Raw genomic sequence first — 60,948 nt, forward strand, 5'->3', positions numbered from 1 at the left:
AAATATTTGCGTACTGTTATTTTTGTGCTAGTCTCTGGTTGCGTGAAATGCGCAAAAATTTCAACACCGCAAAAATTTCCATTTTTACAGTAGCAAATTAATGGTCAGTAAACTAACATTACACATTTATTTCCATTTACAAGACATTTTATCACCTAATTTATGTAAAATATTTGAGCAGACTCTACTCGAAAAGGAAAAAATGCTGATGCTTTCTCCTTGATTAATGTTACCACAAAAAAAAAGAGAAAAAAAAATAAGGTATGAGTATGACATCACAAGAACAGCGCACACATCCCTTCACAATGAACGATCATTAATATGCAGACTTGATGCAAACCATTTCTGCACTTTATGTGGTTTGACTCATCTCTTTCAGAAAGCAGTTGGAATAGCATTACCCTTCAAGGCATAATTTACTATTATTTTGCAGATGAAACAAAAACCCCACCATTAATTTTTTAGAATAGTTATAATTTTTAAGAATAGTTATAAAATGTGAATTAGGGATAGAAACAATCAATGTAAGAATTTGAATCAGTGAAATCGAGGTTAAGTATTGTTGAATATACAAAATGTGAACAATAGTTATAATAAAAATGTTTCCAGACTAAATCGTGTACAGTTACGGTTTATTGAGAAAAATACAGATATCTCCTAATATTTTAGGCTTTGTCGCAAAAATTGTATATGATTGTATGTTTTTTGGTACAACAGACCTATAATATGCATTACCGGTAAATGTCATATCTTGAAAATTTTTAAAATCACTATTCCCAAAGGTAAACAGGACCTTTAACATATATGTCAGTACGAAGTCAAAGGAATGTCTACTTTTCATAAAAATTTTGTGGAATTCTCTTCATATTTTCTTTGTACCTTTTTTTTTTTGGCTTTTAAAAAAAAAAGGGGGGAAATCAGGGAAATATGTGAAAAAACAAATCACACCACCCATGAATTTTCAAAGGTTCTGTCCATAGAATCTTCCTATCTAAACGGGAACAGGGGCTACCATTGACCTTGACATCCCCTATACTACTCCATAATACTACTTTTTGCTTCTTTCACATTTATACCCAATAAAATTACTGCAGGGCTGCCAACTCTCACGCATTGAGCGTGAGACTCGCGCATTTTGGTCCTTTCTCACTCTAAAACTTTATTTCATTTGCATGCATTTCTAATGATCTCACTCATTTTGACTCCTAAATTATACCATTGGCCTATGGGAGTCTCACTCTCAACTAGTTTCCAGTGTTGGCAGCCCTGATTACTACTACTTCTTCTTCTTCTTCTTCTTCTTCTTCTTCTTCTTCTTCTTCTTCTTCTTCTTTTTCTTCTTCTTCTTCTTCTTCTTCTTCTTCTTCTTCTCCTCCTTCCAAATGAAGTACTGACCTCTCGGCAGAGTTTTTTTTTTTACTTTGTGCAGTGCCGAAAACTATCTAGTGTGCCATGCTGCATTGTTTGATCCTCAATAAAAATTCATGAGTTTACAAATACACATTTTGTATTTAAAGTAAAGAGTGCTCCATGTACAAGTAAAAATAGTTCCTCTTCCAGCTAGGTTTGATGCAGTGTCACCCCAAAAAGCTACCTCCTAAACTGTTCTTGGGTAGAAGTGGCTGTCACACTGGTGGGAAGCTGGTTTTAATAGCATAGCAGTTTTGAAACTCAGATAATCCTGCAGAGTTGCTGGTGATATTGAGCATGTTGCCGTCAAGAGATGGTCATGTTACTGGGTAGATGTGCAGGCGGTTCAGGTGGGATGGCAATCAATCCATGCAAGATATGGTACAGCATGGTGACTTGTAGCTGGACTCTTCTTTCTGAGAGAGACTGCCATTTTAACAAGTTGAGCATTTCAGTAACAAAGCACTGTGTATGGTGGATAGTCTCCAATGGTGAATCGAGCAGCACCCCTTTGAACCACTTCTGTCCTTCTGATCATACTACCAGCACTGTTGGTACTTCAGTCACAAACCTCTGTCACACCTTGTGTTGCTGCTACCAATACTGTTTACTAGCAGCATTCCAAAACACATGGTCATGTCTTTAGCTAATGCCATTCATCTTTCCCCTGCCTGGTCTTCTGCCAGAATCACTGTGGATCTCCCGGAGGCAGCCGAGATGGAGGACATGGAGATCGCTCCTCCCGATGCTCCGCCCTACACCAACAACATCCACACCCGCAAGGCATTTGAAATGCTCAATGTCTTCCGAAAGTGAGTTTGTGGGGAAAGCTGTATTTTGATGCTCCTCCGTGAACAAGTTTCTTCTTTTTTTTTTCCTCAAAAAAAAAAAGAAAAAAAAGTCAGTATTGGTTCTAAGTTAGGGATTCAAACTCCCTAAGTGTAATTATGCTTAATGGTATGAATGTTAAAACAAATTGCAGCGCCAGCTGGACTCAACTGACATAAATTACAGTTTGATTTTCACAACAGTTTGAGGCAAGGTGTTGATTTCAAGTTCAGGCAGATATGATGCTTGCATGAAGTGTGTGTTTGTGAATCAAAAGTCCAAACCATCTTCTTACATCCTCTTTGATAGTAAACACCAAAATCGTCAAAATATGTTACTATGCATCAATAATAAGCATGCGGGGTTTGTTACATTTCAGAACAAGGATTTCACAAGTTCAGCCATGAATATTCTCTTCTTTTTATTCCACAAATCTAAGTCATTCTGTGTTTTACTAATAACAGTTATGAACAAACTTTGTAAGTCTAAACCTTTTCTTTCTTTGTGATCATTTACACATGTAGTGTTGTACATAACCATCCAGTTTTGACAGTGTTGAGTCATCAGTATAAGCTGTAATCAGTTTATTTTCTAAAGGCGGTAATCCACTGTGTTTTTCAACAAGGGAGTACTTTAAAGTACACATACCTTTAATTCTGCTTGTTTTGTATTTTGCTATGTTTTGTTGTTGAACTTCTGAAAATTACAATCTGGTTAGTGTATGTGGAAAAAAAAGAAGAAAGAAAAAAAAAATGTATTGATGCAAGGACAGTGTAACTGATTGGGTTAGGTCTCATGGCCAAAGGAGTTTCCTTCATCATACAAATGATAAAGGCTGAGCTTTTATACTGTAATACATTATCACAGGCAAAATGTCCTCTGTGATGTCATTCTGGAGGCAGAGGGTGTGGAGATTCCTGCCCACCGCATTGTTCTGGCGTCCTGCAGCCAGTACTTTGCGGCCATGTTCACCAGCGAGCTGTCGGAGAGCCGAGCGGAAAAGATAATCTTGCAGGAGGTGGACGGGAGGGCGCTCTCCCTCCTCATTGACTTTGTCTACACATCAGAGGTGCAAGTCACGGAAGAAAATGTGCAGGTATGATGAGGAGTAATTCCTGTAAAGAAATAAAACAAAATGCAAAACAGATAGGACAATCTACTCCACGTTGAAGTTGACTGTAGTAAATAGAGTTAAGTTTAAAAAGCAAAGAGAATGGTAGAAGTGTGTCATTGCCACAAGTTTTCCAGTGACGAGCGCATAAAGCATTTTCCTTGAAGTGAAATGAAAAAAATCATGAATTGTATCTCATGTAAAATGAGTTGAATCCCTCCTGATGGTTTTAGAAACAAATCAGAAAATGATTTTCATGACATGACAGTGGTAAATAGGTCAAAATCAACAGTCACTGTACTTTTGCCAAAAATGTGAATTTAGCCATTCCATTACTTTAGCTAGGAATAACTACATGTATTTCTACTTCATGGTTGTGGACAGGATACAAATAGACTATCATTAGCACTAGAGGTCAAAGGTCAAGGTCAAAGATCTCTCTCTGTTTTAGTTTGAATTGTCATTTCAAGCCATAACTTCAGATAGGGGATTGTGTTGTTATATCATTGGGTAAGAAGAAAATAGATAAGTAAATAATTAGTTGCATGAAATGATAGGAGTTGAAAGGTCAAGGTGAAAGGTCACTAGCATAACTTCTATGGGGAAATCGACAACATTTATCAGTGTAATGGATAGAAATGAATTGGGAAATATTGCTGTTGTGTAGGCAGGATTAAACATCAATCCGTGAAGTCGGTGGTCAAGATACTGAACCTCGTCTAAGTGTAAATGAAGAAGTATGTTTTTCACATTTGTTTTTATATGGAGAATAAAAAATACTTGATGAGTGACAAAATTACCACATGTTCGATACTTACCTCACAAAATTTACCTGATCAATCAAATCCAGACTCTTTTGCCAGCCGCCAGCCTGCTCCAGCTGAATGATGTCCGTGTTGCATGCTGCGACTTTCTCCAGAAACAGCTGCATCCCACCAACTGTTTGGGGATTCAGGCCTTTGCTGACGTCCACTCCTGCAGTGATCTCTACCACTATGCCCAGAACTACACCATGCAACACTTCAGGTATGAGAGAGATTAGGCACATCTGCTGTCATAGTTTGGGCACTGTGTTAGACATCAGTAAAGCATTGTTGAGATAGCAAGCAGGGATTGTTCACCTAATATACACAATTACAGCATTCCATGCATTCCAAATGTACATGCTAGAATATGCTACGGCTGGCTGTTGTTGAGAAACTTGTGCATAGGAAGACTGTAATTGATTATATGTATCCCTGGTAAAAGTCAGAAACTTTATATGTGGTATATATTTCCTAAATTTTGTGAGTCCACCGATCTTTGTGAAACTAACAACTCGCGAAACATAGCCTCCCACAGTGCAAGTGGGTTGTGTATTGTTCCTGGGATGGAAATTGCTGATTTTCTCACAAAATGAAATAGTTATTCTTTCACATTCCATCAACAGTTCCATCAGTAGTTCCACTTGTAAAATCTTTGTACAAGACCCAGCAAGCAAAATATTATACTTGCAAAAATGTGGCAGCATATGAAATGTGTAAAAAATTTGCATGTGTCATGAATAGCTGTATATCTGAGACACACTGTATTGTACTATGTCTCTTTTTGTCTCTGTCTTCCTCATTTCTCCTGATGCTCACACTCTACCATTCGATATGAGGAAGTACTTTTTTTTGCCAACAGAGTGGTTGATATGTGGAATTCTCTTTCAGAAGATGTAGTCTCAGCATGTTCTGTGAATGCCTTTAAGAATAAGCTAGACGAACACTGGAAGGGCGTTGCATTTGACTATGAGTAATGACATTAGGTCTTGGGTCTCACGCAGCTTACTGCTCTCCCTGCGATGTGTATCTTCTGTAATTTTAAATTTTAGGATATCACTTTAAGGTGTAACTTGATTTGAATGAGATTAGTGCAGGCGATAGGAAGGACTGACAACAGCAGAGGATAACCCAACCCTGATTGATGAATAGGTCCTCCTTACCTACACCATCATTTCAGAAAAGTTAAAGTAAAGTAAGTAAAGTATACATCTGTCTCGTTGAATCTACTAATTCTGCCTATCATTTTCTCCCCCTCCAGTGCCGTGGTGCGCAGCGACGAGTTCTTTGCCCTCTCTGCGGCTCAGGTGTGCGAGCTGATCAGCAGTGATCACCTAACCGTTCATTCAGAAGAGGAGGTAAAGCTCGTCTTGATAGTAGTGATGAGGCAGAGACTCCAACTCTTGTGCTTTTAGTGGGAGATCTCCCACTTTGAGGCCATTTTCTCAAAATCTTCTCGCTCTCCTGCTCAAGTTTGAATTTCTCCCACTCTAGCTGTGTGTCTCCTGCTTGAGATGTCTTTTCTCCTGCTTATAATGTCTTTTCTCCCGCTTGAAATTTAGCTTCCTCCCAACTCAAAATGTAACTCTCTCCAGCTTTAGATTTAGCTCTCTCACACTGAAAATTTAGCTTTCTCTTGCTCAGCTGAAGTTTTGTCATGCATGTTCAAAAATAAGGCTAAGATTGCACCAGAGACTATCTATAACCCTAGAGCTTGGGCCACAAGTAATGACATACTTTAAGTTTGTATTGTGCGTACGTGCACATAATATTGCTCACATGTTCACACAATCTGAGTCTCCAGTTTAATTCGCTAGGGGGTCCGGGTGGGATAATCTCCTGTTTAAGAGGTACTTTGGGTTGGACTCTCTGTCTGACAAGGGGAAGATACTATGTAGATGCCACTGTGGCACAGCTCTGCTATGGATTATGACCTAACATTGTCACAAGCACATGATCGTGTTTAAGATTACATAATCATGTAATGTTCTCATCCCCCTGAATTGGCTTGTGTCATCAGCTCTCTGACTACTTGCATTTTGCGTGTTTGTCTGTCAAAAGCACCCTTCATCTTGTGACTCTGTTACTATTTGAAGTTTTATGCAACTGGGAAAGTATGCAGGCACTATTGATATAGTAGCTGGTCATTTTGCTGAGTGAGGCTGAAGTCCACACACATGTATGAGTCTTGCAACCCTCAGCTGGGATTGTTACAAATGAGTTAGTGTCAGTCCAACACATTCCTCAAGAGGAGAACTCCTGAAAATGTTTTTAAGCCACAGTTGAGTTCAGGTTATCGGCAAATTTTTTTTTTTTCTTTTCATGTTTATTTTGTCATATTGTATATTTCCAGTTTTGGAACTGCTTACTTTTTGTCAACATAGCTTTCCCTAGTAGAAAAGTGCTCTTGGTTCTTAGCAATTCAGAGAAATGGTAATTGTCTAACCTCAACTCCTTTTCATTGTTTTGTTCAAGTGTAGGAGACTTCACCATTGCCGTTTACAAGCTCAAGACATGTAAAAAGTCACTCACATTGGGCAGATGGTGTGAGGAAAAAAAATTGAAGCATGCTGGCTGTTAACATGCCAGCAGATATATGACCACAACACTTTCATTTTCGGTTGTAGGTTCATAAATGTTGAGTAGGAAACATGACCTCAAAACATTTAGACCTATTGAAACTCCTACTTCTCACCCCTTGTGGACATTATTGCCTTTCATTCAGTCAAATGCTCTCAGATTATTTGAGGTGTCATGTACCATTTTTATGTGTTTATGAACTTTGCAATGAGACCCCACAAAGAGATAAAATTAATTCTTCATAAACTACATACATTTGTTCCTTGACCCATCAATATCTTCATGTGTACCTCTTTCTTACTGGTACTTTCATATCATATACTTGTCCCAAATACACTTGTATGTTTGTTTTGGGATAAGGATATGTAACTAAGGAATCGGACTATTAAAACCAAACTGAGCAGATGGCAGGTATGGTTTCAAAAGTGTTTCAGTGTGAAATATTTTGAATTGCCTGGATTAGGTTGCTCATGAGAAGTTTACACCTTCATCTTTGTTTATCTCTTAAATCTTGCATGTAAACTTTACCCCACCCCTCCTCCCAGGTCTTTGAAGCTGTGGTTGCCTGGGTGAGGCAGGATGAAGCAAACCGCAGTGACTACATGCCTCAGCTGGTGGAGTACGTCAGGCTACCATTGCTCCCCAAGGAGTACCTCATTCAGCGAGTGGACAAGGAGCCCTTAATCAAAAGTAATGCAGGACCCACTGGGACCTATCCCATGAAAATGTTCGCAGTTGTATTAAATCACAATAATTTCAGTTCCCATGGCAGCAGTGTAAATGCACATAGCTGATTGGTTGCTTCCTTGCTGCTGACATGCATAGCACATCACTTTGTGAAATGGTATTTTGCATGAGTGCAGATATACCTCAGAATTGATGGGAGGTGAAAGAGCTTTAATTTTTCTGGGCTATTTTGTGAATGAGTCGGAAAATTGATGCATACAATCAGTCAAATATGCAACTGAATACACACAAGGCAATAAGCTTGGAGGGATGAATTTAGGGTACCTGGTTATTGCACCCAGTTGTATAGTTCATGAACTCCTGAGTACAGAAATTGTAGTACAAACTTGCATCAAAGTTTATGTGACATGTGAGAGACACAGTCAATGCATAAAGCTAGATTTTATTTTATTTTATTTTATTTATTTATTTATTTATTTTTATTTTTATTTTTATTTTATTTATTTTTTTTTTTTTTTGGGGGGGGGGGGGTGAACCAACTTACATTTCAAGGCTTCTCACATGTGTTACATGAATATCAAATAACAAATTGTGCAGGCAAGGGATTATCAAGGACTGTGACAGATATTTTGGTGCTGCTATGCTTGATATTATCACTTTCTTATAAACATTTAATCATAACAAACTATCCGCTTTCATATAAACATTTGATCATTACAAATATTGTTATGGATACTTCTGAAACTGACAAGTACTCTTTGTCATATCAGCTTGTTGCACATTCCCACGCTGCCACAGATTTACATGAGCTGTGAGCATTTGAAGAGTTTTCTCAACATCTCTGTTTTCATTCTCTGTTGCATTACCGATGTCCGTAGGTAATAGTTCGTGCAAAGATTTCCTGATCGAGGCAATGAAGTACCACCTACTACACAAGGAGGAGAGGAGTCGAATGAAGAACCCGAGAACCAGGAAGCGAACACCAATTGGTCTTCCAAAGGTGAGACAAAGTGATGTGGATGAGTGATCATGACTCTTCCTTAAGGGAGACCTCCAGATGATTTTCAGGCTTCTACATAATGAACATGTATAAATTGGTTACACTGGGTGCAGAGTTTCAGAATTTGTAGTGATTGGGATGAGGAAGAGGAGTGTTTTCAAAATTTATAACGAATCACAATGAACAAGGTTGATGGCATGGCAGCCTCACAACAAGAATGCATGAGTTGGGGCTCAAGGATGCAGAACAAAAGAAGAAGGCATGCATAAATTCTACACAGGTGAACTTGTGAAGCATGTGGTATTGTAAAGGAATTACATTGCGCCATTTCTGAAATATGTGAGGCTCCTATGTCATCAACACTGTTCGGTGTAATTTGTTTAAGATTTTTTAGAGTATTGATTTCTCTGCTCAAGGATCACAATAGATTCCACAAATCTATACATGGAGCTGTTGATCTATGTACCACAGAATGTGAAATTATGAAAATCGTCTGGAATGCCCCTTTAAGGTTTGAGATGTGTGACTTTCCGGGAAATACAAGGTCAAAGGTCAGGATGAAGCATGGTGCAGAACATCACAGATTGCTGTAAGTAGAGAAAACTGGACACAGAAAGAGATGACAATACAAAATGATAGACTGAGGCTAATAGAGGCAAGCAGAGGTGTATTTTTTTGACATCTGATGCTATTTCTTTCTCATTTTTAAGCGCAACTGCTGAGGAAGGGTTTTACAACTACCGTGGTACAGACCAAGACAACATTTGGTGATGTGATACTTATGCCTATGATGAGATATACAATCTTCCTTAAAATCTTCCATTTGCATTTAAGAATACAATAAGATGGAAGACTGTCAAAGTTAAAGACTGTTGGCCATCCATATTTGCGCAAAGATTTACAAGTACATAGTGGTCTTGGTGTCTGTGCAATATCTACTTTGCATTGATCAAATGTGAGAAGCATTGTGGCTTTGTATTTAGCTATCACTGTTGACCCCTCTGTCTGCTATGTGTGTGCTGCAGTTAATGTTGGTGGTTGGAGGCCAGGCACCGAAGGCCATCCGCAGCGTGGAGGTGTACGACTTCAAGGAAGAGACCTGGACGCAAGCAGCTGAGATGCCTTCCAGGAGATGTCGGGCAGGTAGGAAGTCCGGCCGAAGTTTGACCGCGTGACCTAATTTGTGCACCTGTGGATTTACATTATGTTTCCCAAGCCCCTTTATTGCTGTCAGCCATGTGGTTGTGTGACAATTTCAATGACGTTTTGAGATTTCATTCTGACAGGATTGCAGTTAGGAGCCCTTATTTGCAGACACAGCCAAAGTAGTGATTCATAATTTGGTCCTTCCTCGTTTAACCCTTTAAACCTCAGGAGTCGCCGTCCTCAATGGCATGGTCTACGCTGTCGGCGGCTTCAACGGGTCGCTGAGAGTCCGGACGGTCGACGTCTACGATCCCGTGAGAAACATGTGGTCCTCTGTAGCCTCGATGGACGCGCGGCGTAGCACTCTTGGGGTAGCGGTGCTGAACGGCATGATTTACGCCGTCGGTGGTTTCGACGGTACCACAGGTAATGAATGCTTCAGTTAGCTGGTGTATTTCTCCACTTGATTTGCATGATGGTACAAGTTGGATATTACAATAGAAAATCTTGCTATGAGAATAGTTTTAGTAAGACTTCAAATTTACCTTTTTACAGCAAATTGATGTAAATCATGCAAACCATTCCTGTTTTTTGACAAATTTCTCAAAGATAGCCAGTTTAGGAGATTTGTCACACTGTTAACTTTGCTAGCAAAGATAATGACAGTTATTGTTAGATATAATGCTTTCATCCAAAGTGCAATGAAAGAGTCATGCATAAAAGAGAAAGTAAAGTATTATGTGTCAATGACATGTTGTCAGTGCAGAAAAACAAACAAACTTGCTTTTTAAGTATGTCACATGCCATCCTGTTGCCAAGTATGCAATTACAACAAAAGTTTGTTAAGACCAGGGGAGCATGGAAACATTGGTGACCACTGTGAATTCCAAGTAGAATCTGGTCCCAGTATGTGTGATACGTAAATGTAATACCCTATTTGTATAGGGCATTTAGAGCACTGCAAGGCCCATTTCATGAAAAGTTGATATGATAGCAACTCTTTTTGGAATAATAGTTGTCATGGTAATGGCAAGAATCCAGCTCCCTGATTGGCTGTTGCTATGGAAAGTTGCCATTCCAGCAAGAGTTGATATCCTAACATCTTTGATGAAATGGTGCCCAGGAGTGTTCCTGAAGCCCTCTAAACTCTTTATGAACAGACGGTTGGGCCCAGGAGTGCTCTAAAATTATGCCCCACTGGAGGCTTGGTTCAGGAATGCTCCAAAACTCAAAACTGTGAGTAGATGGTCACCAACATTTAGAGCGCTTTGAAGGTGGTATGCGGTCTCGCATTGTACATACAGTTTATATGGTGGAAGTTCCCGCGCACTCGAAGGTCACCATAACATTTGTGCCCCTCTCGACCACTTCGCATGTGGTCTCAGGGAGTGTTGATTTTCTGTTACAACAAGCTACACCTCTACACCAGCCAATAATCTTATGCCTCTCCTGTGTGCAGGTCTTAGCAGTGTAGAAGCCTACGACCCCAAGGTCAATGAGTGGAGACCGGTCGCCCCCATGAAGACCCGGAGGAGCAGTGTGGGTGTGGCGGTCCTCAACGGTGAGTGAGACTGGTCCTCCAGTTTGGCTGGAGACAGAAAAAGTGGATGGATGGTATCTATAGAACGGGTCAAGAAAATTCTGCAATCTCATTGGTTGAGAGCTGTGCATTGATTTTTACTGGCCACACGTGTGATATCAATTTACCATTATGATCACTGACATTAGACTCTGTAAATGTACTATCTTGCACTGGTATGGCAAGAGTTCGCAAACTTGCCAAGAAATGGCTAGCCGTGCATCCCGTGAATTTAAGTAATTTGCAGAAAATGTACTACTGTAACAGTATGTGCCATATATTTAGCAAGTCTAGTTTTTCACAAATCGGGACTTCTCAACAATTTCTCATGTGGTTAAATCCATGGGATCAGAGTCAATATTTCTGCATGTTTTGAAATTCGCAATTAGCACCCGACTATGCAAAATTCGTAAAATTAAATACCTCCATAAAAATATATAGCATATACAGTATCTGTTACAGCCAAGAGTGTGTATGGCATGGTTGCGCATCGTGCCCCAGTATGATATGGTTTTTGTTGTTTTTGTGTATCATCCACCGCAGGTTATCTGTACGCGGTAGGTGGGTATGACGGAGCATCAAGGCACTGTCTAAGCTCCGTGGAGCGGTACGACCCAACCGAAAATAAGTGGATGCCCGTAGCAGAGATGAGCACGAGACGAAGTGGAGCAGGTAACAAAAATTTGCTTCTGCTTCTCAAATTATGTACAGTTTTCTAGTCTCTCTCTCTCTCTCTCTCTCTCTCTAACAAGCTCTCCCATTTTATACCAAGTTACTTCTCGCAGTAGCAGAGAATGCTGTGGGAAATATTATGTACCACACTTTCAGACTTAAGTTTGTAAGTGCTTTTTAGCCATTTCCCTGTTGTTTTCTCTTATCCATATGAATATTCCGTATCTGCTGTGTAATTGATGAGCCCACTTAGTGAGGAAAATATGTAATGATCATGGGTAGTAATGAATGGTGAGATCTGATGCCACAGCAATGAAAGTACTGAAGTCCACCCCAGCAAACTACCAATTGCCATCAGAAATTGTATGTGGCGTGTGTTCAGCCCCAAAATGTAAATGTTTGTGACAGTCTCTATTTAGCTTTATCTGAATGTGTTCTACCTTTTGCATCCTGTGTGTTATACATTGGCTCACCTTATCAAGTGAATATTTCATAGGCAGCATGAGTTACATGTCTCTACCCCATACACTGCCATCTTTAGTTTCAATGTTGTGCAAAGATAGGCAAATGTTAAAGCTGCAGTAGAATTTCCATATGATAATATGTCACTAAACCTAAAAGAAGGTTATATTTTTGCCGACGCTGGCTGGTTTGTGTGTTTGTCTGTCAGTTTGTCTGTTTGCAAAATGACTCAAAAAGTTATGAATGAATTTGAATGAAATTTTCAGGATAAGTTGTGAATGACACAAGGAACAGATGATAAAATTTTGAGAGTAATCCGGATCACCATCTGCATCCAGGAATTTTTGTTGAATATCTTTAAGGATTCTTTGGGCCAACAATGAGGGAATTCAAGCTGCACATATGCGTACTGAACATGTGATGGAGGCGTGGCAAGAAGCTCTGGTACATGCAATGACACTGCTCAAGAAAAGATTCTTTGACATTGAAAATTTATCTTTGGCCATTTTTAGCATATGCATATATTGGTGGGAATGATCTGCTTGACGGAGGTCCGCGCTCTCTGAGTGCTTTTGTAGATTGTTTGTTTGAACTCTCTTTGTATGTTATCTTTCTCTCTTTAACTTTATCTTTCTTCATTGTCTGCTGTGATTGACCAGGTGTGGGCGTGGTCGACGGCCTTCTCTACGCCGTGGGAGGCCACGATGGGCCGATGGTCAGGAAGAGCGTCGAGATGTACAACCCGGACATGGACAAGTGGACACAGGTGTCCGAAATGACACTGTGCAGACGCAATGCAGGTTAGACATAGAGACACAAGGGGGCACTGTGTGTGATATACTGTAAAACCTACAATTTTCATGGGCATGAAACTTTTGTGAATTTCGCAAGGAGCCAAGATTGGCGAGAGTAAAATGCACTCGAAAGGTTTTGTCTTTATAGTGCATTAAATTCGCGGTAGTTTAATGCCGCGAAAAAAAGGCTGTTGGCTCGAATGAGTATGGAAGTGCATGCAGTGCTCATTGTGTGCGCTTCTATACTCTTTGCATAATACTGTATAGTGATTGGCTGAGAGCCCATGACTGGTCGTGGAAATTCAACATGTCAAATCTCTGCAACTGGCACTAAGACCCAGTCAAACGACTGAAACTGGCAAGGCTGGTGACGTCACACTTCGGTCTGAAGGTCGTACGACTGGTCATATCGTATAGTGTGCAGCGGGCTTAAGACTTTGAAGACGAGGTTCTGAGTTCAAGTCATACAAAATGCTTGGACAAGATGTTTTTACCCACAATATTCCCCTGGGCCCAGGTGTAAGAATGAGTACGTGGGAGTGCTTGGGTAATAATAAATGCAGGACCCTCTGGAAGAACAGTGTTCACACAGAGTATGCTACCCTTGGTATATGATATGCAAATAATGCACATTTCATGGGGCGCTACAAAGAATTGTCCACCCAATAGTAACTTTTGACAAGTCCAAAACACAAGAATCAAGTTAGTGTGTTTTCTACTGTTCAAATGTTGCTGAAGGGGGTTTAATTTTACTATCACCCAACCAAGTAAGATGCATTATTTGTTTTGTAAAATAGGGATATGATTTAGTTTCAAGTTTCAAGTTTCAAGTTTCTTTATTTCACCAAAGCAAGGAACATATTAAAACGATTACATATATCAATATTCGGATATGATTACAAACATTTCAGTAAGACAGTGAAAAGGAACAAAAATACATAAATAGATTGACAATTACACGTACATAGGTTAACAAATATGCTATGGTAGGTAGCAGCCAGAAAGGAGATGTCCCTTATTTACAGCTGACCTAGAATAATTCAATCAATTTCAATTATTTATATAATGTGTTCCAATGAAAGTAAAAACGTTAGAACAGCACAACACAAGACAAAGCAAAACATAAAATGACAATAATACAGGATGTCTCGAAACATAGGGGATAAAAAACATACTCCTTACCTTAATAAATTTGGCTGTAATTATTGAGAAGAGCTTTTTTGTAACCAGATTTAAACGTATTCAAAGAGTTAGCATTACGAATTGCACAGGGGAGAGAATTCCACAGGGTAGGACCAATGTAAATGATAGATCTTTGATAAAAAGAAGTACGAGATAGAGGTAGGTGAAAATCATTGGCGGATCGCGTGCTATAATTATGAATTTGATTATTAAAAGTGAACAAATCTAAGAGAGTCTTTGGTAACAAACGATTTTTACACAAATACATAAAAATTCCAGCTTGATATTTGTACATATCATTCAACCGCAATATCTTCAGGGATAGGAACAGTGGTTGGGAGTGGGCAAGAAAAGAGGCATGGGAAATGATTCGTATTGCACGTTTTTGAAGCACTGAAAGTCTTTGAATATAACATTCGTGAGCATTGCCCCAGACAGTTATGCCATAGTACAAATGAGGTAGAATTATGGCATTATAAATTGATTTTAAAACAGACTTTGGAAGAAAACTTAGTTTATTCATTACACCAATATTTTTTGATAATTTATTACAAACAAAATTAATATGATTCGACCAATTCAATTTATTATCTACATGCACGCCAAGGAATTTCAGTGAAGGTGTCTGCAAAATTTGAGAACCACACATGCTAATGAATACAGTGTCGGTGTTACATTTTTTCTTTGTAAATATCATAAAATTAGTTTTTGATATGTTAATTGTTATATGTCATTTACATATTGCACATGCCCTACTTTAAGCAAATCAATATTAAAATCTCCCATTAGATAAAATATTTTCTTTTCTTTTTTTACAATATCCAAAATATCAATCAAAAACTCACAAAATTCATTAACTGACTTATTGGGTGGTCTATATACAACACATATCAAAATAGAGAAATTGCAATTTGTTACTTCTATAAAAATACTCTCTAAAAAATCAGTATTGGTATCAAGATCACAACGGCGATTAAAAGATATGTCTTTGTGTACATATAATCCAACACCTCCTCCGCGTTTTGTTTTGCGATTGTTACCAACAAACTCATAATCATTCATACTGCACAGTGATAAAGGGGAATTATCATTCATCCATGTCTCGCTGATGCCAACAATTTTTGTTTGCATAGACAAAGAAGATAGAAAAAGTGACAAATCATCAAAATTATGACACAAGCTTCTCACATTAATATGAATACATGACAAATATTTAATGAGATCATCATTAGAATATCTATTTTCAATAAAGTCATTAAACTCCTCCGGTGTACAATTTGTTTGAAGTGAATCATTATTTATTTCAGATTCAGGTGGTGATAGAAATTCATTAAGAGTATCAAAGTCAATATCATCGAGACATCCTAGAAATCTACGCTTACACGACATTACACACGATTGCACACAAAATACAAATATACATATACATATAAGGTGAATAGATTAACCTGAGCACACAAGAAAAAGGAGTAATATACCAATCGAAGATAAAATGATGCTTGGAGGGTTGTCATATTTCAAAAATGATTAGTTAAAAGTTAGGATGAGAACTAGTGTTATTATTTTCATTGCACAAAACCAGTATTCAAAATTTAAATTCCATAGCAGCTAATTTCTCATGATACTGAGGCTAGCACCAGCTGCAAGCTAACTGTACTGCACACCCAAACAATTGCATTGTTATACAGGTATATAAGCTGAGTGCCATACTAGTCAGTAGTATCATAACACCTGGTAGAAAGTAAATTTGGGCTTTTAGGAAAAAAAAAAAAGACTGGTCATATGATAGCACTCAGTCAATCACATGATTAGGTTCCTTCTCATTTTATAAGATCATAGAATCATAAGAAGGAAATGTTTTGTGTTTGTGTAGGATAATGTGTTGCATGTCACGCAAATGTGGCTGTGCTCGCAGTTGATGTATCTATGTATGTTTGTATGTGTGTTTATCTAATATGCGTCTCTATACATAATGTAGGCATGCATGCATGTAAGTATGTATGTTTGTTTATTGTGTGTGTGCGTGTTTGTGAGTATGTGTGTACACTCTTTCATGTTATTTCCTTGATTTTCCTCTATCCAACTGCATTAAATATGGAAATGAAAGCATGCAAGCCAATATGAAGGGAAACAGGAAAGAGGAAAGACCAAAGGAGAGTGTCACTCAAGGAGTTAAGGAAACAGCCAAGGAAACGCTTCTGCACACAAATATGTCGCAAATTCACCAAAAACAATAGCAGTAGTTACAGAGCAGAAAGTGCAATAATCAGTCACAACTGCTGCCAGGAAGTGTCATATGTGATGGCACTGTGCCCCCCCCCCCCCCACCCATGTTAACCCTATTCTAACTGGGCTATTTGAGACCAAGTTTTTACTGAGGGGGGGTCAATTTGACCCCCCCCTTCAGATCTCGGCCGCTGATCGCGCGATCGCCGCGAAATTTTGCCTGAAGATAGAGCTGGATGTCAACTACAAGATTACATTGTCATACAATAGAAAAATATTGCCTTTCTATTTTTAATAAATTAATTATGCGAATTTGTGCATGAAATCATATTTTCACCTATAACTCCATAAAAAAGACTGCAGGATTGCTAAATTTTTGTTTCAGAATTCCTCAAGACGCATCAAACAATTTTTGTGTAAAAAAATAGCTCAATTGAAATTAATTTCTTTTGTTTTTTATTGTTTTGTTAATTTCTTATGTATTTTATTGTTTTTTAAACCTTTTGTTTTCCATTGTTTTTTTGCCAAAACTTGTTGCAGGCACTTTTTCAGACTTATCTACACTAGAATTGATTAATTTCAATGGTTAAAAGTTGAAATAATCTAATTTATATCAATTTAACCAAAAAACACAATTTGCATTGGATTTGCACACGATATCATGAATTTGAGCTGTTTTTTGGTTGACATGCATATGCAAAACATTACGTAACTTCAAAACGGTGTACCCGGACGTCGCAAATTTGGTCTCAAAATATGCGGGAGACTTCAATGAAAAAAGTCGTGAAACGACGCGGCAAAAGCTTTGAGCGTTGCGAAATCGTGGCGCGAAACATCGAGGGGGGGTCAATTTGACCCCCCCCCCCCCCAGTTAGAATAGGGTTAAGTCAGCACTGCTGCATGCAATTAAAGATTAAGTTCTCATGTGCTGTGCATGTTCTTTATTCTTCTACAATCTCATACATACATGATTACGATAGATGAAAACATTTGAATCAACATAAACATTTGTGATTCATCACATTTTGTTTCAAATACTTTTTGTCCCTCATTTTTCTTTCATATATGAATGCTGACATTTACTCTACCTGTATTTATTCTCTACTCCAGCCCACCCTTATTTTCAAATTGCCACACCTAATGCAAGCAGGAATTGTCATAAAGCCATGGATGTCATAGTGTCTATTACAATACTGTTTACATAAATAAGACAGGTGGAGATTCTTTAACTGTACTCGAGTAATAAAGCCTCTATGAATCATCTTTGTTCCTTTTCCAGTCTTCTTTTCCTATGTTACATTCTTTTCAAAATAGTGCCTTTTTTGGCGGGCAGAGAGTGTCAACAATGAGATCCACATCTATTTTAAATTGTGGCTGCATTGATTTGGTGATGTTAGTGCCAACAAATCTCTTTTGCTGTTTATTATTCCATTAGGGGTAGCCTCTGTCAACGGCTTGCTCTATGTGGTCGGCGGGGATGATGGCTCGGCAAACCTGGCCTCGGTGGAGTGCTACAACTCACGGGCTGACACCTGGAAGCTGGTGACGTCGAAGATGACCACGGGGCGGAGCTACTCGGGCATTGCCACGATCGACAAGGTCCCGTCGCTGAACACTTTCCGGGAAGGCAACGCCCTCCAGTGGGAGTCCGAGAGCATGAAGACAGAAGGCGCGTACGGACCGCTGCCCAAGCTGTGACCGCTCCCGATTGCTTCTTGAATCGGCTCACGTATTGGACTTGTGTCCTGAATTGACACTGACGGCCTGCCCGGCAGCTGCCGTTGACCGTCATTGGAGAACACATTGTTTGTTTTTCGTTGTCGAGCATGAAGTGGACGATGAGATGAACAAAAGCAAGATCGCATGCGGTACTCACATGGCGTCGATAGCTGTACCAAGACAGATATTGGGCAGCAGTGCAGCGTGATCTGTGTAATGAAGTGATTGATTTGAGCAAATTTCACTTTGCGCGGCATTATGTTTTGGTTTGGGAGAGCAAATTGAGGCATTGAGATGGGGAGGTGTTAGTTATGTCCTGGAACGTATAACATGTTCATGAGAATCAAAGAATAGAGGGACCATCTTAGCCCTTTAGGTGCTTTGAGTGCTGATTTGGCGTAGAAAACCCCGTAGCCCTGCATGCACTGTCCAAAGTCTCTGGCACCGAAAGTGTTAATGTAGATGAGTATGCAGCGTCAGTGCTGCGAGGTCCCAACAAAAAATGAGGGTATCTCGGTGTACATGTGTCTGTAGTTTTTGACCTGCGTCAAAACAAGTCATTAGACCAAATCTTAAGGGGTGCGACCCCACTCAGGCCATGCACAGTCTATGGGGAAGAATCTCTCTGATCTGTGTATTGTCCCGTTCTGTAGAGAAATAGTTGCCAAAAGGAGATCCCTTGGACCAAAGTGGAAAGGACGTGCCGCTCAAACTGCATTCCATAGGTAAACTCTGCTGACCCCATCTGGGGTGGGTTATGTACCATACAGCTGGTTGCCGTGGGCCACAACTCAAAATTGAGCTGCGTTCTACTTCATGCACAAGGTTCCTTGACGGAATTTTTGTGTCTACTTGTGGATGCCACTTGCACTACAGGCTGCCAGAGGCATCAACACCTTTTTAGCTCACCTGAGCCAAAGGCTCAAGTGAGCTATTGCGATCGCCCTTCGTCCGGCGTCCGGCGTGCGTCGTGCGTCGTCCGTCGTGCGTAAACTTTTTACATTTTTATCTTCTTCTTGAAAACCCCAAGACCGATTTTCATCAAACTTGGCAGGTAGCATCCCTAGGGGGTTAGGAACTCAATTTGTTAAAATGGGCACCATGCCCCACCCAGGGGGCCCCCCCCAAAATTAAGGAATCTGTAAAAATCTTCTTCTCTAGAACCAGAAGTGATAGAGCTAAGTTAATACTATGAGTTAGTACATTGATGACTGTAGTTTCAAGTTTGTTCATGGCAGAATCAGGGGTGCCCCCCCCCCCCTTGGGACCCAGGGGAGGGGGGTGGGGAGGGGTCCTAATGGGGCCTAAATTGTACATTTTCATCTTCTTCTTGAGAACCCCATGACCCATTTTCACCAAACTTGGCAGGTAGCATCCCTAGGGGGTTAGGATCTCAATTTGTTAAAATGGGCACCATGCCCCACCCAGGTGGCCCCAGGGGGTCCCAAAACCCCCAAAATGAAGGAATCTTTAAAAATCTTCTCTAGAATCAGAAGTTATAGAGCTAAGGTAATACTATGAGTGAGTACATTAATGACTGTAGTTTCAAGTTTGTTAATAGCAGATCCAGGGGTGCCCCTCTTGGGGGGGGGGGGGGGGGGATGGGAAGGTCCAAATGGAGGCCTGAATTGTACATTTTCATCTTCTTCCTAAAAACCTCATGATGGATTTTCGTCAAACTTGGCAGGTAGCATCCCTAGGGGGTCAGGATCTCAATTTATTGAAATGGGCACCATGCCCCACCCAGAGGGCCCTAGGGGGCCCCAATCCCCCCAAATTAAGGAATGTTAAAAAAATTTGGGCCCTTATTGTACATTTTCATCTTCTACTTGAGAATGCCTGGTCAAATTTTAGTAGAGCTGTGAATAATTTAGATTAGTGACTGCATGAAAGGTGAACTTGCGATACTCAGGTGAGCGCTAGACCCGCGGGTCTCTTGTTTTTAATTGTTATTATTATTATTATTTCAGTATACATTTGCTATTTCTTTTTAAGATAGACAATTATTGAGTCTTTGATAACTGCCCTTCCTCCTCCTCCCAACTAAATGGACTACTGCCGTGATACCCTCCCCTGGGCTTAACACTCTGCACCTCAGAGCAATAATTGGTGTTCTCGTGTTATTGAAGCAAGTGGATGATGTGGAAATTTCTCTCCGCCAAGTCGTCCTCACATCTGCGCTACGCTCCTCCTATTTAATGCCAACATTCTTTCATCAATCCGCATATGTGGCAACAATCGGAGGGTATGTCCGTACGTTCTTCTGCAATATTTAAAGCGTATGGGATGTAAATGCAATTTTTCAAACGAAATGGTTAATTTGATGTATTCTAGTGTCTTTGTGTATGTGTGTCTTATTCCTGGAAAGGAAGTAGTGAAGGGGAGGGGAGGGAACTGTACAGCGCTAGTAGTGCCAGATAGTGAATATTTTCACAGAAGTATTTATTGATGAGGATGGCATTCTCAGATGTTATTGTTGGAACTGTACAGTAGAAAAGTGCTGCCTTTTGTTTTTCTCGGGGAGTGTGTGCGTAGGTAAGTCTTTGTGGCTACTTTGTCGTAACGTCGGGTGCGTGATTGTTTTTCCTCCGTTCTCGGTTGTCGTGTCTCCTCTCAGAGTAGCTCCACGGGCGAGCTGTGCTTCGAGACGAGATGACGCCGCGAGAGGTGGATATCGTGTTGGAGATAAAAGCTGTGCTTCCCTGTAGACAGTAGGAAGCAGTCTTAGCATTTTAGCGGCTTTTTGACAATCACATGTCAGAAGGGCTTTCTCGCTCTCAAGCATCTCTGCACTTACCAGAGAAATATATCATACAGTGCACCTTTGAAAAAAAAAACAACATAAAGCTGCAATCGACGAAGTTCAGGGAAATTGTTCTTTTCAAGGCACTGCAGTTAGCAAGTTGCGTCTGTCCATCATTGGGATTTTAGGTAGGACTGAAGAACAGAGCAGAATTCAAGGATTAAATTTGTATTTCCTCAGTAAAGTATATTCAGCTGCATCGCTACTCTCTTATTTATTCCTACAGTGTCATTATTTTGTTTAGAAATGGCTGAATTCTGGGACAGTGTTTTGCTTGAGGTCATATGAGTTTAAATGGCATGATTTAAAAGAGAGAGAGAAAAAAAAAATGCCAGATACAGTTATAGATCAAATAGGATCTATCATTTGCTCAGATGTAAAGATAAAAGAAGTTGATAAAGATACGGTAGTAAGCCTGCAACACTGCATAACTGTCACCCTGTGTGTGTTTTGTGAACGTATGCCCATGTCTGCGTAAGTGAAATTGATACCTGGGACCAAGATATGTTTAGTTTCTTCTTTTCGTCATGGGATACAGAATGAAGAGTGAGGTAAGGAAGGAAAGCCTGGAGAGAAACCTCAATATTCAAGATTTGTGTGTGCAAATAAAGACTTGTGCATAGCCCTTGTACATATTTGTAGATTTGTACATTTGTTACCTTAGCAAAATTTGTATATCACTCTATTACATTTGATATTATGTTACGTAGAAGTCTCTAAGTTTGTGAATGCCGGATGACAATTTCAATTACTTGCCAATGAGTTATGACTATTTAAGAAAAAAAAAAAATGAAAAATGAAAGTATGAGGTACTGAATAAGAGAACTGAGTATGATTTTTTTTTTTTTCAAATACTGTTTGAAAGTATCCATAAGCAGGCTTACATGCCATCACTAATGTTCATCATGACTTTATGGATCAACAAGCTCAGATTTATCAATAACATTCATCTTTTCAATATTGCAGTTAAAAGGAGGTGTGATCAGGGCACCGTTTCATGAAATTTGTCAGCCCTGACAAGTTTTCAGTCTCTGGTAATCACCATAGTAACAGTTAGTGACCAGAGCTTTTCAGCCAATCAAAACCAAGGATTTTACTGAAATTGTTAGGGACTGACAACTCGTCAGGGCTGACAACTTCCATGAAATGGTGCCCAGGTCTCCAGAATAATGTGTCAACAGTGATAACCATACAACCACAGTTTTCTCAACCCAGGAATCTGTGACTAATTTTCGCTTTTTGCAACCAATTCTACATCCTCTTTGTGATGAAAGTTTCCTGTTGAAGTATTAAAGGGAAATGAGGAGAATATCTGTACTTTCAGGTTGTATGAGTGGACCGTTTTAATGCTTCATGCCTAGGTCATCAGTGCTAGAAAGACAAATCCCCACACTCTTGTTAAAATGTTGGAAATTGCAACCTTTGCAGCAAAACACTATTTTCCTTTTATGAAGAGAGGGGAAAAATTGATTATTTGCTGAAGTTGATGGTGTAAATGAGACATTTTGCTGGATATATTCAAATTTATGCATGTTTCTCTCCTATTCATGGTAATGACGAGCAGTCCAGTGAACTAGAAATTCAATTTCCTTCGGCAAAGCGCTAATGGCGTTGATAAGTGAGCCTTTTATACCGACACATTCAAACTTTATCTGTACCCTGTTAATGAAGGTTGTTTCTGGCCATTAAACAGCTTGTATGATGCATACACCACACAGCAACAACTAATAGATAGAAATTGAGTTACAAATCTTGAAAATATATTTAGTAGAGATCTTAGCTGATTTGAATAGCTTCATGAAATGTGCTTTCAAGAAAATACCAAGTAATTATAACTTTTTTGAGTACAGAAGTAAAGTAGCTTCACTGGCGTTAGACAAACTGCAGAGGAATAGTGTCAGTAGGACGTAAGTTGCCCTGGGGACCTTTGCAATTGAAGTGCGCATAAACTTTGAATACATAATGAGAAATAGATTGTGATGCCAAGGAAGAATGGTATGTATCAAAAAGTTGAAGAGATTCATAAGAATGTGCCACTTAACACCAAACAGTGTTCTTGGATCATTCTCATCTGTCACTGTAATACAACACAAAGATGATTTACAGAAAGGCAGTAGGGAATGGACGGGAAGAAAAGAGAGAGGAAAAAAATTGTGATGTAGCAATGCATTTTACTTGAAATACATACATGAGATGCGAGCCTCAAATGCATTTCTTTCGTGTGTTTGAATTCAATGTTCGTTGCATTCTTTTGTTCATTACAAAAAGGGGAAATCCAGTCTAAATATAAGTTAGTCTGATAAGAAAGAGTAAAATATTACAAGTTTGACAATATAATTTTGACTGAAATTGGAGGAAAAATAAGGAAGTTATGACATTTTGAAGTTTTGCTAATTTGGAGGGGAAACACTTCTTGAACAGTCAATATGAATATGCAAATGGCAAAGTGAGCATGTCATCCGCTCACAACTTGCCATATAGTTTCTACATAAAACTTTGAAATTTCCAGCATTTCATTCAACGCAATTATGCCCGAAGTTCAAATCCTTGTATATCGAACTGATCACCATTCTGAAGTTATTCAACCAGGAATTACATGTTTCAGACTTCAATGACAGAGACATGGAATTTTCTTCTTTTTTTTTTGTACATGATCAATGGAAAATTGTGAGGGTATGACATGGTTAGCCCACTCTCATTTGCATATTCATATCCATTGTACAAAAACTTTTACCGAAAATAGCAAAACTTCAAAATGTCATGACTTCCTAATTTTTCATCTGATTTCAGTCAAATTTTTACCATTGAACTCGTAAGATCTACTCTTTTTTAACAGACTGACTTATATGTGGACTGGATTTCCCCTTTAAAGACCGGATAGCATGGGGATACATGGATGACCTAATTCTCAAAACTTATAGCACCGGTCAGTGAATATGTGCATCAAAGCGTAAGCTCGTCAGTAGTGGTCGACTCCCGTCGAGATTCACTGGCTGTGTGTGTACTGAAACAGAGATCGGAGATAAAGCTGCGCACGATTGGTCACAGGTATTCTCGAATATATATGCAAGCCGGGCCAGCCTTACCACTCCATGGTATACCCACGCTACTGGGGGCGGGGGATGTTTCATAAAGCTGTTCTTAAAGTTACGAAAGACTTATGAGTGACTGGTGATCAGTTCTTGTGCTGAATTATTGAAATTCTGATAAGTAGAGCACATCACAACTGATCACCAGTTACTCGTAAGTTGTTTGTAACTTTAAGAACAGCTTTATGAAACACCCCCAATTCTGTTGTAGATTGAAAGAAAGTGGACATTTTGGGGGCATTCTCGCTACTTGAAACTGGCAGGAAAATAAAGCAAGCAGAGTTTTTTTACTTGTTGTTTTGCTTTTCTGTTATTTTCAATTTTCTTCATGTTTGCCAGGTTTGTAGCATATGAGGACCAGTTGCCTTTTACTTATCGTATGTGCTGCCAAAGCCATAGCAGTGGTGAGCTGTTTGAAGTGCTTGGTCAGTTGCTGTGACTGACCTGGAAATTGAAAATATGTGAAATTCATCTCACCTGGCTGAGCATGAAAGATTGATAGCGCGAAAATGTCCACTTTTACAGTAATGCTTTCATGTCTGTGAAGCTCTTTGATGTCTTGCCGTAAACAGTAGTCTTCGGTCTCCTCTGTGTTTGTGTGTGTGTGTGTGTCTTACATAATATCCATTAGATAAAGATGGGTGCTTAGATATACTTCTTCTACAGGGGGAGGGGGTTTCTGCCTACCACATACAGGAGGGGCGGATCCAGGAATTCCACAAAGGGGAGGTGCCTATACAAAATTAAAGGGGGCGTATACCCCCCCACCCCCTTTTTAAAAAAATTTCTTTTGTTTTAACTAAAAATAAAGAGAGGGTGCCCTCCCACTGCCCCCCCCCCCCCCCATCCACCACTGTACACTCACAGGTCCTTCAAAGACAGTTGGCTTGCTAGCTAGCCAAGGAAATTTGCTTATGAATACATGATCTTCTTGATTGACAGTTTTAAGCTTTACATCATTGATCTCCATAATGAAGATGGCAATCATCACACACAGTACTGTACAATGTCACATGCTATACTGTACACTGACACATTATACCCAAAAAACAAAATGTAGGTGTGGAACATACTGTATACGCCAAATATTTCGCGAGGTTTTTATTTTTGCGAATTTCGCGAGTTAGGCGCTATTTCGCGAAATTAAAGACACGCGAAAATATTGACTCTGATCCCGATGTGAATGTAACGTACGCGTGTTCACTTCTCTGTTCCAGTGCAGGACTCCACGATCACAAATTTAACCACTCGTGAAATTGTCGGGAGTTCCCTATTTGCGAAATTTTAGACTCGCGAAATATATGGCGTATACAGTACATGTATGCCTGTTGAAGAAACAATATTTGCCTTGAAGCACTGTTACACACTGTACTGTACAATGTCACATGCTAGAGCCATGACACATACAAAAAACAAAAAACAAACAAACAATGTAGGCGGTGTGGAACATACATGTATACCTGCTGAAGAAATAACATTTGCCTTCAAACACCATTACACACAGTACTGTACAATGTCACATGCTAGAGCCATGACACATTATACCAAAAACAAAAACAAAAACAAAATATAGGTGTGGAACATACATATATGCCAGGTGAAGAGACAATATTTGCCTTCAAACACCATTTATACGATGCACGCTAGTTTCACAAATGACAGTAGAACTTGACACGCCTGGAAACCAAAGGTCTCCTGCCCATAAATCTGTTGCGCCACCTACCTCACTGGATACACCATTGACTCCCCGCATTCCTGGGAATGCTGACGGAGTTCAAGTGCATGTTTTGTTTGTGTGGTGTACATAGATGTGATCAAGTGGATTACTAGCATGAGGGGATAGACTATGTGCATGCAGCATGTTCTCTGTCAGCAGCAAGAGGATATCGTCCATACATCTACATAGGCACCCAAATACCTGAACACACACACACACACTTATACCCACACACACAAGTACATGCTTTGAGGATTAATTCATTACAACTGTACATACCACTGAATTGTGTCTTTCACTTCTTTTATTTTTCACCTCTATTTTTTCTCACTGTCCATGAGGCTGTTTGGAGTATACACAAAGCAATTAAAAATTTTAGTACAACATACTACAGTAGCATATTCTGATCTTCTACTTGTTTTCTTTAGCTCTGTTTTTGGCTGTACAGACACAGAAACACACACACACACACATCTATACAGACTACACACATTTAAAAAAAAAGCCCCAGCAAACGGGTCTGTGTAAGTTTCTTACCGAGGATTGCCTAATGGTCAACAGACAGTTGAATATCTTAGTTATACTGGTACCCCTTTCACACTTAGCAAATTTTATCCAGGAGCAGAAGAGCAGACAAGAGTATTTCAACCCAGAGCTGCATTTGCCAGTATGAAAAAAAAAAAAAAAAAAAAAATCTTCTTGGGGGTTCCCCTTTTGATTCCCAAGGCGAGTATCCTGGGTGATTCCCCCCCCCCCCACCCCCTTGAGTGAATGATGTGAAAAAGATTATGTGATCATATTTTGTATCTTCACATTGGATAGGATAAAGGGGGAATTCTAGACTGGTGCAATGTTAGTTTGAAAATTGTTAACTGTAAAATTTCATTAGCACATTAAAATTGGATAATTAGGGAATTTATGAAATTGTGAGGTATTTGCTAATTTGTGCAAAAAAGTTCTTGAACAGTTGATACAAATATGCAAAATGAGTGAGCTGATGATGTCATCACCTCACATTTGTCCATTGCTTGTGTACAACAATATGTGATGAATTCAATTTGTCTCCTATACAAGTGTAAAACATGTTATTCCTGGCTGAATTTCTTCAAAATAATGGATGATCAGTGAATTATACATTTGAGACTAGGGCAGAACTGCCCTTTAACAAAAAACTGGCAATTCAAGATTTTGTTCACAAACTACATACTAATGATGCATCAGCATTATCCCGGGGTACCGTAGTACCCCTGGTAACCGCATTGTGTAGCGCCACCTCACGTCCACTCGAGGAGAGCCAGAGAAAAATACATGCACTGTGTGTGCATGTACATAGTCATTCCCATGCCACTGCATGTTATACTATACGTGCATGGAAGCTGCGATACCCCTAGCGTGTGCTATAGTGCAGTGCAGTGCAGTGCAGTGGCTAGCGCGCGCTAGCTCCAGCACCAAAACAATTTCCTCTTTTTGGCACCCAGGGTACAACCTTTTTATGAAAAGAAAAATAATAATAATTCAACAAAATGGCTGATTTTTGTTTGGTACCCCAGGATACCATTTATGTCATCATATGGCAAGTTGTGAAGCAATGACATCAACAGCCCACTTACTTGAATATATTCATACCGACTGTTCAAGAACTCTTTTGGTAAAATTAACAAAACTTCACAAATTCACAACATCCTTTAATAATTTTTATCAAATTTTGATCAAATGTTCACTGTTGGGCTTATAAAATTTTATTCTTTCTTATTAGACTAGCATATATTACAGTATGTGCATACACACACAAATAAGCACATGCCATACCATACATTAACATACACACTTACACAGACATACACACACAGGGTCACACACTGAAATACACACAAGTACACACACACACATACACCATCCTTGAACAACGTTGCACGACAAATTATTCAGCAAAAAAAAATCATTGATGTAGCAATGATTTTGCTACAAATAAGCTAAAAGTAAAGGAAAGAGAGAGAATAACAATGTAGACATCATTAAAACACCAATCCCTAACACAACCAAGATAAGACTATCAAACCACAATGCACTTTTTACAATCATATCTTTTTAATTCACCTTGAATTAGACTGTATGGGCAGCAATGCAACACAATGGCACAAAGAATATCTGTAAAGATTTGCAATATGGAGGGGCCAAAAAAAAAATAAATGAAATACATGCTACACGTAACTAACACTTGCTTTAATCATGGTAAACTAACGCTACGATTGACAATGAATTATAAAAGAGGTGAAGCTAAATAAACTAGATAGTTCTTGATTGTTGTTGTTTTTTTTCTGTCTATAACTCCCAGGATTCCAGTAGCTTGCTTGAAAAAAAACTAAAGTATAAATCAGGTGAATTCTGTGCAAGGACATGGCAAAGACATATGAGCATATTAAAGTGGGTAATTTAGAAATAATTTGTGTGTCCTCTTGTGGCCAGTAGCTTTGCACATGTAGAACCATCATGTTCTGCCCTGGACAAGCAAAATACTAAAACTAATGACAATAAGAACAATAACGGATCATATAAATATCAACAGATTCTAGAAGATCTATATATTTTTTTTTTAATCACCACCACCTTCTTCTTTTTTGTTTTCTTCTTCTTTATACTGCTGCAAACATAAACAAGTAAAGCAAAAGAGACTGGAAAACTTCCTAATGTCACTTTTCACGATAGGCATGTTGTGGTCACAGCATGTGTACGTCACACCGTTAACAGTCATCCATCACGGACACGATTTTCACGAATGATACCGAGAATGCAGCTCTTCCCGTTACCAAGTGGCATGTGTTCACAAAAGTGACATTTTGATCATCATCTATGCAACCATGGTACCGTATGAACCATGATGTATGTGTGAGGTATGTATTCCTTTCTTTTTCTGACATGGACAGAGCTCCTTTCTACACATATGCAACATCACAAAGATCTAGTGTCTGGTACTTGCACATGTTCAGAACATTATGTGATTAATCTGAATGACACCTTCACCTTTCAGTACACGTCCAGATAGATGTATATGATCATATATATATACATAAAGAGATAATATAGAAAAATCCACTAGCTGCAGTCATCCTATACTGTAGAAAGGGGAAAATGATTGGAACTCAAGAACTGTTTCAGACAGAACTGTGTTCCCCGGGTCTCCAATATTCACTGGCATCGATAACAATTGGACACAGTTTACTGCATGGTCGCAATGAAACGTTTTCTTTCTTTCAAAATCTTGAAGCAACAGATGTCTTTTGTGTTCTCATTTGAAAACAAATCTCAGGAAACAAGCACATCTTTCTATCTTAGTACCATTCTTCACTTGACTGTGACCAAGGTATTTTCTTTTTCAATCATACAAATTACCAAGTTATGATGCTCTTGGAGAATAATTTAGATGGTATCTACTAGGAGGGTAGGGGCTATTTCTACCATAAAACAGAGAAATTCTTCACATAGTTTGATCAAAATTGGAAAGGCGGGGGAGAAGGGGGGAAAAAATCAAAAAATTCTTCTTTCAGTTACAGTCTTCTGTCTAAAATCTACATACTGTACAATCTGGAAAATGCGTGTGAATTGAAGCTCATTACGAGACCCAGGACACACACACACACACACACACACAGAAGTGCGTGGGCACGCACACACAAATACAAATTATCACCCACCCACACAGTCACACGCAAATAAACAAACAAAAATGTAACACAGAAGTGATAAATGCAGGACTATGGAGCGAGAGAGAGAGAGAGAGAGAAACAAAAGAAGGATGGGTGTATTTAGCTTAATGTAATATGTCTACATTCATATACGAGTGCTATAGCCACATGTCAGCTAAATACTATTTTTCAACCATATTGGTTTGTATCAGATTGACATACATTGTATACTTTAATACAAGGAAGAGACTGAGAGAAAATAGACCAGAAAAGAAAATCAGTAGCACAGGTAAAGATATTGCATTAATACATATTTACATTACACGCAAAACGACATATCGGTGCACCAATTAGTATTCTGATGTGTAAAGGTGCAAAAAAAAAAATTGTACGACTATGCAAAAAGAAAAAAAAGGAAAAATAGAGAAAAAAAAAAAGACACTCAACACACTGCATTTCTGAGCCACACTGACTTCCCAGCATCACACATCCCTTGCTGAATCAAGCCAGCAGTGCAAGTACAAAGCACCATTCGATTCTCAACTTCCACTAATACGTCCACCTGAGCTGTGTGAGCACGAGCACATGTATATATTCCTTTGTTTCATCACCAGTGATGTTTTGTAACCCCCCCCCCACGATGGATCGTCCTTAGCAGGAACAGACAGGGAGGACAGAAATTAATGCAAAAACTAATGATAATAATTGTTCTAATACACTTAAAAATACAGATGATGCTTGTAGGTACAGACAGACATATCAATACCAGTTGTCAGTGACACTAAAACCTCCCTTTTTCAAATTTACATCTTGATTTTTTTTTTCTACCCATGCCTAGCGTCTTTTTTTGCACTGTCCCCCACATTACATATCATCGTCACTTCAACTATAGAGAAAGAAAACGAAAACAAAGTTTATCAGTCGGGTGATATTTCAAGTTATCCTCAAAATTCAGATCTAATGTGGCTATCATTCCATATATGGAATTTTCCCTGCATAATTCTCACAGCGCTTGCACAGCTAGAACGTGGATCACAATGACACAGGAACTAGATAATACAACTGTACTGGTAAATATGCTGGGAATACCTGATGTTTCAAATCCATTTCACATCCAATTCAATTTCTTCAAACAACAACATCTGTACTTTGATATTTCCCTCTCCATTTTGACTGATGTAAATATGAAAACTATCCGATTTTTTTTTTTTTTTTTTTTTTTTTGAGCTATAGAGCATGTATTTTCCAAAACTTGCACAGCTAGAATGTGGATCACAACGAAACAGAAGATAATACTGTTAAATATGCTAGGAATACCTGATGTTTCAATTCCATTTCACATCCAATTCAAACAAAGTTTATCAGTCAAGTGATAGTTCAAGTTATCCTTGAAATTCTGATCTAATGTGGTTATCATTCCATATATGGAATTCTCTGTGCACACTTCTTACAACGCCTGCACAGCTAGAACGTGGATCACAATTAAACAGAAACTAGAAATTACAACTGTACTGTTAAATATGCTGGGAATACCCAATGTTTCAGTTCTGTTTCACATCCAATTCAATTTCTAGATACAACTACATCTGTACTTCAATATTTCCCTCTCCATTTTGACTGATGTAAATATGATGGCCGCCAGATTTTTTTTTTCCATGGGGGGGGGGGGGGGGGGAGGGGGATAAGGAGCTTTTTATTCAAAACAGTAGGCCTAACAGGATGGAGAGGGAGAGTTAAACCAACTGTCCCCTTCTTCGATTTCTGAGGAAGGGGACGCTTGCTTTCAGTGCACTGTGCTAGCCATCACACGAGTGCAGGCTGTACCTAAAAATACAGCAGTTAGATGCTCCATCCTGTTTACATACCGAACATGATTTCCACCGAGAACCATCCCAACAAGAAGTGGGACAGGGAAATGTTCGGTTCTGCGCATGCGCAGATCAATTTTACGCTCTACCTACCGTGCTCTTTGCTTACCATCCTGAAATTGAAAGCTCGCTACTATCAAAGAGTCTAAATAGATTCATGTCCCGTTCAGCAAGTTAACAGCTAGCCATGATTCTCCTTACGTAGAGAAAACATGGGACTTCCCCCCCCCCCCCCCCACAACAACTGAGACAGTGATAATCTTGGAGTGCACATCATATATAGAAATGACACTTTTATCTTGACATTTCAGGCAGATACCACTGTAGTCCATTATTTGTGGATGTTCGGAAAAATATGCAAAATGAATGGCATCTCTTGTAAGGGACACGTATTTGCCTCAAACAAATTCAACTACAATATCTGTTCCCCATTTCTCACTGGTCGGCTAGATGATCCACACAATGTACAACTCCTTACAAATCGCTACTGTCTTAAACTGTCTTATCACCTGACACTTTTGAACTGGCAAGGTTAGGTGAACTGTATCCTGCAGCATTTCCTGCAGCTTGCTAGCTAATATAGAATGAATAGAGCAAAGAGTACAAAGGATGCATTCCTTGCCAGCAGAAAAAAATAGGGGGGGGGGGTGGGACTCATTTGTACAGAATGCAATGAGATCATTACAAAAACAGTGGAAGCTCATATTCCATTTCCCTATGGCCTTACTGGGACAACAATGTAAAGCCAGCAGTACAACAAGAATAAATTCTACAATACTTCATGTTATTCCTCTTTGACTTGTAGTGGGGGGAAGGGGGCGCCAAACATAAGAATATTTTTCCAAAGCTGCATACAACACACACACACACACAGACATAAAAAGAAGGAAAATCACATAAGTTCATGATTGCTTGTTTCTTTGGGGTCGGGAATCTTTTTTTTTTTTTTTTTCTAACCATACATATGTACCAAGGGTGTACAGGCCCCATGATAAGGTGCAATTAACTCTGCGATAAGATGCATTATAAGCGTTTTATAAGCATTTGTAACAGTCGTCAAAGCAATGTGTGAAACGAAGGACAAAAAGATTTGAAAGTTCGCCTCCGCGTATCTCCCTTATTTTACCACCAAATCCCTTGAAACTTCACATATATATCTAACATGGATACGTCATGCTGCATGTCAATTTTGGGCGAAAAAGTGCTAATGTATCTTTCGAGATATTTGTATTATTCTGCTTGAGTCAATTGAGGGAAAGGGTTACGATTTTTTCCCCAACACAAGTCTGCTACAGCATGAATGTGCATTTAATTAACATATTACTAGTCTGTATGCCCCAGATTCACTACCTGCAAAGTTTTGTGTTAGCGCAATTTATAAATAATAGTAGTTAGGTCACAATCAGAACAAATAGACAACCAAGTTAAGAAAATACTGGACATGCACAACTAGATCATTCTTCTGCACATTCCTTTTCTACTGGTCAGTGCACGCTTAGCCAATCAGCGGTGTCAGGTTTGGCGACGTGTTCGTGTCTCACTGTTCGGTCCACAGGGCGGTGAGCGAGACAAACCCTGCAATGTGCTTTGTCTTTTACATGCAGTACGGAAACCGATAACTCAAGACTCCGTTACACTTACGTTATAAGTTTTATGTGTGCATGCCACAAAGATTTGATGGTTCACAATGACGGTGATCTTGATTTTTTCCCGACATAACCATGCAACATATATTACAGAAAAGACATTTGGAATGGAGTATGGGCATACTACCACAGATCATATACCAAAGTTTCATTTTTGGGCAATGAAGAAAAATTGTAACAAAATAACGCTTTTTTACAGACCAAATTTTCCTTGTTTGTAAGCCAAGTTTCGGTGTTAGTTTCACAGGTTTATCTCGAATAAAACCCCAAATAACTAACATTTTGAGTTAGAGAATAGTTTCTCCGTCAATTTGTTGTATAGATTTTATCATTTGATGGCTTCTGAGGCAAGATATTGCAACTGTCCTGCAACACTTCTCTAGCGGTTTTGCATAAAACAAGTTGTTTACTCAATTAGGCCGTGAGAGCGACAGCTTTTGGCGAGTTAATAGCACCGTATCATCGAGCCTTATAGACACATATATGTGACATGTATGTGACATAAACACAATTTTTTTTCTTCAAAAGACACACAAGTGCATAATGCTCATGAACAAAATGACATCATAACGTTCTAATTCTCACCGAACAATGAGAAAAAGAAAAAGACAAGAGGAACAAACATTGTTCCATTTTTATCCCATTATGGTCATACAATGCAGGCCATTAAGCACGGTTCTCGCATATTGTCATCCAATCTTTCCTGCTTCCAGCATGGTGGCAAACAGTGACCACCTGGCATAAACCACAAACAACATACAACACGAGGCATGAAAGCGTCGTCTGTCGCCGACATCAACACGCTTTCTACCACCGAAACAGTGCCAGAGTGTCAAAGGTTAGCCACGATACACATAGCGATGACACATGTAAGTACACTTCAGAAATGGTATAAACTCACAGTATACACCTGTGTACACCAACATGTTCTTACTCCTACAACATGAAATTGAGCAAAAAACTATGAGAAAACAAGGATAACAAATAGAGAGAAAAAAAAATCACCCACAAACACAAAACTCCATCCACAATCAGGTCTGTATAAAAAGCCAATGTGCCACTATTTCGTTGGTGGGGGAAGGGGGAGGGGGTGAAACAAACATATTGGCACAATAAACAATGTCGTGCATGCATTTCAATCTGTCTCAGCACATTGAGATAACCACTCCCCGCCTCTACTCATCACAGAGACTGCAGCAACTTCCAGCTTGAGCCACCGATTGTGCTTTGCCACGGCACGCACAATGTCTCCAGTGGAGAATATGCCACTCCACTTTTTATCACACCCATCCACTTAATTCTAAATTTCTTTGTCCCCCTTGCCTCCATCTCAATACTCCAATGCAGCTGTGAATCTCGACACCAGAAGGAATTCAATAACAAATTCAAAGATGTAAATGCACCTCTCAGAGAAACGATGGATGTCACTATTCTTATTGTTTTTATGTTTGTTTAGTTGTTGTTGTTTTTTTTTCTTTCAAGCTGCCGCAATTTGTTAAGATGTCATTAGCCGAACAAGTTCAGTGATTGCGGGTTGGCAGGGTTTTCGCCTTACATTGGCTGACTACGATGTAATTCGAATATACTCAGAGATATAGGACAAATGCACTGAAATGCAATTCCAATGTGGCATCACGATATTGTGAACACCCCGAGTATTCGCAACTGGTGACATGATCGTTATTTCATTCCCCTATACATTCTCACTGGTGTTAAAATAATCATGCAAAAAGAAAATGAGATATACAAGTGTACATATAATAGATATACTATGACTTCTACTACTATCAGTTATCAAGTTCAGTTCTTCACACTGGAGTAGCCATTTCTTCCACATGTAGAGTTTACAATGATACCCAATTATTCACAGTGTTATTTCTACACATCTATTGGTATAAATATTGTACTCTTCTTAGGCGGCGGAAAAAAAAAAAATCAACACAAAACAAATGTACATATGTTTAGCAAGCTTTTGGTCAAAAACTGAATATCCAACATCAAACACTGCCAAGTACAATACTGTTTAAACCAGTGCAGTCAGTACATTACCGGTGCAATCCAACTGGTATGTTAATCTCATCTCTGTGCTCTATTTTTTTACTTCCTTTTCCCCCAAATTTTCACTGATCTGCTTTCCTGATTTTGCATCCTCATACATGGCAAAAAGACTAGAAATTTAATCTGGAGTAGTTTTCCTAGAAAAGAGAGAGAGAGAGAGAGCAAAAAAAAAACAACAAAAACCCACACATATATCCTCACGCAAAGAACAGAGTAACAAGTAAAATCTATCTGGTGTAAACGCTCATCATGGCTGAGCAGGTATGACCGCGGTTTGGCAGAATGGATCGGTATTTGTACGTGAATCTATTCTACATGTAAAGTATACAGTCACAAGGTCAAAGGACAAAAACCTACTGGACAATGATCTTGTGCCAGTCACCTTGAGACAGATTGGAAGAGGTTTTTGTCCACCTGCTACTTTGTAACCAGCGAGCATCTTGGGGCTATACAATGAAACCATCCAGTGTCTGAACGGACAAAGCAACAACATTTAAAGGGACTGTACAGTACTGGTTGAGGTGGGGATTCATGTTTTGAACATTCCTAAGTGAGATAATGAGAAACCTCTTATGAAATATGAAAGAGCATCAATTTTAATTAGGATTCAGCGTTTATTTGATGAAAATTGGATTTCAAATGGCTGAGATATCCAAAAAAGTGATAATAATAAAAGGTGACAGGCCATGCCTTTTATTAGGATCTTGTTTCACCTTGTTTTTGGATGTGTCAGCCATTTCGAAACAAATTTTCATCAAATAAACTTTTGATACCCCTTAGAATTGCATGCTCTTTGACATCGCATAGAGTGGTTTCTGAATATCTCGCAAAACGTTAAAAGCTAAATCCTCGCCTCAACCAGAACTGTACACACCCTTTAACCAGGTTAGAATTATGCCTCAGTTTAGCACTGTGTTCAGATAACAAACCTATCTTGCATTCAATCTGACATTAACAATACTCTTCAAATATGATTGTGATGACATTTGTCTGTGCAAAATTGTGAAGACAAACTCACACAGACACAACAGACACACACAAACACACACACACGCACATAAACACACACATGCTCGTACAAATACCACCACACCTCAACATCCACACACACACAGACATACATTACAGATGATAACTCATGAACCATTTCAAGACGAAAATGAGCATAATTGGTTTGTTAAAAAATATCAAGCGTAGAAAGAGGGTTGTAAGGTGTATGTGATCAATGTTTCGTGTTTCACACTGAGCTAGAAGTGAGCGGAGGGCACTGGGGGAGGGGGGATTTCTCTCTTGCTTCCCTTTTGCCGCTGCTTTCTGCCTTTACATTGCATATTTTTGTGTCCATTCCTTAGCATATTGGTTGTACTTCGGTCGGTCGGTCTTGTACATGCGGGCGATGTCTGGCACCAGTGGGTCGTCTGGGTTGGGGTCCGTTAGGAGCGAGCAAATAGACAAGAGAACTGGACATGGGGAAAAGAAACGCAAGTTGTTAATAGCGTAAGCCATTGTTGGACCAAAGCTCCTGAAATTAGGTTTAACACCTCTTTCCATATTGAAATCTTCCATTGTGGTGACTCTTACTGTGGATTGTTTAATTTGAGAAACTGTCTAGAAATTTGTGACATTTACACTGCAATTCACCACAAGACAAAACATGCATCCATGGCTTGAAGTATTTTCAAATGTATGTATCAACTTAATTAAAATTCGAAATACAAGAGACAAGAAAATCTGCTGAATGCTACAAAAATACCTCTATGGGAATATACCAACTCAATGTCACCAATACCATATTGGAACAGAATTCTGATTATCCCTTAGCTATGTCAGTTCCACATAATTATATTTATCCAGTCATACTAATTGCCAGTACATGAACAATTTGAAATCACGGCAAATATGCCTCCATCTGTCAATTTTCATTTTCATCTACTCACTTAGACTGATGACTTGACTTTGTTATAATTTCCTTGATGCATCCAGCAAACTTTTGCAAAGCCAAACATACCCAACATTTCATTTTGACACGTTCTAGCCAAAGCTCACCTTTGGAAATTGTGAGTGCGGGTGACCACTGTGATCGCAGGATGTCCAGACAGATGCTTCCATTGCTGTTGATGTTTGGATGGTAGATTTTCGTCGTGAATGCAACCTGGATGATGGCGAGAGAAAATCAGCAACCAAACCAAACGTTAAGCATTGTCTTCTCCAATACCAGACCCCATCATGACACAGGCACTTGTGAGTTGCAAATAGCTTACTAGGCATAATCAAACAAGGTTTTTCCACAGAAAAACAACAAACAAACAAACAAACTGAGCTGAATGATCCTATATCTCTCATACTGAATTTTATAGTAAGCATGCAGCAGGTGGTACACTCTACACCCATGAATGAAAATGACTAATAAATTCTGCAAAAAAATGAAGAAAACAAAATATGTGAATGAATGTACATTGTACCATGCTCAATTTTTCAGGGATGCTAATCTTGTCTTGTAAACAGCTTTGTAGTGTTCTGATGGCTGAAAAGTTATTATTTTTTTTTTTTAAAGAAGGGAAAAGCAGTATTTTTAACTTTCCTGCAGCAGACATGTGCAGTAATACAATCTCGTAAAAAACAGTTTTAATCATAAAACCTGCAGTGTTTTTTACAACAAACAAAATCCAAATCATAACAGTGCAAAATACTGAAAAAAAAAATAACAGTTGGTGTCTCTCATTTTCCCCATAGACAGTGGGGCAAGTATTAACCATTTATAGGACACAAGTTACTAGCATGGTAATACATACAAGTTGTACACCTGTACATCTATTCAGATCTTAAAATGATGGGTTGTCTCTTTTCTTCTTTTTTTTTTTTGGTATCCTTGAGGGGGTTCTCTAACCAAGTGAACATCATATTTGACTCAGCCAGCAAAGTTTGGTAGCTTAGACAATTCAGCCACCACAACGCTTTACAAGGACTATTAAATGCACAGTGTGCGTGTGACTAAATACTGACACATAGTACCTAGAGCTGTGCAAGGAGAGATTCAGAAAGAGCTTAAAGGAAAAGTCTGTCCTGATACCATGTTGCATTGCATGAAAACAGAAAAATCAAAGAAGTATATATCAGTGAAAAAAATGTGGGGAAAATCCGAACATAAAGGAAGTTAGAAATTTCTTTGTGTGCCTGAAGGGAAACTTCAGGCACACAAAGAAAAATATGAACAGTTAAAGTTTAGAGAGTAAGGCAAATTGGCAACTTTGAGTGACATACAACTTGTGGCAGTTGACCAGCTTTCCATCCAATGTGTACACAGAAATTCACCACTTCAATTTTTGACCCCCCCCCCAAAAAAAAAAAACCAACTTCAGACTTCTTTTTGCTATACATAAATAGTAACGTCTTTGCATGTCATCAACAGATATGTACTGTGCCCAAATGTTTGAGGAAAATCAAATTGAGAATTTCTTTGTACAAGCCAAAGGGCGAGCTGCTACAAATGTCACACAGAGTTCCCAATTTGCGTTACTCTCTAAACTTTAACTGTTCATATCTTTCTTTGTGTGCCTGAAGCCCCCCCCCCCCCCAAAAAAAAAGGAAAAAAAATCACTCATCTACTTTTCTGACTCTTTTCTTTTTATACAATGTAACATTAGTATGACGAAGGATTTTCCCTTGAAAGTTGCTCACTTGTGTTTTATACAAACAACTCCCTCTACAGCCATAACATTTGTTGTTATTCCAAGGGAACCTCATAATAATGAGCTGCATGGCACCACTGAAATTTCCTTGTTATACAGAATTATTCTCTTGCGTTAGGGATAAAATCACAAGAATATAAAATGAAAATCACAAGAATATAAAATGAATGGGACTGGCAAAATTATCTTGTTATGCACTTGTCAATGTAATGACGCACCCCACTACCCCCGTACATGGATGCGTCATGGTCATTTTTTGACTGACCACACAGGGTTTTTGACGGACACCACAGTCACTTTTTTCACGGACAAAACGCTGCAAGTGACGAACACCACAGTCACTTTTTGACGGACAACACGTTGAAAGTGACGCACACCTCGGTCACTTTTTTGACGGACATCCTCGGTACATTTGACGCACCCCCGAAAATACTGAAACGATTTTTGCATACGTTTTATTCAAGCAATTTCATTTTCTTTTGGTTCGTAAACATAATTTGTAAAAGTTTCGGCAAGTTTCCCTTACCCTGGCCCTGAGTAAGCACCGTACCGTCATTCACCGTACATCTCGCTGCTACTACGATATTCCGTAAGGGAGTATGTATTCTGTGCATGCAATTCATACATGACGATCACATGTGTGCAGATGCGCTGTATGTGCGCGGCCATTGCTAGTCCGTTGGATGCATACTGCATGCAGCGCAGGTACACACAAGGCCACGGCATTCCCGCGAGTAACTATACACAGCCGAGTCGCTGTACGTAGAGATTCGCACAGCGTACACAGCGTCGCGCATCTGGTCGGGCTATCCCGCGAGCAGAAAATGGCATGCGGCAGGCAGTTTCTTCTGCTGCCGCTTCTTTTACTGTCCAAAATTCTTCTTTGTCACCACAGAACATTATTTAGATGCACATTGTATTGGAATATAAACGAACTTTCTTCGATAGCAATGTGTGTGTTGGTGTTGCATCGCAATATGCAATAGGCAGTAAGTGTTCAACAGTAAGGTTGAAATTGTTACATCGCTGAACAGTCCCTGGTTTGAGACTGAGTATGCGTGATTTCACGGGTTTGTTGGAGGGAAAATGTGAGGAGAAAGGGTGGCTTTTAAATTATTTGCTTGCCAGATTCTGGCAAGCATTTTCCCTCTTATTCCAAAACGCTTCCCGACTTTGATTTTCACTTGCTGCAGGAAAGCGCTCACTGTAATTTCACTCGCGGTACGTGTATCCGGTACTGGTAGCGTGCAAAAATGTGTGCAGTTTTCCATAGCCAAGTGATGTACCATGATGCACCCCTCGGTTCAGAATAATGCATGTTATTTTCCATAGCCAAGTGACGTACCATGACGCACCCCTCAGTCAAAAATTTGACTGACAATGATGGGATTTTGACGCACCCCTCGGGCAAAAATTTGACGGACAAAGCTGGTAAAATGACGAACACCTGGGTCAATAATTTGACGGACCAAACAAGAATGACGCACCCATGTCCGGGGGTTGTGGGGTGAGTCATTACATTGACAAGTGCATTATATCAGGGCCCTATTTTATAAAAAGATATCATCGATTTTAAACTTCCTTAACACACAGGCTGCCATAGACTTATGATAGAAATCAACTTTATAATCAATTTAACTCTTCATAAAACAGGGCCCTGATATCTCGCTATATACATGTATCTGACCTTGTTAATACAAGGTTCCATTGTTTATTGTTTTTACCTGTTACAATGGGTCAGTCACATGTACACAATATCAAAAGTAAAGGAAAAAAGGGTAATTTCTTAAGCCCAATGCTACAAGTCAGAGAATGTACAATAGGGGGACTCCTATAACACAATCTTGCTCTTGCTCTTTTTCACTTGACTCGGTAGCTGCTATGAACCTCTCGCAATAGCCCCATGACATTTCACTGTGCCATTTCAGACAGGCTTCTGTGTAGGTAGAGGGAAGCATCATATGTCACACTGCTGCCTACTGGACTGCTGATTGATGCTCGCCAGTGAGGCACGAAATACTCACTGCTGCAGTGACATATACTTGTGACATACACGCTCAATAAATTCTCAATGAACAAATTCTTTAATCTCTGACAAAATGAGTTTGCCAAGGATAACAAACACAAATAAACCAGTTCACATTTGCAATGTTAATTGTTTCTCAAAGATAAAAAAAGAGAGAAGAAAATGACAAAAGAACTCCCCAACCTTTCGGACTGGAAAATTGGAATGATTTGGCTCATAAGTAAGAAAGAAAGAGCAGCTCAGGGGTGTGCAGTTAAATTATCAAGAAGAATCTGAAACTCCTATTGAAACAAGAGCTGGGAATACTCAAAATTAACCCGTTGAGGACGAGTCCCGAGTATACTCGGGCAGGTGTCTATGGGAATTGCGTGTTGTAGCAAAATCAAACCGTCCTCAACGGGTTAAGATTATTTCCTCCAAATTAGAATGGATGGGAGGTCTGAAAAGAGCATTGACCTTTAGCCTTTAGTCTTGACCACAATTGTTTTATGGAAATACATTGTACAGTTGAACCTCTCTTATCCAGCCTCCCTTTATCCGGATCTCTCTATTATACGGATGCAATCTCGCCGTGATTTTTTTTTTTTTTTTATATAATTACGGGAGGAAAGGGGGATTCCCAACTCCTTGAGAACTCCTACACAAACACATGAATTACATATTACTTCCAACATTAACATACACCTCTATTTGGGGGTCTGTTACTGAGTGTAACAATGAAAAGGTTGCAGTATACACATTACTACATGTGGTACTACAATGGGCTACGTATGTATGTACATGTATAAAGCATTGAGTCTCCCGTATCCGGCAAAATCCCTTATCCGGATGAGCCCCGGTCCCGACTTGTCCGGATATGAGAGGTTCAACTGTATCTGCCTATTCATTTCTGCCCTTCCTCTGAACTCATATCACCACTCAAACTTCCTAGATGAAGTTACAACTGGAAATGGGCACATCTACATTTCATGTACACCTGTAGCAAACCTGGGCAAAGTACCAATAAAACCCATCAAGCTTTTTTTTCCCCCTTAAACTGCGAAAACAAGATGTAAGAGGGATGGACAGACAATCTAACAATAATGGTACATGTAATGCCGCTGGGCAGTCTTTACTCTGAAGGCATAAAACATCAGTATTATGACATCTATAGGCCTACTCACATTCAATTGAAATGCTAACAGTTAAGACATCTTAGGTTACCAATATACCAACCGTCTTGTATCACACACTGCTAAAACCGCACAAATTTCAGTTTGTTTGTTTGTTCATTTTCCATCTGACAATATGGCTGGATAGCCCATATTCAGCTACGTTAAGCTGGTCTTCCATGGGGTCCAGTTGGATGTAATTCACCTGTGCAGCATCACATTCTACTTTTTTTCCAACACTGAACTACATGCACAGGCTTTATCACTGCACTGTTTTAGCATACACACTCCAGTGACTGTCGCTGGGAGAGTACTCACTTTTGGCGGTTTGAAGGGGTAATCTGGTGGGAAGGTGATTGTGAGGAAAAACACGCCTTGTTCGTATGCACTGTTGGGAGGTCCCATGATGGTAGCTTGCCAGTTGTATACTAGAGCGAGATGAGCAAGAAAAAGAAACACAATATGGATATTGCCGACCACAAAGTGATAAATCGCATTACTATGGCATATCCATCGCATTACTATGGCATATCCATCATATGTGTATCTACAGGGCATGTTGCTAATTCACAGCAAATTTCCTTCCCTCTTTTGTTGGCTCATTCCCCACAAGATTTCTCAGAAAGAAATTAGTTTGCATTTTATGAAGGTCGCTTCGTGCCGAGACACATGATTTCGTATCTGCTGAGGAAGGCGCCACTCCTGCTATGACTGGATATTAAATTATGTGAATACCATCAGCCCGACAGTATTCTGTAAGATGTTCATCAATTATACACAGTACCAAGGTGCTTGGTGAATGTTCATTGCCTTTTCAAGGAATGAATGTTTGGCCGTCACAGTACAACCGTATATCACTAATGCCGCAAAAGGTGCGCACAAGTAATATCCACTGTGAACATGAGAAGTGCAGTTATTTGGTGAAAATGGACTGTGACATACAATTTCCCTGTCTTTTGAGCGACATGAAAAAGCAGGAGTTCATGTGCAAAGACACCTTGATTATGATTCTAAATGGTCAAAAGATGAATGTGGATTTACGCAATACAAGAGAGAAAGTTTGTGGTTTTGTATATTTCCGCACATTTTGCGCACTGTGATTCTATGTGAAAATGAATGTGGCAAAATGTGTTTTTTTAACTGGATTAACACTAAAGAGGAAAAAAAAATCACATCATTTCACATACATGCATGTCCACCACAGATTACATGAAATATATGATCATATAATCTACATGATCAAACAAACACATGCAAACACACATACACAAAGGATCCTGTGAATAATTCCACTTTCAAGACATCAAAATATCAGTTGTGCTGCTTACTAGTATTTGTACTAATAATACTGTATGTGCCATATGTTCTACAAATTGGGACTTGTAAGAAAATTTTGCAAAGTAAATTGTTTGAAATAAAGCTCTACATGTACAATGACGGAATGAAAAGAAAGCATCATCACCGTCCAGGTGAAAAAATAAAAACTTTATATTTTCCTCCTTTGGAATACAGTCAACCTTGCTTAAGTCAACCTTGCGTATAAAGTCAATTAATGGCTACCTTGCGTATAAAGTCAATTAATGGCTACGTCAAAGGTCTTTTCAAGACCTCTTCTCTTTATATTCTGATTTTAATCCCTCATAAGTCAAATTGCTCTAAGTCAAAGCTATTTCTTCAGTCCTAATAGATTCGACTTTGACAAGGTTGACTGTACAGTGTGAAGACATTCAACATCTGTTGTTGCTTGTCAAATACCATCATGAAGTCATAATTAATTATTAATCATTTCCACCAATCTCAAACATCCCACTTCTCAAAAAATAATAATAACAACAATAATAATAATAAAATTCAACAGACAAGACACTGCAAATTACACAACTTGCTTTTTGAATACTTTGTCTCCATGTTCTTGCCATTTCATTTATTTAGATCAATAAATAGGATTTTCTTGTGTGTGTGTGTGTGTGTGTGTGTGTGTGTGTGTGTGTGTGTGATATGCATGATCATGTCATTATCTGAGCACATGTAAAACATTTGTGTGCTGCAGCAGACTAGTTCCTGAATTCCCCCTGTTGAGGGGGTTTGAGATGGAATGGAAGAAGAGCGAGCACTATTCCAATGTCTGCAAGGAAGTCTACAAAAAGAAAGCTCTCCTTTCCATATCCTGTATACCTTCCAGACAATCTGAAATTGCATGTAATGCACACTACAGGTATTCAGGGTATGAGTTTATGTATTATGTACTGTATATAATCCGACAAGGTGATTTATATGCATTTACATTAAATATCTGTTTCTGATCCATTTCTGATATCTCATATCACGACATCAAATTTTAACAGCACATTGCATATTTGTTATGAAGTTTTCTCTGTAAAGACAGTGATAAAAAACATTGCGCAATATTCAACAACAAATAGAACTTACAATCATCTCCAACAGGGCCAGCAGAACATTGTGCTGGAGGATCTACATCAAAATCTCTCAGCTCCTGTTGCAACAGAGAAATATGGATGCAAATAATAAGGAGGAATTGATTACAAATGTATATTTTATACAGACGAGTACATATACCAGGGTATATGATCATGCATCATAAAACCAATAAGTTGCAGGTCCCAATTTTACATGAGGACTCAAAATATGTGAAATGGGTCAAAACCAACCTACTTCATTTTTAGTTTTTCAAATTTTCTGAAAGAGCACTGTGTCTTCTCTATAATTCTGAAGTTTAGGAGCATGAACAAATGAGAAATAATCCTTTTTTGCAGTTTTTACTATCTTTTTTTTTTTTTTATTCTGTGTGATTAGGTACATGTACAGTACATCTTTAGGCTCATTTCATTCCTTACAGTAAAATATTAACTCTGATCCTATGCATGCGACATGCTCACATACACTTCTCTGTTCTGTACTATACTCCACACCACGAATCTAACCACTCATGAAAATGTTGGGAAGTATTGATTGCAAAAAATTGACTTGGTAGATAATTATGGCGTAATAAACAGTATTTGATATACAGGGCTCACTTGAAAAATAGGCCCCAGGCTCTGAACGTGACTACTTTTGGTTTCCTTCATTTGATAAAACTGAATAAATAAGTAAATAAAATATCAGCAATACATGCATTTAAATGAAAGAATTTAAGACTTTGACGTATGGAAAATGAAATACAGAGTAACAAAAATTAGCTTCAGTTATTGACAATCTGAGAACTCCTAAATGAGAAATGTGACATGGAAAGGAAACTGATTTGGTAAATGACAGCAAAACTTAAAGACTTGATTGAAGAACCTTTTCTTCAAAACTGATGAGAACACAAAACATGACCAAATTTCAAAATAATATGAAGTTTATGTTTCTCCTGTCACTGTATTGAGCAAAGTGTACCCCCAGACAGCATAAAAGTGCACGTACAGTCAATTGGATTGTGATCCAAATCTCACTCCAAAACTGCCTCGTGAATATCCCTCCTCTTGTGTCTTCAAAGCTCCCTTGCTCCAATACCAACACGGATGAACTACAATACCACATGAGCTGAAGATGCTGAACTTAACAATGCATGTATTTAGCATAATGACATGTTCAATTGTCCAATGTTAAGTTGCCACATGACTGCATAAACTGTCAGTTTTTGCGCTACAATGGAGACATACATTTTGTATGCATAAGAAAAGTGTGAAATAACATGTTTCTATCTTGATCACTCAACCATGACGAAACTTTCGACATGCCCTTTTATTTGTTCTGTGCACAAAGACAAAAGGAGAGATCTTTTCTTAACTCGGCAGCGAAACATGAACTTCCTGTTACAATGATATCAGGGCCCCGTTTCATAAAAGATGCTACAACATAGGATAGCAACTCTTGCTAGATTACCAGCTTCACATGGCAACAGTCAATCAGGAAGCTTGATTCTTGTCGCTACCATGACAATTGCCATTCCAGCAAGAGTTGCTATCACAGCAGTTTGTTTTTGTTTTTTTGTTTTTTTAATGAAATGGGACCCTGGAGATTGTGTGTTAGTGGTACAGTAACAAGGTTCCTTTGAAGCTATGTTTTGATGTTCTTGCGCCAATAATAAAATTGCAGCTCACTTGACATTTTATCTGGTATGTCTGATTTCACATCTTTTTTTCTTTCAGATAACACTTCTTTTTCTGTCACTGTTTCAATTCAGAACACGTTTCCATGGAAAGAGGTTTGCAGTAATGTCCATATGGTTCCCCGTCCATATGTATGTAGTCCTTGAAAGGAATGTTGTTTGCTAGAAGAAAAAAAAAAAGACCCTAGAGAGAGTGAAGAGAAAAGTGACATATATCTGTGGGAAGAGCATATCAAGGAAGGTTAATACTATATTATCAGTGGTAGTCAAAGGACAGTGATGATCTGGAAGTTGAGGTTGCACTGATGGAGACACAACAGGAGAATAGGAGACATGGACAACTGTTAAGAAAGATAAGAGGGATCTTAAAGGGATGGTACAGTTTCGGCTCAGATGGGGCTACATTACAGGTTTCCAACATTTCTTGATGATTTTTTGAGATGAGGAACCTCTTATGAGATATGAAAGAGCATATAATTCTAAGAGGAATTCAAAGTTTATTTGATGAAAATAGGTTTTGAAATGGCCAAGACATATAAAACAAAGAAAATAAAATAAAAATAAAACGAGGGACCCATCTTTTATTGGAATCGCTTTGTTTTACTTTGTTTTTTTGAAATCATTGACATGTTCAGGTCAAGGTGAGTGACCTGCAATGCAGGCCATACACACGGGCAAGCACGAGACTAGACAGAAAGATCTGTCTGTCCGGAGTCTTCTTTTATTTTTTTGACGTTATCGCTCTCCTTTAAGGAGATGATCCATGAAGCCAGACACAATCTGCGCGGAACATTTCCCCGACGACCAGATACAGACCGATCTTTTGGTCAAGCACAAGACGCAAAACATTGAACATCCCATCATCCCTTGTGATTTTATCAGGCCAGCAAGACAGGTTGGTATCAGTGTGCGTACCACGCACTAGTGCTATGCACCCAAGAGTACTGTATGTGATTTGTTTTTGCCCCTCAGGCAATGCATTTTTTGATGCCTACTCTTAACTTTGCTCTAGGACCTACATTTAATACAGCCTCAGCGAAAGATTTCATGTCACAAGCAAATCAAGCCACCCATGATTTGACCATAAATAATCGCCATCCAAAATTTGACCGCCTGTTAATGTTACATGTCAATGCATGCAGAAACCAACCCCGGGACGCTTTAACCAGTTCTACACTGTGATGTCTAACGTTAGTAACCATTACGTCACAATGCGTGTTGTTGGGGTCGCTATAATAGACAGAAAGATCCGCCTGTCCGGAGGAGTCTTTTATGTTTTTTGACGTTAAAGTAAAGCTGTCTGAAATTTGGTTTATAGATGTTTGGTCTGTGCACGACCGCTGGCAGAGCATCCCTACAAGAGCCAGCATCATAGCCTTCAGTTTGTGTACATTGTAGGAGGGGATAAAACATATCCCCAACAACCAGAAACAGACCGATTTTTCGCCTTCGGTTAAGGGTCCTTAGGCAGTGCGTTTGAAACCTGGAATCCTATGCTTTCGCGCTTTTCCTGCTTGGAATGTTGTTAATCGTTAATGTTGGTGATGTTTTTTTTTTTTTTTTTAATGCAATACTATAGACCTCGAGTCACAGCTCTTGCCTACTAGTACATAAAGAAAACAAGAATTAAATCAACGACTGTGATAGTAGTACTGTGGCAGTGCAGAGCAGCACCACCCCACATTTTTATCATTGCCTGGGCTGGTCACTTGAGTGCCAGAGTGGTGAGGCATGGCATTTGTTATTGTTGGGTTGGATAAAACTTAAAAGGGATCACCATTCACTCAATTCGATGACTTAGCCAAGCCAGGCAAGTCGTCCGTTGTTTCATGGTTTCCCAATCGTCACAGCACTATTTTTTAGAGCAAAAAATTGTTCCACATTCATATGCAACACTCGAAGTTTAAGTTAGATTGATCAGTTCAGTCAGACTCAGCTAGAGGTTCACGTTCTCAACAACTCTCTTGCTTGATGGAGTTCGAAATGCATGACGATATACGACGATAAGCGTTTTACCAACAGCAATACAACACGCAAAACCTTTTCACATTCTGGTAATTACTAGAATCTTCTTCCCAGTACAATACCCGGTTAAAATACTTTTATCAAAGACTTACCTTCGATATTCTTTTTAATGCCATTCTTACACTACGAGTTTGTACAAAGATAGACAAATCCGTCTAATAGTGGCGGACGGGGCTAAACAAAGATCCTAGAATTTTCGACGTCGCTGTAATAAGTGTGTCGTCTAGTCTGGTTCAGTTTTATCGCTCGTAAGTATGCGTACCGCATCTGGTCGTACGTATACAGTACAGTAGCAGGAAAATTGCTGTGCGACGGTACGGCGGCGGCGGCGCACGATACGTGAATGTATAGATCTACTGTATTATCAGGGAAGCTCCGTGTGTTATATGTACTGTACGTGCAGTACACAGTACATGTACTCGCAGTCATGACATTCCACTGAGTATGGCTTTCAATACATACAGTGCACTGAATCGGAGCTCAGAAGGTGCTGCGCGCACGCGTGCGCACAGCTACTCAATGCGGATTCGATGCATCGTCTCTGTCGCGCGAGCAGATTTGCGACGCGGGCGTTAGACTACTAGTATTGTGTTGGCCGTTCTCCTCTCTCCCTGTGTTGTACCTGCGTCGTGTTACGAAGTAGCTTATAGATTACGCGAGGACGCAACCTGGAAACAGTGAAATAAGACCCCATAATATTATGATCGGGGCAATAAATAGCTGCCTCATGATGTGAGCGGACCCAAAAATAGCCCAGAAACGCGTTGTGAAAATTCAGACAACGTGAGATCGATTTTGATGGGGGAAAACACAGTTTTTTCCTCTCTAAACGCACGCGTCGCGAAAATATAAAGTTCCCTGATATCTACGTAAACATCGGCAGATCGTGTGCTTTTTCGCTGCGTCTACGACGCGGCCGCACACATTTAGCAACGAGCGAACGTACACGCGATCAATGAAGAACGAAAAGGTTGTAGCAAGCACGCATTCATCTCCATACCTTTTTACTGCCTTGTCCTCATCGCCAAATACAGCCTGCACAATGCTCTCTAGAGCTGTTCACTGACCTCTTTTAAGTCATGTGACCTATCGCTCTGCACTACTGCTAGTACACTTGTATCTCCTTGATCCTCCATGCTCACACGAGGCTCTCTTTAGAATTCCCGGTCGGAAGACGATTAGTCCCGAAGTACTTGTGTACATTCCCGTTCACCAGGAGTGTGCATTGGGTGTGACAAAGCAGTAACACAAAACATTGCTTCCAGTGTCAATTATGCAAAGTTTCACATGAGTGAAGTTTTACAGCATTCAACTTGGAAAAAAAATCCAATATCAAATCTCCAGCAATAAGCCTACAGATCGAAACAAAGGCAAAACAACAACAAAACAAAAACAAAGTGTCCAAACAATGGAAAGGAAAGCCAATGCAGATAACAATCGCTTATAGTCAATTTTATTTTCATATGATGCAATCAAATTAATTTGAATAAGTTCGTCTTGTTTGAGATGTAACCCAATGTGGTTGGAACTGCAACAATGTCAAAACTTACTATTGAGGTCACCATCATTCAAATTTGATTCACCATGGATTTAACCATGTGGGGTCCACCCCAAGTTGAAACTGACTTTGAATTGATGGAATGAAATGAAATGACCAAAATGGGGTGCACACAAGATTTCTTTGTCATTGAACTTGTAACATAAAATGAAAATCATGGAAATTGAAAGCTCTGTATGTTTTTGTGTAAGTGGTACTGTATTTATCACAAAATCCTTTGGGATTTGGTAATGTCATGACCTCAGGAAAAAAAAAACTCACTGGTTCATGAATATATTCTTGAAAAGTACACAGAACATTTTAGATGGTTTAATCTAATTCTTCAATTCAGTGAAAATCTGTGCTGCTGGACAACTTCCAGGTGGTATCACATTAGATTACATCAAGTGATTGTACAGCAGGCTTCAGAGATATGTTTCCGGCCCTTTGTGGGAATGACCCTCTATTCCCAGTTATATTTCTTCCTTGTTTTAACCCTCTCCTGAAATATTTGATTTTTTTTTTTTATGTAACCTTGGTTATGACCTCAGTGGACACAAGGTCATCAATACCCCTTATGCAGACAATTAAACGTCATCAAAACAACAACAAAAAATTATATATAGATACACATCTATCAGAATATGCTTCAACTCTCAGTTCATTGGTCTTTCCCTACAGCATGCAAAATGTTAAAGTTTGTTAATTAGTAGAGTTATAAGTGTAATATTTTATATAAGTGGAGTATAAGTGTAATACTTTATATTGTTATTATCATACTGAAAGAAAGCCCACTGCAGTTTTTAGGACCACGGATATTTTCTCAGTGGGAAAGTTAATGAAGTTTTTGATTTTGTATAAAACGAAATCGGGAAAAAAAAAATGCAGAACATCGACCAATTATTGGTCCGTTCGGAGTATGGAGTTTCCATAAATGTCCGATATAATTTTTTTTAATTTTTATAGAATTGATATAAATGTTATAATGATTGTTAGTGTTGAATATTATTGTTGATGCTGGCGCATTAATCTCACGGATGTTAGTTGTATTGTATGTTCTTAAAATTGTGATTTGTAACTTTCGATGTATACCTGCAATTACCTAAAGGTATAATTGACCTGGTTATGTATAAACATTTTCTTGAATAAAGAAATGATTCAATCAAAAAAAAAAAAAAAAAATAACCAATAAATGTATCATAGTTTCAGGTAAACATGAGCAAATTGGCAGTTTTCTTTTGTTACATACAATTTTCATTATGGCCACAGTAAAGTGGTACATAAAGATCTATATTTTGTAGATGATCATTTTTGAACATAAATTTTTACTTCATTGCAACAAGTTTGCCATTTTAACTGTGTTCATTACAACAGAAGTGCTTAGTACAATGTGTCCAATTTTGCTGAAATTTCATGTCGTCTTTGTTAGATTTTACACTATTCTTGAAGGAATGTTTCACTGATACAATTTGAAACCTGTCTATACAATGGGGAGCAGGTAAACTAAGGTGTATTAAAGATTCTTAACTTTGAACTTGTCAAAATAATGGAGAACGCATGGAATTTAGAACTTCTTAGCTTTATAGGTTGAGGAGACAGAAGACACACACGATGAACACACACAACACACAGACACATACAGACATGGCTGAGAAAGCTGGAGAAGGGATGGACATCAACTGCACATGCTACTTTAAAGTCAAAACAAGGGGTATAATCTATAAAATCGGTACAATGAACCTACAAATCATCTATGTGACTGCATGCACCCCCCCCCCCCCATCCCTTTGGAGTGGTATCCCTCTCTTTTACATCTGTACAATACTTGTGATTTGTGAAGGCATGACATCACCCACATTCAATCGTCAAGCAGTTGTGACTGAAATATATTGTGTAGGTGACTGCGACACTTTGATATGCACTTAGGAATGTGTCATAACTTATTTCTGTGTTTGTCAGTCTTAAATGAAATTTCTGTCACGCCTTTGGATTAGGATCCACTACAACTTGTGATGTGTCAAGGACTTTTCTAATATTCCTCAGTTTAAGCTGTACTTTGATGTACTATGGGTACCTAGTTAGGTTCATCATACATGCATCAACTCTTGAATAACAAATTTGTCCCGAAGAACCTTTTACTCAGATATGATTACTGTCAAAATCTTCTCTCATTCATTTACATGTACCAGGTATCTACTCATAACTGTATTCATTAAGGTAATAATGTATGCATTAATTTATTTACTCTCATTTCTCCATATGTACATGCATTTCAAGCCACACATTCATTGCAGAGATTTCCTATCCTAACACAATACATGTATCAAGCTCTGCAATAGAACTGACCTTAATCCTTAGGTTTAGATAAGTTGAAAAATCTTTTTGTACAATGTATTGATACATTGTATGTACACTACTGGAGATATGAATGGACTGTACCACTTTCCACACACATACACACAAATACACCAATACACATACACACACACACATAAAGACACCATGCACATCCCTCCAAGTAATAAATACTGTAAAACACGATATATTCGCAGCATGAATTTTTCGCGCATTGGAGCCGACAGCCTTTTATGCGGCATGAAACTTTCACGAACTGCCACTGGCATTCAATGCATGTAGTGTAGACAAGAACTTTTGCGTGCATTTTAATTTCGCGAATCTTGGAGCTCGCGAAATTCGTGAAATTAAAATGCACCCGAACATTCCTCGTTTTACCGTAGCCTTTCACCCTCATCACTAGAGTGACATGTTTGTTACATACTACAATCAGCACGAATACACAGCCAAATTAATTTGTACAAATACAATATGTTTAATTGAACTGAATATGTACTTGACAAAATGGCACTAGCGTCATCCAAACATTGAATGTGCACATGCAAAATGACGAAAACATTTGCAGAATCTGAAAGTTTGAAGAGGATGACATAGATGATGACATTAGGCTAAACAAATCTGATGTCACAGAGATTAATTTTACTCTGCTCCAGATATATAAAATACTGTTGTTTATGAATGAAATAAGAATAATGTTTCCAGCAGCTCTCTTGAGGCCTTTGATGATGTATTTTGGACAAGAGTAAAAATATTCAAGTTCATTCCACTGTCACAAACGAGAGAATGGACACAAGCTATAGGAAAATATTTACACACATGATACATATTCACAGGACACAAAGAAAGGTACATTGAAGGACATATTCCTTGCAAACTCCAAATAACTCTTTTTTTGTGTGTGTTCAGAATCCATCTGTGGTAGTGGCACGCAAACACATGTGTAGTGAATGAGAGGAAATAGAAATTTTTCAGGCACAAGGGACAAATCACCATCAGGTTTTGTCGCATCTAGCACTGTACACTGCGCTTCCTATGCTTAAAGTCAACATCAATCTAGCCACCAATAGGCTAGTTTCACGCTGAAGAGCAATCTCGTGAAAACCCACTTCACACAGAGAGCATCCACGACAATCCCCATATTTGGTCAAAGTTATGAAGGATGTTGCAGACACAGCTTCTGTGGACCCATGCATTCAAGTAAATTGAATGACACCGCTATGGAAAATTAGAAGTGAAAGAAGTGCATGAAATGAAGAGCCCATCATGAATCATACGAGCCTCATCTCCCCCCCCCCCCCCCCAAATCACCAACAAAACTTTAGAGCATAGACAGCCAACACAGTTAAAGAAAACACACTTGTCGCCGCTTCTTACATCAGAATGGGTAAATTGAATACAAAAAGCCTGGTACTCATAATGCTGTGTGTTCAGTGACAGTGTTTGGTCTGATCCGATTGCCTCTTCCTGCCTAATGATTCCAAACTACACTGTGATGAATCTGAATCGTTCATTATTCTGTTGGTGTGCATGATGTCAAGTGCCACTCAAAACGAGTCCATGGATTGCAAGTCCTCCATTGCAGCAGAGATCACACCGCCCTCTCTCGCTAAATGCAGCCTAGTCCTCTTCTTCTATCTTCGGCGCCAGGTAGAACTTCATGAAGCCCATGTTGCTGATGTCGTACGAGACAACTGCACAAGAAGGGGGAAAGAAGTGAATGACGGCCATGAAAATACAAACACACACATTTATCTTCTGGTTGTGTTTAAGCATGATAACCCCTTGCAAATTTATGACTTGCAAAGTTCATTTGAATCATAATGTCATGCATTTACTGCCTTTTTTTTTTTTCTTACAAAGGAGAAGGGTGTTTGTGGGGGAAAAATACTGTGCCTTGCACTCTCAAGTGTGCAGTTCAAATCAGCCTGGAGTAAAAACACCTTCTTGCAATGACTGGTTCAGAGTCACATAAATAGCTCCATATTTTATCTAAATATCAAGTGTATGAATTCTTCTTCACATTGAAATTGAAATCAATCTTCTTTGTTGGGTTTGAAAATTCAGTGCAATCTTTAGGTTCTCAAACCATTGTACCCTCTTATTTCAATGCTTACGATATGTTCAATCTTTTCAAAGCTCTTTCATATGCTTTGGGTCAGGATCACGCAAAACAGTATTCACTGAGATAATGCTAGGAAGAAATTTCAGATGATAAAGGTTATGGGCCTGCCTCTTTGAAGATCTAACAGAAGTGCTGAAGCATTTTTTCCCACCCCCCCCCCCTACATGTATATCACAATAATTACCCAGTAGGCACATATATACTTCAACACACAAACTCTTAGAGTTTCTGAGTAGTGCACTAGTGCAAAGTTCTGTTCCCCCCAAAATGGCATAAGGCACACATTTCCACATTTCTCTGCACCCATAAACTTACCAAGGGGGTTCTCTGGACAGAGCTGAAGTGTCACTGTGTCTGAGAGGGGAGTGGCCTTGGTGAAGTGGTTGAGGTATCGGTTGGCAAACGAGAGACTGCATGGCTGGTCCTTGTCCATCTCAACTGAAATCTAATAATGGGAGAAAAGGAAGAGAGAGAGAGAGAAATGAATGGATGCATGTATTGGCCCCTTTAGTCCAACAAACCTGCTCCAAATTATAGGAGTAGGATGTGATGTTGGATGTGGTGATGTTGCAAAGTTTACATTGAGAAGCAAATAAATGAAGAATCTAATATGTTGTTAAGGCAGACTATGTATGTCCAATACAGCCTTAGGCATACCATCCCCCCCCCCCCCAAAAAAAAAGAACAATCATAAATTTTTTTTTGGTCAAAATAAAACATTCAAGCACATGACTTGTGATCTTTCTATAAATACAATTTCTTTCTGTAAACAAAATGGGATAATTTCCCGTATTTTGTTGCAAAGGGGTCTTGTTGTTTCTGGCAAGCTGATATGCTGACTGTGATAGGCGGAGACTCCCAACCAACGTACCTTGTCGTCATCATCAATGCCACCATTCTCCTTCAGCACAATCTTGGCTGTTCCCACGTCTCCGGACCCGGAGAACTCCACGGAACCCTTCTTGGCCGAAATCACAACGGTGTCGCCAAACTGGCTGAGATCCCTGCAGATCCTCTGGAATTCTTGTGAGGGAAGCTTGATGGTTGCTGTGTACTCTGTGTCCTGGTGAGCAAGATAGTTAAAATTCATTAAACCCTTTCCATACCAAGGACTTTGGATGGTGTACAATGCTATAGGGTTTTCTGTGTCAATCAGCAGTAAAAAGCACTAAAGGGTTAAGGAATATCAATATATTGATACAGCCAGCACAGGTTAACTTTTTTTACCCTACACTTCTATGCACCCCCTCTAGCTGAACTGAGCGTATCATGCTTTTATCGTGTAAAGTTCACCCCTGTTACAACGAACATGGTTACAAGTACTTGTGGGAACGAAATAAAATTTCAGGGCGCAATATTAACATCTATACATCATTATGTACTCAATGTTTCCGTTGTTACAAAATTTGATTTGGAAAGAAAGAAAACTGTCTATCTAAAACTTGGTTACATACATTTCATTTAAAGTGCACTAACTCACTCTACTCTCATTGTTAATCCCCTCACAATTTTGCCCCTTCATCTCCATGCAAAGTTTGTGTCATCCCCTTTCCATGTGCATAAACTTGGAACAGCAACTGCACATCTGACAAATTGACCATAATCACTCTAAAAGCAATAAATTGTGAAAGGAACAGCAACTGCACATCTGACAAATGGACCATAATCACTCCAAAAGCAATAAATTGTGAAAGGGCAATTACATGTTACAAATCAAATAGCACAGGGCAAGATTGAGAAAAAACAACACACAACAGCTCTACACACATTCTCCTACCAATAAAAATAACTTGAAAAACATAACAAAAACACTTACTGGAATGCCAAGTTGTTCACCATCAAAGTCGATGAGCTTGACGACAAATTCTGATGTCTTCTCATCATTGCTGGACTGGAAGAGGATGTTAATCTCATCTGGTTGGTCTGAAGCTTTTAATGTGATGACATCATCGTTGGCAGCACACTTGAGGATTTTTGAGAGTCTGTAGCAACATAACAAACAGCAAAAACATGGTAATGCAATCAGTTGTTTGTACTTCTCATTGCAGCTTAGGCAGAACATTTATCCAATTCTTCTTTCTTTACCTCATACATGTATGGAAATATCAAATTTCTTTGCCTTTTAGGATGTGTGATACCAAGAAAACAATGTAAAATCTGAGATTTCATGCAAAAAAAAAAAAAAAAATACATTGAATGAATGGAGGCACTTTTACCCAATGACACGTTTAACAACAAACTGACTATTTCAGCCGACGTCTTTCTAAAATGTATGTATCTGAATGAAGTGTTTGTTGTACTGTACTTACAAGGTGCTTACAAGACAATTCATGTCTTTGGTAACTTCTTAACTGCCATGCAAAGATGTGTAAAAACCACGTCCAAACAATATTTCAGTTTCTTTCTTGGTAGGCCTATAATATTCAAAGACATGTTTACAGCATAGAGTGTCATAGTTATTTTAGATTTGAATTAGTACCCATCAGCCATAGACAAGTTATTGCATAACTACTCCTGCGTGCCACCCGAATGTGTCATTATCCCGTTTCTATGCCAGTCTTGAGAACACTCCATTTAGGGTCTGTCAAGGACATCACCTCAAATGGGAATCAACAGCTTTAAAAACAACACTCACGTTTCATGGTTGAGACCAAGTGTGACGTTCCGGTCGCATCTGTATTTGTCAAACAAGGACTCCTTGAGATTGAGCATGATGAGAGCTACATGACTGAAGTCCATACTCTGCATGCTGATACCTGAGGGAGAAACAAATAATTAAAAAGAAGTTGAAGTTCAGCATACTGTCAGGCAGAAATGCCCTAAATGTCTGACATCCCCAATCAACGGCTACTTTTGAAGTGACAGAATTTTGACTGTAACAATTGACTCTGTTCTCTTCATACTGTATCTACCATCAAATCTGAGTGATGTCCATGTATATTGGCAATGTATATCAAGCAGGCTTGCTAGGGCCATTTACCCCAAAATCCACAAAATGAACAGCTTATTTGATGTAGGGCCTGCCAGTCCCACTTATATTAAAAGTTTGCTGATCTCCTTATCTTATGATAAAAACATGACCATATCATGCTTTGCTGGCTTTGTCATATGTTGCACGAATAGACTTGAGTTGAAACAACTGGATGGCATTCAATGCTTTCAGACCTCCCCCCCCCCCCCCATATGAAGTCTACTTGTAAGCACACCTCCCAACCTTTTCATTTGAAAAATAGAGATGATTTGGCTCAAAAGTAGGAAGGCAAGTGCAATTCCTATAGATATGTGTAGTTACATTATCTAGAAAAATAGGAAACTCCTGTTGAAACAAGAGCTTGGAATGGTCAAAATTCAGATTCTTTCCTCCAAATTCAGAATGGTTGGAGGTCACTCAATACAAACAAAAATCGCTGTGTGAACTTGGAACAATTTATGTCAGATGTGAGATGGATAATAAGTGAACAGGAGGCCTCATAGCATGGCTGGGGTGACCGTGAGGAGCCCCCCCCCCCCCCTTACTAAGTGAAAATCTTATTCCATCTCTGGGCTTGAGTATGATTAATAGTCACATTAAAATCAACAGTACACGTTCTTACAGCAGCGCACAGTAGTCAATCATTGGATCTGAATCCAGCAACCCCACTGTGAACACAGCGAGTCTTTCTATGGTGCATCTAAAAAGACAAACTTTTTTCCCCCCTTTGCCTCAATCAGCTTGTCAAAACTCTTGTGGTATTGGTTGTTTACAAAGCAGTTGATAGAGGTGTTGAGTGTTCTGTGTTACTTGAGTGTGTGTTTTGTGTGTGTGTGTTTGCATGAAATGAGAATGAAAAATGTGATTTTTCATTGATCTCGGAAAAAAGAAAATTAAGGAATTTGGTCGATTAGAAATTTAAGAGAAAGAGAGGGGAGACGGGAGATAAATACAAAGAGGAGAGAACAGACTGGGGTAAGGGATGAAGAGAAAGGACAGTAAAAGGGGGAAAAGAAATACATTAATACAAAGATATAGAACTAAAAAGAAAAAAAAATGAAGAAAGAAAAAAGTAAGACTTTTACGATAGGAATAGCCTTAAAAGGTAAAGGAAAAGAAAATGCGCATAGGAAAGAAAGAGAGACAGATGGGTTCAAAAAGGAGGGCGGAAAGGATGAAATAGATTTTTTTTTTTTTTTTTTTTTTTAAAGAGAAAGAGGTATAGATTGAAAATTTAAAGGAAACGCAAACCAAAAGAGCAATGTGGATTGAGTGAAAGCAGCAACATTAGCAGAACACATCAGTGAAGAAAGTTTGAGGAAAATCTGATAATCGATGCAAAAGTTATGAATTTTTAAAGTTTTGGTGTTGGAACCACTGGATGAGGAGACTACTATAGGTTATGACGTATGAGTGGACAACAATACAAAGAAAATATAAGCGAAATTCAACAAAAATTCACTTTTCTAGCATTATGAAAAAGTACTTGACTAACCACTTTCAGAAAGCATGGGGGAATATTGCTACCCTTAACATATGTCGGTATCAGGATGATGGAATTTGTAATTTTCATGAAAAATGAATTTTTGTGGAATTTTTCTTTATATTTTCTTTATGAATATTGTTGTCCACTCATACGTCATAACCTCTAGTAGTCTCCTCATCCAGTGGTTCCAATACCAAAACTTTAAAGATTCATAACTTTTGCATCGATTGTCCGATTTTCTTCAAACTTTCACTGATGTGTTCTACTAATGTTGCTGTTTTCACTCAATCCACATTGCTCTTTGGGTTTACATTCCCTGTAAGACAAAAAAAAAATGAAAAGAGAAGGAAAAAGAATTATATTGTACAAAAAGGAAAGAAAAAGATATTTATGGATAAGGACTTTGTGAGATATTAGCTTGTTAGAGAGGAAAGAAAACTAAATGCAGAGGAAGGGAAAGAAAGATGTAACTTCATCAATGTAAGCAAAGAAACAAAGAAAAGATACAAAGAAAATAACATTGAAAATAGAAATCAGTTGGGAGAAAAGTAAGTTTATAGGAAGGAAAGAGAAAGATATATTATGTACTTGAAAATGAAAGAAACAAGAATGCACACACATACATTTTAATGTTCTTTATTCAAATTTCTTTTTTCAAGAACTTGCTGCCAGCAAGATACAAGTTGATGGAAAGCAGGGAAAAAAAATTATCTTATTCATAAGGATACCACAGAAAAACTCGCTACATTTGATTTGAGATCACAACGGTCAGATCGAACTACAACTAACTTTAGCTAGATTCTATCGACCGTATCACACAGAATGTGTACCGTTATTGTCAGCATTATTGATATTGACGTGAAAATTCATCATTTTGAGGTTCAAAGAGATGACAAGCTCAGAGACAGGAAAAGATGTTCACATATCATGCATATCATTTTAGTTGAAGAATTTTATGCCATGAAACTGAAATTCAGGCACCTGGTGCGAAACTGCACTAGCACCCAGCATGTAACTTAAGTTAGACCTCTACTACTAATTAGCTTACACTGGACTGGCTGCACTGCAGCAGCGAGTCATTTGTTGACCGACTATCTTTCTCCTCAATCTTACAATGTACATTATAGACCAGTGTAGATGGTAAGGAGTGTCCAGGTTCATCTAGACTTGTCTAGTTAAATTTACATTACACTACAGGACTTATTCATCCTCACATTCCAACAAGAACTCTTTGATCATTAAAAATATTACATCTTTCATCAGTCTAAGAAACGTAACGTCGTAAAAGGTAAGCGATCCTTCACATCATCAGCTCCCGCTCTTTGGAATTTGTTAAATTTAGGCCCTTACCTACCCCTTTGAATAAGGAACTCCTCTTCCCTTGATTTTCACAAGCTTAAATTAAGGCGCTGAAAACTCACCTGTCAAGCTGTCCAAGCATTGATGATTGCAGATAGAAATCTACTAGAAACTAGATCTATTGCTGACTATCATTTTCTGTAGATCATCTAATGCAATATCAAGTGCTTGATAGAGAATCAAATTTAATGATAATCTTTCTACTTTTATGTTTAATAAGTGTTCTAGATTCTAGTAATTTAGTACAGACATCTACATATTTATCACGATTGCGATAGACTATTACGTGTTAGATATTCTAGTTTGTTGGGTATTATGGCATGTGGTAATGTGGCACGAGCTGTGCTTACCTGATGATGAACATTCCCAGTTTCCATCCTTCACCATTTCTTTGATGGCTTCCAGAGCCTTCTTCAGAATTGTTCCTTGGAGCAGCCTTGCTTCGAACATCTTGAAATTGTGCAGAGACCTGTGGTGGAATGAAAGATGAATGAAATTCAGGACTGTTCTACACTTCTGATCACTTTAACGTTAGTTGTAACTTAAAAATTCTTCTCGTGGTTAGGAGAACGATGTGACATCAACCTTCTCTGATCACAGTCTGTAGGATAATGACGATTTAACAATGTTTCGCGCGGCGCCAGAATATTCAAGTGGCGGGAGAAAATTTGATTGGACGAATTCTTTTGACCGGATGTTCAAAACGACCCATGACCCTTTCAATTTATTCATATTGTTCGCTGCAACCCAAGAGATGTGGTGATATTCCGAGTTACCGTATGAAACTCAACGCAGGCGTTGAATAGTAGAGGCAGCGAATTATGACGTTATGTAGTTGTCGAAAGGGCCATTCGTACAGGCTCGGACGTGTTCGGTGATTGTGTTATCGATATCAACTACCACGATGTACCGGTATCTCGCTAATTTACAATAGAACAGTAACAGTTGCATGGGACGCGCGGGGTGTACGCATAGGATCCAGGACAAGTCGCCCTCGAGACAGGTCGCCCCGAAGACAGCTCGCCCTCGTTTTTCGAGGGCGAGTTGTCTTGG

The 60,948-nt window shown here is 38.9% G+C and overlaps 3 protein-coding genes across 3 annotated transcripts in view; 1 reads left to right on the forward strand and 2 right to left on the reverse strand.

The window, feature by feature from the left end:
- Window positions 1-19,095, forward strand: part of LOC140229329 (kelch-like protein 3) — a 20,332-nt gene extending 1,237 nt beyond the window's left edge. The window contains exons 2-13 of the mRNA XM_072309605.1: window positions 2,097-2,222; window positions 3,106-3,334; window positions 4,200-4,375; window positions 5,414-5,510; window positions 7,278-7,422; window positions 8,298-8,419; window positions 9,445-9,562; window positions 9,794-9,991; window positions 11,025-11,126; window positions 11,688-11,816; window positions 12,938-13,078; window positions 17,916-19,095. Of these exons, the coding sequence (XP_072165706.1) occupies window positions 2,128-2,222; window positions 3,106-3,334; window positions 4,200-4,375; window positions 5,414-5,510; window positions 7,278-7,422; window positions 8,298-8,419; window positions 9,445-9,562; window positions 9,794-9,991; window positions 11,025-11,126; window positions 11,688-11,816; window positions 12,938-13,078; window positions 17,916-18,178 (1,815 nt within the window). The 5' untranslated portion in view covers window positions 2,097-2,127 and the 3' untranslated portion in view covers window positions 18,179-19,095. The remainder of the gene's footprint in view (window positions 1-2,096; window positions 2,223-3,105; window positions 3,335-4,199; window positions 4,376-5,413; window positions 5,511-7,277; window positions 7,423-8,297; window positions 8,420-9,444; window positions 9,563-9,793; window positions 9,992-11,024; window positions 11,127-11,687; window positions 11,817-12,937; window positions 13,079-17,915) is intronic.
- A 16,772-nt stretch (window positions 19,096-35,867) lies between these two features.
- Window positions 35,868-48,289, reverse strand: LOC140229332 (ubiquitin-conjugating enzyme E2 2). Its single transcript, XM_072309611.1, has 5 exons — window positions 48,158-48,289; window positions 44,360-44,423; window positions 42,248-42,357; window positions 37,110-37,215; window positions 35,868-36,523 (listed from the first exon to the last, which is right to left on the reverse strand). Exons 1-5 carry the CDS (start codon window positions 48,179-48,181, stop codon window positions 36,384-36,386), a joined length of 444 nt encoding a protein of 147 aa, XP_072165712.1. The 5' UTR covers window positions 48,182-48,289; the 3' UTR covers window positions 35,868-36,383.
- Window positions 48,290-52,408: 4,119 nt separating this feature from the next.
- LOC140228689 (proliferating cell nuclear antigen-like) lies at window positions 52,409-60,516 on the reverse strand. Its single transcript, XM_072308956.1, has 6 exons — window positions 60,246-60,516; window positions 56,715-56,835; window positions 55,896-56,061; window positions 54,951-55,142; window positions 54,395-54,524; window positions 52,409-53,648 (listed from the first exon to the last, which is right to left on the reverse strand). The coding sequence occupies exons 1-6, from the start codon at window positions 60,343-60,345 to the stop codon at window positions 53,575-53,577; spliced, it is 783 nt and encodes a 260-aa protein (XP_072165057.1). The 5' UTR covers window positions 60,346-60,516; the 3' UTR covers window positions 52,409-53,574.
- Window positions 60,517-60,948: the final 432 nt, after the last annotated feature.

The sequence above is a fragment of the Diadema setosum genome, chromosome 5 (genome assembly GCF_964275005.1).
Source record: "Diadema setosum chromosome 5, eeDiaSeto1, whole genome shotgun sequence".
Classification (NCBI taxonomy): domain Eukaryota; kingdom Metazoa; phylum Echinodermata; class Echinoidea; order Diadematoida; family Diadematidae; genus Diadema; species Diadema setosum.

Coding starts and splice junctions, on each gene's coding strand:
- LOC140228689 (XM_072308956.1), bottom strand. CDS start 60,345: ATGTTCGAAGCAAGGCTGCTCCAAGGAACAATTCTGAAGAAGGCTCTG. Junction 56,062..56,714: donor CTTGGTCTCAACCATGAAAC/GTGAGTGTTGTT, acceptor ATGTTGCTACAG/ACTCTCAAAAATCCTCAAGT. Junction 53,649..54,394: donor CTGTCCAGAGAACCCCCTTG/GTAAGTTTATGG, acceptor CTTCTTGTGCAG/TTGTCTCGTACGACATCAGC.
- LOC140229332 (XM_072309611.1), bottom strand. CDS start 48,181: ATGGCATTAAAAAGAATATCGAAG. Junction 42,358..44,359: donor TGGCCCTGTTGGAGATGATT/GTAAGTTCTATT, acceptor ATCTCGCTCTAG/TATACAACTGGCAAGCTACC. Junction 36,524..37,109: donor CGCACTCACAATTTCCAAAG/GTGAGCTTTGGC, acceptor CCCCATGTCCAG/TTCTCTTGTCTATTTGCTCG.